A 72,089-nucleotide genomic window follows, 5' to 3' on the forward strand; every position below is an offset into this window, starting at 1 on the left:
ATCTGGTTCCTCTAGTGCTTGGACGCCCCAGGGCAGCAACCGCTCTGTATAAATCCATTTTCATTCATTCATGCTTACCGTACGCGCACGGTGCGCGCTTATAGATATATATGTACTTTTAACTGAAATTTTCTCAGGAACTACAGAACAGATTGACTCCAGATATTCAAAAGGCACATCCCTGACCTGAGGACTTTCTCTTTGCCAAATTTCAAATAATTCTGTTCAGCCGTTCGGGCTGTACCTTGGACGAAAGGTCCCTATGGAAAAATGCATGGGGAAAACGCGTTTTGGGACCCCCCTTTTTTCTCGGCCCCTGCTTGACTAATCACCCCGAGACTTTCAGGGTAGGAGCGGAGCGGAGCGCCCCACCTATTTTGAAAATTTTGCGAGGATTCGTCAACCGGCGCCAAAGTTATTTAAAATAGAATTTTCAGATTTCCTATGGAAACACGGTCCTAACTGTAACTATCTACTGGCGACCGCCAGTAGATTATATATATATATATATATATATATATATATATATATATATATATATTACCTACTGGCGGTCGCCAGTAGGTAGATATAGTTAGGACCCTGTTTCCATAGGAAATCCGCAACATTCTATTTGGAATAACTTTGGCGCCGGTCGACGAATCCTCGCGAAATTTTCAAAATAGGTGGGGCGCTACGCTCCGCTCCTACCCTGAAAGTCTCGGGGGGATTCGTCAAGCAGGGGCCGAGAAAAAAGGGGGGTCCCAAAACGCGTTTTCCCCATGCATTTTTCCATAGGACCTTTAGACACAGCTACAGCCCGAACGGCTGAACAGAATTACTTGAAATTTGGCAGAGAGGTAGCCATAAGGTCAAGGAAGTGCCTTTTGCAGGTCTGGTGTAAATCTGTTCAGTATTTCCTGAGAAAATAGCATTTAAAAGCATATATATATGTGGGCGGAGCCTAACCACACATCTCATCCTGAGATCTGATTGGCTGTCAGCACTTCATCCAAGAAGTGTTGGCAGCCATCTTGGGACCAATATACATGATAGCACCTCATTAAAAAGCATTGCAGTTAATAGAAGGTTTTAAGACTTTAGTTACATTATAAATCATTTGTTGATGGTACCATACTCATTTTAGGAATTGTGGTATGTTCTAAGGTGATTTCACCATGTGAAAAAGCCTTCTGCTGGGATATCATGATTGAGAGAAAAATATTTTCTCATGCTTTTACCACAGAGGTTTGGAAGGTGATCTATAGGCTAAACTGAGAGCTTATTTTCCTGTAAATTCACATTATCTTTCTCAGTCATGTGAGAATGAAGTCTGACATTCTCAGTAAAACATGTACATCCAACAAGGGCAGAGACTGTCAGTTGATTCCTTTGTGTTCTACTGCAGCTTCCCAGAGTGTTCCAAAGAACTACTAGAGCGCTAACAGTCCTACTTATGATAAACGTATGGCACACCTTAAGCCATCTTGCTTGGATTAAAGTGGTAACTCTTAAAACATTTAATTTAAAAAGGAACAAAATGAGGGGGTTCATTTTTCCATAAAAAGTATGATTAGTGCTGCAGAAAGAAAAATTAGGGCACATTTTGAGTGACTTCTCAAATCCTCTTCTATTTCATAAAAAAATTCTGACATGCAGACTGAAACATGCACTTTCAATACCAGCAGCAGTTTTCCCTGGTGAGCAGTAGCTTTACTACAGTGATCTAATGAGCAAAAAGAGTGCTAACATTCTGAATTTATGGCAAATGTGTGACACATCTGAATGCCTTCTTGATGGAATCAAAGTAAAAAACTGAAAGTATTTCCTACTGAGGAGACTGCAGTAAATGAGGAAATTAGGAAACTTCATAACAAATAAGTCTCCCAAGATGGCCACCAGAGACAAAAGAGCCCAAATGTAGCCCAAATATCACCCAGATGTAGCCCAAGTATAGCCCAATGACAGAATGTCCCAGAATGTTCTTAAAAACAACTAGAGCGCTTACTGTCTTCATTATGACAAAAGTAAGGCACACCTGAAGCCATCTTGATTGGAATAAACTGGTAACACTTAAAACATTTAATTTAAAAAGGAACACAATGAGGAGGTTCATTATGCCATAGAAATTATGATTAATGCTGAAGAAAGAAAATGAGGGCACATTTTGAGTGACTTCTCAAATCCTCTTCTATTTCATTAAAAAATTCTGACATGCAGACTGAAACATGCACTTTTAATACCAGGAGCAGACTTCCATGGTGCAGTAGTTTTACTACAGTGATCTAATGAGCAACTAGAGTGCTAACATTCAGAATTTATGGCAAATGTGTGACATATGTGAATACCTTCATGATGGAATCAAAGTAAAAAACTGAAAGCATTTCCTACTGAGGAGACTGCAGTACATGAAGAAATTAGGAAACTTCATAACAAATAAATCTCCCAAGATGGCCACCGGAGACAAAAGAGCCCAAATGTAGCCCAAAATCACCCAGATGTAGCCCAAATATAGCCCAATGACAGAAGTGTGCAAAACACTTATTATTTTGTGTTTTTGCAGTGTTATATAGTGCAGACTTGTCAGGTATTGGAGTGCTTTACATGAGCATTGGTTACATCACACAAGAACAAATTCATTTTGGTTGTAGACATGGGGAGACTAAGTGATTTGACCAGAATCACAGAATGTCGAGCTGAAGCAGAAACTTCAACCTGGTTCCCCAGTTGCAAAGTCTGCAGTTCTGGAAGTAACACCACATCCTCTCCCCTAAGTGCAACATTTAATCAAGTGGTCAACTGGATAAAAAAACATAAAGATAACAAATAATTTAAAAGTGCTTTGTCGCTATTTGAAAACTCAGAAAATATGTCCTTATTTTAGTCTTTTAGAGCACTAACCATAATTTTGATGCCAATAAGACCCTCTCATATATGTAATTTCTAAAGGAAATGCTCTAGGTATTACAGTTTTGATTACATCAAGATGATGTCAGGCGTTCCACACTTTTGTAATAAATATAGAATGTTAGCAATCTAGTTGGTTATTAGGATACTGTTGAGAGGCAGAGGCCAGGGGCACGGACTCTGAAAATTGAAGGCAGGTAGGAGGGTGCAAAGGCAACAATTTAACCACACTGAGCAGGCAGGAAGGGCCGTGGAAGCACAACAGACTATGGAGGGCAGTGGAAAGGGGGGCAGGGGCAACAAACCAACAATACAGGACTTGCAAGAGAGGCTGTTGGAGGGAAGATCTATTACGGGTCAAGGAAGCTAGGGGCGGTCCCCAGATCCCCGGGAGCCACCACAGAACTGAGCAGGAGAGTGAGTCAGGGACAAAAGGGGCACCTTAATTTGAGCCGGGGTGCCTAGGAACGCTTGCTCCAAAAATGAAGAAAACAGACATATGAGACATGGAATTGGAGGCAGAATACAATGGCAGTTTAATGAGAAGATGCAACTTCAAAGAAACCGCAGAATAGAGACATAAAGTACAAAATACAGAATCCAGATAATCATACAGCTGTCATAATATTCTCTGTATCTCAATTAATGTACTGACAGAGAGAGAGAGAAAACACATCTATAAATGCATAATGAGAAACAAGTTACACCAAGGAAAATGTTACCTAGGAACACTCACGTTTACTCTTAGAGCAAGCATTCCTGCAATTACAATACAAAATCTTTTAAATGCAAAAGTAAAGAGAACAATGGTTAAACATAACATGACATTTCATATAGGTAAAATAGAATAAGATACTTCAAGCAAAGCAGAGCAAGACATTTTAAGCAAAGGAAGACAAGAGCTCCCAGCTCTTGGGGAAAACCTGCACTGCCTGTTAACCTACATACAGACGGCGAGGTAGTCCGTCGATATCTGTGGGTGCTCCCTTTTTATATCATTTTGTGGGCTCCTTTGCACGCTACATCTACCTACGTATGCTACCCAAAAGCTTCGTCTGCAGATTTTACCAGACATTTCGTCATTTACCCACTTAATGCTGACAATGGACTGGGTGAAAAGGTCAGTCTCTCAGGCCAATCGCTTATCGTAAGTTCCATAGAGCAAGCAGAAAATAATGGGTATTGTACGGGAATTCAATATATTCATGTATAAAATCTCCTCAGTTCTCCTAACTTGACGCTCTGCGGTTGCCACTTCCTTAAAAGCGGGAAACCTGCCCAGGAAGCAAGTACCAGTCCAGGATGCAGCCTACTGTATGTCGACAGCTTCAGGGGGATGTTGAACTTTGATACCGAGCACGGAGCACTCGGGTAGGGTGGGGGCTACTAGTTTGGATCAGAAGGCCTCGCAGACCTGCCTTCAGACTGCTATACACTAAAATTGCAGAGCTATGGTCAATTTAACAAAGAGGCCTACATATTGAACAGAAGGGCCTACACAGGGGTTTTATGCTGGCTGAGTGGTAAGGATGTCTCAGGATAATTATATAGCAACACAGGACCCGCTGGTCAATTTAATACGGCCCACAAATGCAGCTGGCAGGGCAAGGACAAGGGTCTCATACTTCAGGTGTGGACAGAACGGGCCAGGGGCCCCCTGTGATACAAAATCTACCCTCCTTCAAGGCTGTGGCAATGTAATAGACCATTGTGGGCAGAAGGAAGAGGCAATGGTAGTACAACCATACATGCCAACAGACCCGATTCAGCCAGGAAACGTCCAATGTTTTTAAGCTCAAATGGGCTTTATTTGATCTGTCTCCTGTCTACAATATCCTCTTTTTCAATGTAACTCAAAGGGGAAAATCAATACCCCAGTTTTTTTTCAAAATCTCCCTCTTACCAAGTTCAAAATGTTCGCAAGTATGGTACATTGGATCATGGAAGGAAATGGGATAGGGACATGGACTTGGATAACAGAGGACAGGAGGGACATGGAGAGGTGCACCAAACTGACCCTGCAGGGCAGGCATCAGGGTTTGCAGCAGCACAATACACCACACAGGGCAGGCAGGACGGGAGTGCAGCACAACAATCCATAGAAAGCAAGAGGGAGGGGACAGGACCATGCACATGGACAACAGAGAACAGAGGGGCAAGAGGCAATGGTAGCTAGCTGACCATAATGGACAGACAGGAGAGAAAGCTGCAGTATAACAGACCATAAAGGGCAGGAGGGACGGATCAGGGGCATTACAATGGAACAGACAAGCCAGGAGGGAGGGAGTAGGGCTGGGGGCAAGGGGGCAGGGCAGGAGCAGCAAGATAGCCATGGAGGTCAGGCAGGATGGGCACTAGAAGCAAGACACACCATGAAGAGCAACAGTGAGACTGTGATGGCATACACACAGACCATGGAGGGAAGGTGGGAGGGGGTCAGGGGCAGCTAACTGACCACACAGGGAAGGTGGGAGGGGCCATGGCAGCACAGAAGACCATGCATGGCAAGTGGGAGGGTTAGTGGCAGCACAATGGCTATGATGGGCAAGAAGGAGGGTGGAGGGGCATGCACAAAGGACGATGGAGGATAGAAGGAAGGGTCAGGACCTGTGCACAGACAAGAAAGTTCAGGGGAAGGGACCTCACAACAGACCACACGGGGCAGGCAGGAGGAGCAGTTGCAGCACAACAGACCAGGGAGGGCAGAAGGGTGTGGCAGTACAATGGACCATGTAGGACAGGAGGAAGAGGATAGGGGCATGGCATGTGGACAGGCAGGGTGGAGGTGGCAGGGACAGGTTACAGTCATCTGACAATGCTAGGCAGGTGGGAGGGGAGTGGCAGCTCAACAGAACACTCAGAGTAGATAGGAGTGGCAGGTCCATGGGACATGGTGGGCAAAAAGGATGGAGCAGGGGCATGCACAAAGACATCGGAGGGCAGGGGGAAGGAGAATAGGGGCAGCAAGCTAAGCACAGAGTTTAAGCAGGAGGTCAATGATGGGGCATAGAATTGGGCAATGGAGGGCAGGAGGAGTGGACTGGTACATCATACTAAATTGAGGGCAGTGGCAGCACATCAGACCATGCATGGCAGGAGGGAGGAGGCTAGTCCATGGATTCACACAACAGAGGATAGGGAGGAAGGGGATGGGGCAGCAAGCTAACTGTTCAGAGAAGGCGGGTATTAGGAACTTTATTGTTTTTAAAACATTGTGTCTGTGCGAACTACTTAAAATATGAACAAGTATGCAGCATAATCTCACTTTTATTCAGGAAGAAGAGGACGTTTGTGACTGTGACTCCGGGCTCACTTGGCAGAAACACCCCCTGACCCTCCACCCCCTATCGCAAAATGTAATGCCCGTGAAAAGGGTAGGTGAACACAGTGTTATATAGAACATAGTCCTGAGAGCACGATTGAAAATGAAAACTAGATATAGTGTATGGTATAAACTATGCACCAAAAAGTGTGATATAAGATGAACCGGGCGTGAAATATAATATGCAATACATTGTGCGCAATGACAGATTCATGGGAGAGCGCGAGATAGCACAGGCACTAGCGCGTGCTATGCGATATGCGCCTTGGAGTGTAATATGCACAGGGCAGTGTTGTGTAACCTAACTAGTCTCTAAAGTTGTAATATAAAATATGTGCTGGGGAGTGTAACGTTGCATATGCACTGTGACAAAGATATGGATCCCAGATTGTAATATGTATGGCATAGCACTGTGCGTTATAACATAGGCATCGAGAAAGGCACGTTAGATGGGGCAATATAACCCGTGCGAAGACAAGTGTGGCATGACATATTCACGGGGTGGTGTTACAGTGCACATGGGCTAGAGAGTGTCATAGCATATGCACTAGCTAGTGGAATACAACACAGAGGTGTGTGGCACTCGGCAGGCAATGGTGGGTGTAACACAGCATTGGGCCCTGTCAGGAGCACGCTGTGACTCTCAAGTGATGTTCGTCCCCTTTCCAGAGAGTAAAATAAAAAGTATTACACATCCGGCAGTGGATGTGTGTTTTATTAACCGTGAGGGGGGTTTCTTGCATAGTTTTGGTCGAATTTTTGTCGAATCCCCTTTGAATGGCTTGGTGTGCATGTGTATTAAATGTGCCCGTCAATAGCTACCCATGTTTGTATAAATAAACGATAAGGGTGTCTACCAGGATTAGGCACGGCAGGGCATCAGACATGTCAGAGCTTCACTAGTGGTGTAAATACATTCCACGTGGATTCATTGCATGCATAGTCGCCTTTTAATGAATATCACGCAAATCGTCATGGTGATAGGTACGTACGGTTTGTCCAGCATGTCCTAGGTGTGTCTATAAATATATATTTTTTTAAAATAATAAAAAACAGTGGCCGGCCCTGGGGATTGGGGTCAAAAAAATATAATTAGGAGACTGGCCCTGGGGGATGGGGTCATCAGGGCCAATAAATTAGAATAAGAAGGGGAACCAAACAGCCCCCCTTCTTAAAAAACTAAAATAAATAAAAGACTGGCATCGTGCCGGAGGCCATGCCCCCTCCGTGCAGCACTCTGCAAACGCGCCCCCAACAGGCATCTCCAGTATGCGCCAGGGAGCTACGCTGCAGCCAGGTGTTCTGAGGCCAAGCCCCTTTTTACACCTCTCTGCAAAGCAGCTCTGTGGCGCTTACTGGAGGTACCTAGTGGTCTAGTTTGACCCTAGGGACCCTTAGGATTCAGGGGGACTTAATCTCTCAACTTAGAACAGCCACAGGGCGCGTTTACACAGTGGTGAAGGGAGGGGACGGGGCCTGAGGTGACGTGTGCAAACACGCACTATGGCACGTTTTAAATTGGGGATATAATTTCCCTTCAATACTGAGGGCCCCTGGGGGCTAACTAGCCCACCAAGTGCTTCCAGTAAGCGCCACTGAGCTGCATTGCAGAGAGGTGGTCCAGGCCGTGCCACTTTTTACACCTCTCTGCAACGCAGCTCTGTGGCACTTACTGGAGGTACCTAGTGGGCTAGTTGGACCCTAGGGACCCTCAGGATTCAAATGAACTTAATCTCCCAACTAAAAATGGACACAGGGCGTGTTTACACAGTGGTGAAGGGAGGGGACGAGGCCTGAGTTAACGTGTGCAAAAACGCCCTGTGGCCTGTTTTAAGAGGTAGTTTTAATCCCCATGCCCTATTATACACTAGGGGCTTACAGAGGAGGTCATGCTAATCACAGGGGGAGCCCAACGCATAATGTTCCCTAGTGTATGTAGGTGTTTTCACTGTATTCTAAGTGTCTTTTAACATAGCACTGGCTCTAGGACTGGTTAGTCAGACTCAGTTACCACCAGTATCCGTCTGAAAAAGTTGAGGGTACAGGATGATTTTGCAACAAGGCTTCTTTCTGCTCTTCTTTTTGTTCTTTCTGCACGTTATCCTTCTTCCTGCACTTATCTTCGTATTTGAGGACTTCTGTTGCTTCTTTCTGCACTTCTTTTGTTTCTTTCTGTGCATTTTTTCTTCTTTCTTCACATGTCCTATCTCTGTAGGCATAGTTAGAAATTAGCATTTAAAAAACCTTTGAAATTCACAGAAAAAACCATAGGTTTCAGGCACGTTATAGTTAGGAATTAGCATTTAAAAAACCTCAGAAATTCACTGAAAAAACCATAGGTTTCAGGGGTGTTATAGTTAGCTGGACTTTTCACTTGTACAAAACCATTGAAATTCCCCCGTTATAGTTAGTTCAGCTAACTATAACTCGCGCGCCCGCAATGCACTGCTGATGACGTCACATATTACATCACTCATGACATGGTCAGTGACATCACTCATGACATCACTGATGACATCTCAAATGACATCACTGATGACATCACTGATGACATCATCCTTGTGATAGAGTGGCAGACCTCCTCTTCCCCTAATATAACCTTTGATACACACATTCAAAAATAGAAATTAAAATTTTAAAAACAATGGACATACCAATACCAGTTACAACAACCTATACAGTAATTCTAAGATCCACATACACATCCACTCATTCACCAACAGTCCTATACAGTCACTCATACATGTACTCACTCATCATATGTACTCATACACCTATACATCCTGTTACACAATGCCACTCATCCATAGAGGTACTCACACACATAGTCACTCATGCTAATAAAGAATCAAACATACATTTACTTGCATATACAGTTATACACACACCACCACACTTACTTCTACGGAAACTTACACATACTTAGTCTTTTAAACAATAACTTATAGAAACACATACGTATTCATATAGGAACTCTTTCAATCTCTCACTGTCACATATACTCGCTTATATACACCAATAGTCACATATACTAGTTTAAAACATATGTAGTTACTCATAAAGACACTATTGAGACAGTCATTCACTCACTAACACACCCATACACTCACTCATCCACCCATAGAGTCCTGCACACATGCTGTCTTCAACACATACAAAGAGTGAGTCATTCATTCATGCACCTATGCACTACGTAATACCCCCACCGAACCATGCAGACACTCAGACTGATACTCATAAAACCAACTAATAACCTATATAAACACCCATGTAGCTACTCACCAACCCATGCAGCCACTTATACACAAAGTGAGAGACTGATACAGATATTTACATATTTAAACATTACTCACTAAGCCATGTATTCACTATGAAACACTTAATCAGTCAGTTACACAATCAATTTTTCAAAAACAAATCATCCATTTAGACACTTATATACCCATTTATTCTTCCATCGACCTTGAGATATACATATATAAAACATATTTAATTTTCAGAAACACACACATTCACTGGATGATGTCATCAGTGATGTCATCAGTGATGTCATTTGAGATGTCATCAGTGATGTCATGAGTGATGTCACTGACCATGTCATGAGTGATGTAATATGTGACGTCATCAGCAGTGCATTGCGGGCGCGCGAGTTATAGTTAGCTGAACTAACTAACTATAACGGGGGAATTTCAATGGTTTTGTACAAGTGAAAAGTCCAGCTAACTATAACACCCCTGAAACCTATGGTTTTTTCAGTGAATTTCTGAGGTTTTTTAAATGCTAATTCCTAACTATAACGTGCCTGAAACCTATGGTTTTTTCTGTGAATATATATATATATATATCTACATCTATATATCTATATCTATCTATCTATCTATCTATCTATCTATATATATATATATATATATATATATATATATATATATATATATATATTCACTGAAAAAACCATAGGTTTCACACATGTTATAGTTAGGAATTAGCATTTAAAAAACCTTGCAAATTCACTGAAAAAACCATAGGTTTCACACATGTTATAGTTAGCGGAAATTTTACTGATAAAAAACCAATGAAATTCCCCCGTTATAGTTAGTGCAGGCAACTATAACTCACGCGACCGCAATCCTCTGCTGATGCTAATACTGTATTTAGACACTTATTTGCCCATGTCTTCTTCCATACATTTTTAGCTATACATATATTACAAATATTTTTTTTTCATAAAGACACATATGTCATCAGCAGAAGATTGCGGTCGCGTGAGTTATAGTTGCCTGCACTAACTATAACGGGGGAATTTCATTGGTTTTTTATCAGTAAAATTTCCGCTAACTATAACATGTGTGAAACCTATGGTTTTTTCAGTGAATATATATATATATATATATATATATGGAACAAAACTTCTCTCAGGCTTCACCCCGAGTCCCAGGGTTCGTCGCAGCAAAGGAAAGCACGGCACCACAGAGAGTTCACCTTTAGTATTTATTCAGTCAAAATCTTCAAGGACACGCACAAAAGGACGGTCGACGCGTTTCGGCACTCAGCCTTCAACTGGACCATAGAGTCCTAATGTCCAGAATGTCTCTTTTAAAGCAACATTTTCAAATTAAGTAGTAGAAACTGAAGACATACTGGACATGCATCGCAAAGTCAATCAGAATATATTATTTACAAGTAAATGAAACTATAAATCAATTTAGAATCACAGTAGTTCAAGCCACCATGGTGGTTATTTGTTGATGTAAATAAAGTTTTACAAAGTTCATTACGATTAAACTCAGAGAGTTGTGAATTGATGAATGACAATCAGGGTAAAGTACCGTATGAAATAGACGTTTACATCGACTATGTGAGTTCATGAGTAAAGTACACATTATTGTCTAAATCCATTACGTTCCCACTTTTGAATCAAGAAGAGATTATATTGAATTAATTTCAGGTGAGTTTCATATATCTATACCAACAAAAAGTAAAAGGTTTTAGAAGAGATGCAATGAGAATAATGGACAACTGACAATTGTTGATCAAGCGTGGAAATATGTACAAGTGCAAAATAGCAAAAAAGACCAAAAAGACTGAAAGATGCCCATCATAAATTTTCAGTTTGAGAGCCATTACAGGTGCACATGTAATTCAGCATCCAAGTTATGTCCCAATGGGTTTTCAGTACCCATTAGTAGTATCAATCTTGACTCTGCTCTCCTCAAGGCAAGCATGCGATTTCCACCCCTTTCCTTCAACTTGACAATTTTGATGCCAGAATATTTAAGCTGACTATTGTCACCCGAGTGGAAGTCATAGAAATGTTTTGCCATAGGGTATGTAAAGTCCTTATTCTTGATCGCACGCAGATGCTGTAGGATGCGAAGTTTAAGTTTGTTGATCGTGCTACCTATATAATATTTCTGGCAAGGGCATTCCAGTCTGTAGACTACGTATTTTGATTCACAAGTGATATGGTCTTTAATCATTTCATGATGGCCATTCTGTAGTTGATAAGAGGTGATGTTCTTGCCATGTTCACATGCCTTACATTTTGGGCATTTCCAGAATCCAGGTGTGGTTAGCCAAGACTTGGTGATAGATAGTTTAAATTCAAAGTGGCTTTGTGTTAGTATGTCGCCCAAAGAGGCTGTCTTCCGATAGGTAATTCTGGGTGTGGGAGGCAAGATTTTCTTTAAGGTTTCATCAAGCAGTAGTACTCCCCAATGTTTAGAGATCATTTTTTGTAGTGCATTGCTTTGATTGTTGAAATCAATAATGAGTCTCGTGATGTTGGCAGTATCATCTTTGTGCCGACCCACTTGGAGTAATTCTGCTCTATTTGTGTTCTGTACCCTATTTACTGCTGTCAGAATCACTTCCAAGGGGTAACCACGTTGTAAGAACCGTTGACTCATCTCCTCAATTTGTAGATTGAGGTCTGACATCTCTGAGCAATTTCTTCTGGCTCTCAACATTTCCCCATAGGGGATACTCCATTTAAGATTCGCTGGATGCCCACTGTTAGCGTGAAGTATGCTATTACTGGCCGTATATATATATATATATTACCTACTGGCGGTCGCCAGTAGGTAGTTATAGTTAGGACCCCTTTTCCATAGGAAATCCGCAACATTCTATTTTGAATAACTTTGGCGCCGGTCGATGAATCCTCGCGAATTTCTCAAAATAGGTGGGGCGCTACGCTCCGCTCCTTCCCTGAAAGTCTCGGGGGGATACGTCAAGCGGGGGCTGAGATAAAAGGGGGGTCCCAAAACGCGTTTTTCCCATGCATTTTTCCATAGGACCTTTAGAACGAGCTACAGCCCGAACGGCTGAACAGAATTACTAGAAATTTGGCAGAGAGGTAGTCCCTATGTCAAGGAAGTGCCTTTTGTAGGTTTGGTGTAAATCTGTTCAGTAGATTCTGAGAAAATAGCCTTTAAATCAATATATATATCTGAGCCCGCTTACGGTACGCTTACCGTACGCTTACGGTAAGCTTACGGTACGCGTACGGTGGCGTGCGCGAGCGCGATTCTGATTGGCTGTTAGATCTTAGTAAACATTCGAATCGGCCGAAACCAGGAAGCGGCGGCCGCCATTTTGTGTGTTTCACTCAGAAAAAAAAGAGTGAAAACAAGAAAAGGGGGCAATGAGGAGAGTTACAGACCCCCTTACATTTGTGAGGGGGTCAAAGAAGGACTGTAAAGTACAAAGAAAACATTTATTGATTTTTTTAAAAAATCACGGGGTACGCGTACGGTAAGCTTACGGTAAGCGTACGGTAGAAAAAAAAAATAAAAAAATAAATGAAATTCAGATTTAAGTGTTTAGATATTAGGGGGCTCTAAAAAGAGCCGTTGTGTTTATGAAATGATTTTTTAGTGGTACCTACAAGTAAGTACCGATGCAGAGTCTAAGGTTCAAGAGGAAGACTCTGTTCCCTTTATCATTGAAGTGCACACCATCTCCTCTATAAATGTCTTGCATGTCAAAACGCAAGTTGTTGTGGTAAATGGCACCCATACCATAGTCACGGAGGAAAGCAGAAACAGATTTGTTTTTTTTTTTTTTTTTTTTTTTTGAAACCGTTTATTGCAGTTTATAGAAGTTACAGGTATGGGCCTACAACCACACGGCCGGCCGCTAGAGCATCAAAAGCATATTACAGACATACAGCAAAAAACTTTCTCAGCGGTGCACAGTAGGAAGACAGGAGTGATCAATGGTGCAGGCCTCACAACTCCATGCCCACAGTACGGTTCCATTTTCTTAAAGCAAAACAACGTAAACAAACCACAACCGCAAGGCAACCCTCGATCCAAAGCGACAACACGTGCTCCATAAGTGGGGGATCCAAACCAGCAGCAAAATTCTGAAGAGGGGGACGGGAGTAGATCAGGGACTGGGGGACCGCGCGCCCGCGACCAAGGGAGGGGCGCCATCTAGGGAGACGGAGCCGGCGAGGCCGCCGGTAGCAGCGGCGGCTCACAAATACCCCCGCGGTAGGCGTTCCAGGGGCCCCAGAGTTTCATCCACGCCCCAGGCTTACCCCTCGCCACATACACCACCTTTTCACGAAACATACACCAATCCATATGCTCTTTCCAGGCCGACACCGCAGGGGGCCTCTGGGATCCCCACAATTGGGCAATATCACGCTTGGCTATCATGTATCCCAGAGTCACCCACCGCGCCTGCGGGACCGAGTAGTCATTTGGTTCCCAGACATTCAGCAGGCATCTCCTCGCTTCAGGCAGCAGCGCGACACGCGTAACCATTCGTAGAACCTCATGCACACCACGCCAGAATCGCTCCACCTTCGGGCACTCCCACAGTATATGCATGAAAGTCGCCAACGCACCACAGCCACGCTTACACGTTCCATCACCGGCAAAACCCATACGTAAAAGCCTTGGCCCCGTCACGTAGACCCGGTGAAGGATCTTGAGCTGGACGAAACGAAGGCGAGCCGGGATGGCCACCTCTTTCGGAGAGGCCACCGCGGAGATCCAATCCTCGTCGTCCAGCTCCAGCCCGTCGGCAACCCAAGCCTCGCGGAGACTAGTCAGCAGACACGATCTATCGTTAATCAATTTTTTGTAAATGAGGGAGATCGTGCTGTCCGGGACATGGCCATCTAGCACTCTGTCCTCCAGGGGGGAAGACTCCGGAATGGATGCAACATCCGGGAAGACGGAGCCCAGCGCATGGCGGACCTGTAGGTACCGAAAGTACTCACTGCCCTGCAGCTGAAACTCCGCCTGCAGCGTCTCAAAAGTTTTGAATCCCCCCCTCGTCCAGAGATCTCCCACCGTGCTGATTCCGATCGTGTCCCACTTCTCGAAGCCCTTCGACGTCCACAGGGAGCCCAACCTCTCAGATGCATACAGCGGAGACGCTCGGGTCAAACGGTCCTTCCACCCCATAGCTGCATTAGCCGCGTGCCAGACACGCACCATGACACGCGTCGGTCCCGTCAAACGGGAGTCGGGCGCGCCAGAGTAGAGCGCTCGATTATAATCGGCACCGGGCAGAAGCGTCCTGTCCATCTCAAATGCCGGGTTCAAGGCGGGCCCGTAAAGGCCATGATTAATAGCAGCTAGTTGGGAGGCCCAGTAATACCGTTTGATGTCCGGGAGGGCGACCCCTCCATCGTACCACGGGAGCGTCAATTTAGCCAGAGCAATACGCGGCCTCCCGTCCCAGAACAGGCGCCGCTGGAGGCCCTCCACCTCGCGAAAGTAGCGTGCCGGGACCAGGTCCATGGTATTCTGGAGGGCGTAGAGGAAGCGCGGCAGGGACATCATTTTAAATAAGGCCGCTCGGCCGAGCGGCGAGAGCGGCAGCCGCCGCCAGCGCACCACGTCCTCCCTCAGACGCTGGAGGGGGGGCAGCAAGTTACGCTCATAGCGGGCCTCCGGGTCAAGAGTGATATATATACCCAGGTATCGGAAACCCTGGGAGGCAATCTGGATCGGACAGTCCCGTGGCAAGACCGGGGCCTCCCCGGAGAGCACATAGACACAGGATTTCGCCCAGTTGATGACCAGGCCTGAGTTGCGACCGAAGGAGCGCAAAACATCAACCAGGACGATCAGTGACTTGCGCGGGGAGGCGAGATACAAAAGGATATCGTCAGCATAGAGGGACACACGGTCCTCATGCTCGGGGGTCCAGCGGAGACCACGGATAGAAGGGTGCCACCGCAACCACTCCGCCAGGGGCTCCATGGCCAGGGCGAACAGGAGAGGCGACAGGGGACAACCCTGTCGCGTGCCCCGCCCCAGCGCGAATGGGGCAGATACTCGCCCATTCACCACCACCTGCGCCAACGGGCCCGAATATAGCAATTTGACCCAGCTGACGAAACCCGGGCCGAACCCAAACTTCGCCAGCATCGCCCAAATATATGGCCATTCGAGCGTATCAAACGCCATGGTGGCGTCCAAGGACGCCAAGATGGCCGGCTCCCGCACAAATGGGACACGCGCGAGCACCCCGTGTAAGCGCCGCAGATTAAGCGCCGTGTTGCGGTGTGGTATAAAGCCCGATTGGTCTTGATGGACCAAATCGCCCACCACGCCAACCAACCGGTTGGCCAACACCTTGGCGAGGATTTTGGGCTCCGCGTTCAGAAGCGAAATCGGCCTATAGGATGTGACCCGCTCACGGGGCTTCCCCTCCTTATGGATCACCACAATTGTAGCCAGACGCTGGTCCGGCGGGAGGGAGCCCTGCGAGTGGGCCGCAAGGAACATCGCGCGCAGGTGGGGCGCCAACACATCCGGGCGTAGCTTGTATAGCTCAATGGGAATACCATTGGGGCCCATGGCCTTGCCGGATGCAACCGAGCGAATAGCCGAGGCAATTTCGTCCGAGGTGGGCGGGGCATCCAGCGAATCCCTGTCCTCCACCGTAAGGGAGGGCAGTGCGATGTCCCGAAGCAAGGCATGGGAATCTTCCTCCGAGCAGAGGGAAACCGGGGAGTAGACTTCGCGGAAATAATCCGCGAAGCAGGAGACAATGGCTTCCGGCTCAGTGACGCACACACCATCCACGCTCTCAATCAAAGGCACCACGCGGCTCGCTCTTTCCCTCTTGTCCAACCACGCAATCAATTTGCCAGCCTTATCACCCACATCATACAATCGCCCCTGCTGCTCTCTACTGAGGCCCCTGGCCGCCTCCGTGACGAGGGCCCGATAGGCCGCCTGCTTTAAGTGCAAAACATGCAACTTGGCGTCTGTTACCCCGCTCCCCAGGTCACCCTCCAGTTCTGCAATCTCGGCCTCAACCCGGGTCACCTCCTCCCGCTCGCGCCGCCGGGCATTGGAAATAAAGGAGAGGGCCTCCCCTCTAAGAACCACCTTGAAAGCCTCCCACAGGGAGATGGCAGACGGGACCGACCCCACATTCTCATCGAAATAGCGCTGTAAGGATGTGATCAAGTCGGCACGAATGGTGGGGTCGCGCAAATACCATGCATTGATCGGGGCCACTCTGCCATCCCCCCTCGGGAAGACATCGAAATGCAACAACAATGGGGAGTGGTCTGAGATACCCCGTGCCAAATGGCGCACCTCCCCCACCCTCCCTGCCTGGGCCGCCGGGACAAGGATGTAATCAAGCCGCGAGAGGCTACCATGGGCCCCCGAGTGGAAGGTGTACTGTTGCAATACGGGATGCTTTAAGCGCCAACAATCCACCAGGCCCAGCGTGTCTAAAAGGCCGGGCAGCCACGCCTGTGCCCGGGGGAGGTCCCTAGGGGGATGGCGATCCAGAGACCCAGAGGCAACCGCGTTAAAGTCCCCTCCAACCACCAACAGGCCACCCGGGAGGTCCAGGAGGAGGCGCCCCAGGTCCGCAAATGTAGTGGCTTGTAACCCAGGCGGGACGTACACTGATATAAAGATAAACACTCTACCCTCCATTCGTCCCACCAGAACCGTGTAACGTCCCCTCTCATCATGGCGCACCTCGTCAATCTCCAACGGGAGCGAGTTCTTGACCATAATACCCACCCCCCGCGAGCCCGAAGTGAAGCCGGAGTGGGCCGCCAAACGATATCCCCGCCGATTCATTGCATGAAAGGTGTTACCTATAAGGTGTGTCTCCTGCAGGAAGACAACATCTGGAGAGATACGTTTTAAATACTGCAGGACCACACCACGCTTAATCCTATCCCCCAGGCCGTTAACATTCCATGACAACACAATCAAATCCCTACCCCCCATCATACGGCCAAACAATCGGTCGCCCCCCACCGAGCATCTTAAAAACAACAAAACAGTTGCGGGTTTGCCTTGCGGTGCTAACAAACAACACACACCCCCCACCCCCCGGTCCCAACAGAACTCCCCCCTCCCTGCACCCCTGCATGAGCCCAGACAGCCCCCCCAAAGTGCAGTGTGCCTGTCGCCCCATAGCTAAGTACTAACTAGTCCCCCCGAGGAGGAGGGAAGCCCCCAGCAGACCCCACCCGACCTCCATGGGAGGGGAACATACGAAAGCAATATATGGTAAAGGAACAATATCCAGAGCAAGGCCTATACAGTCACCCCTCAATTCTGATCCGGCGGGCCCTCCCCGCCAGCCGCGCCCCCCCCACCCCGATCTCCAGGCAAAGTGTCTAACCAGTCCCCAGCCACCTCGGGCCGGTCGAAGAAGTGCGTACGGCCATCCACCTCCACCCTCAGCTTAGCCGGAAAGAGCATTGAGTACTTGAGGTTTAGGTCCCTTAGGCGACGTTTAATACCAAGAAAGCTCTGTCGCTGCTTCTGGACCACCGGAGTAAAGTCTGGGTAGAAGTGTACATCCATGTTGTCCAGCCTGACCGGTCCCTGTTGCCTGGAGGTCTGGAGGATGGCGTCCCTGTCCCGGAAATTAAAAATCCGGGCAATAATAGGCCGCGGCGGGGCACCGGTCTTAGGGCGGCCCCCAGGGACCCGGTGGGCACGCTCCACCGCAAAAAGCTTACTCAGCCCCCGGGGCTGGAGATGGGTCAGGATCAGTTCTTCCACGAAGAGATCTGCCGCCTCCGCCTCTCGGCCCTCCGGCACACCAATAATGCGAACATTGTTCCTCCGGGCCCGACCCTCGGAATCCTCCAGTCGCCGGTCCATCAGGGCGCTCGCTTGGCCAAGCCGGCGCACCTCCTTCTGGAGGGCCACCACGTCCGTAGTGAGGCTCGTTGCGGTGTGGGCCAGGGAGTCAACTCGGTCGTTCGTTTTTGACAAGTCTGCCCTCACAAGGCCCACATCCACCAGGACCGAGTCAATTTTTTGCGCCAAGGTATCGAAACGCTGGTCCACTGAGGCCTTCATATCTGCGATGGCGCCCATGACGTCCCGGAGGGTCAGATCCACCGGTTGGGCAGGCGCCTCCGTCGGGCCCACCAGGGATGACCGCGATGTCTCCGGAGAACCCTTCTGGAGCGTATAGCGATCCATACTATTGGCCTGGTGCGCCGTGCCACGGCGGGTTGTCTTCATCTTCGCCCGGTCGCCATCTTGTTTGGTGGACATGCTGGCCCTTCTACCGTCGTGCCAAGATCTCCAAACGGGCCGCCACACCAAGTCACGGGTGCCAGGGGGGGGGGCAGGGGCGACCACCGAACCGCGGGTCAACCCACCGCCGGCGGGTCAGACGGGCACCTGGACAAGGCAACACCACCGCACCCCGCTCCGCAGCCCGACCCCGCCTGAGGCAAGGAGGGCGCAAAAGCGAAAGTGAAAGTGCGGGGCACGCGAGTCGCCCAGCCCCGCTCGCCGCTGTTATTCACTTCGTCCCCGGATCGCCCCACTACTCCAATCCGGGGGGCCGGTGAGGAGAAGGCCGCAACCTTCAATCGATGCTCCCACCGGTGTTCGGGGTCCGATTCGAGCCCAAAAAACGGGTGGCGCCTCAGCTCGGGTTCACCGACACAGTCCCCTCAACAAGGACAGGATATCGCCAGGATTAATTCAGGAGGTCGCGGAGGTCCTCGGGAGCCTCGCACCTACGCGGCCATCTTGGTTGCGCGCTAGGCTCCTCCCCCCAGAAACAGATTTGTTGACGTGCTTTCTTGCTTTGTCAATCTGCGGACAGAAATGATTGGACCAGTTCCATTTTTGCCTTTGGCATATGTTGGAAAACACAAAGGCAGTTTTAGGGAAAAGTGAAAACAGTTGTGCAAAGGTGTCCTTCATAAGCATTTCCAGACCTACCCCAGTCAAAGTGCCTAGGTCATTGCCACCACAGTGCACTATTATGAGGTCAGGGTGTTGGATTTGCATGAAGGATTTCACCAATGGCATCAATTGGTGCCACTTTAACCCTCTCTGACCAATCCATTTAATGTCTACATTTGGCAAAGCAAGGTCTCTCACCATATATGTTTTCTCTGCAAACTTTTCACTCCAGAAGACATAGCTGTGCCCTACAATCCACACTGTGAACATCTTCAAAGGAGAACTGGATGCACTCAGGAGGTGTCTTTCAGTAGAATGGCAATATGAAAAGAAAGACAGTTTGGAAATGGAGGCATACATATTTTTTTCAAAACAAAAAGAACTGATTGGCTGTTTCATACCATTCTAGAATAAAAACTAGGCTGTATGTGTAAACTAATAGAAGCATGTTTTGTATTGGTACAAAAAAATGTGTTACCAAAGAACAGTACTATGGATTTGCTGTTAGGTTTGAAAAGTCAAGCACTCTTGCTCTGTGGAATTGAAACATTGTGTGGCGAACTTCTGACCTAACTCCACACAGCAGTGTTCCATGAGCTGTTGCTATGGTAGCAGGCAGAAGTCAAGTTGGGGGAAGGGTACTAGGCAGAAGTCAAGTTGGGGGCAGGGTACTTTTGGAAAAGGGTTGGTTTTCAACCAATAGAAATGTGTGATTACATTTGAAAAAAAGGGGGAAGCACTGAGATTTGAAACTTACATGTATATGTGTGGAAAAATAGAGGGAAATTTTGCCATTATCTGGTTCTGCTGAGAGGAGAGAGGTGAACACAACAGAGATCCTGGCTCTGATAATCTGCTGTTTGAGTGTCACATTTCTTTCACAACTAACTAATTTTAAAGGTGAGTTTAGAGTTTGAGAGGGGATGTATGTGGTAACTTAAGAAATGAATAATAGAAATGGAAATTCTTTTTGTTGTAGTTGCGTTTATCATTTTCTGTTTTGGGAGAAATTTAAATGTGAGGAACATGTAAAATAATATGGAGTATGTTTTCACAATAAATTAAGGTGTACTGGAAAAAAAAAGAATAGTTTAAGGGTTTGAGGTTGGACTCAGTAATGCAAATACATTCAGCATCACTAAGGCTGGTTGCCCTTGCTGGAGTGTAGGCAGCCACCCAGGTTACACATGGAGGTGGTCTGAAAAAGAAGTTTGGACATGTGCATTTAAGAAAATCGAAAAAAGTGGTTTCATAATGTGTCAGTCTGTAAAAGTGATTTTCACTTGCCCAAAAAAAAAAGAGCAGTAAGTGTGCTTTCAAATTGGCAAAGAAATTTCGTTTTGGGACTAATGTGAAAACATGACTCTGTGTGCAGAGAGGAATTATAGGCAGAGATTTATTGCGTATTGCTCTGGTGATTTCACAGTTGCATTAGATGGAAAGGGGGAGCGATTTTTGGGGGGAAGAAGCAGACTCTTAGCACACACCCATGTGCTTGCCATGTATAATCATGCACAGTATTTACAAGCGAGTGGGGTTTTCAGGTTTCAGTCTGTAATGCAAATACATTCAGCATCACTAAGGCTGGTTGCCCTTGCTGGAGTGTAGGCAGCCACCCAGGTTACACATGGAGGTGGTCTGAAAAAGAAGTTTGGACATGTGCATTTAAGAAAATCGAAAAAAGTGGTTTCATAATGTGTCAGTCTGTAAAAGTGATTTTCACTTGCCCCAAAAAAAAAGAGCAGTAAGTGTGCTTTCAAATTGGCAAAGAAATTTCGTTTTGGGACTAATGTGAAAACATGACTCTGTGTGCAGAGAGGAATTATAGGCAGAGATTTATTGCGTATTGCTCTGGTGATTTCACAGTTGCATTAGATGGAAAGGGGGAGCGATTTTTTGGGGGAAGAAGCAGACTCTTAGCACACACCCATGTGCTTGCCATGTATAATCATGCACAGTATTTACAAGCGAGTGGGGTTTTCAGGTTTCAGTCTGTAATGCAAATACATTCAGCATCACTAAGGCTGGTTGCCCTTGCTGGAGTGTAGGCAGCCACCCAGGTTACACATGGAGGTGGTCTGAAAAAGAAGTTTGGACATGTGCATTTAAGAAAATCGAAAAAAGTGGTTTCATAATGTGTCAGTCTGTAAAAGTGATTTTCACTTGCCCAAAAAAAAAAGAGCAGTAAGTGTGCTTTCAAATTGGCAAACAAATTTCGTTTTGGGACTAATGTGAAAACATGACTCTGTGTGCAGAGAGGAATTATAGGCAGAGATTTATTGCGTATTGCTCTGGTGATTTCACAGTTGCATTAGATGGAAAGGGGGAGCGATTTTTTGGGGGAAGAAGCAGACTCTTAGCACACACCCATGTGCTTGCCATGTATAATCATGCACAGTATTTACAAGCGAGTGGGGTTTTCAGGTTTCAGTCTGTAATGCAAATACATTCAGCATCACTAAGGCTGGTTGCCCTTGCTGGAGTGTAGGCAGCCACCCAGGTTACACATGGAGGTGGTCTGAAAAAGAAGTTTGGACATGTGCATTTAAGAAAATCGAAAAAAGTGGTTTCATAATGTGACAGTCTGTAAAAGTGATTTTCACTTGCCCCAAAAAAAAAGAGCAGTAAGTGTGCTTTCAAATTGGCAAAGAAATTTCGTTTTGGGACTAATGTGAAAACATGACTCTGTGTGCAGAGAGGAATTATAGGCAGAGATTTATTGCGTATTGCTCTGGTGATTTCACAGTTGCATTAGATGGAAAGGGGGAGCGATTTTTGGGGGGAAGAAGCAGACTCTTAGCACACACCCATGTGCTTGCCATGTATAATCATGCACAGTATTTACAAGCGAGTGGGGTTTTCAGGTTTCAGTCTGTAATGCAAATACATTCAGCATCACTAAGGCTGGTTGCCCTTGCTGGAGTGTAGGCAGCCACCCAGGTTACACATGGAGGTGGTCTGAAAAAGAAGTTTGGACATGTGCATTTAAGAAAATCGAAAAAAGTGGTTTCATAATGTGACAGTCTGTAAAAGTGATTTTCACTTGCCCCAAAAAAAAGAGCAGTAAGTGTGCTTTCAAATTGGCAAAGAAATTTCGTTTTGGGACTAATGTGAAAACATGACTCTGTGTGCAGAGAGGAATTATAGGCAGAGATTTATTGCGTATTGCTCTGGTGATTTCACAGTTGCATTAGATGGAAAGGGGGAGCGATTTTTTGGGGGAAGAAGCAGACTCTTAGCACACACCCATGTGCTTGCCATGTATAATCATGCACAGTATTTACAAGCGAGTGGGGTTTTCAGGTTTCAGTCTGTAATGCAAATACATTCAGCATCACTAAGGCTGGTTGCCCTTGCTGGAGTGTAGGCAGCCACCCAGGTTACACATGGAGGTGGTCTGAAAAAGAAGTTTGGACATGTGCATTTAAGAAAATCGAAAAAAGTGGTTTCATAATGTGACAGTCTGTAAAAGTGATTTTCACTTGCCCCCCAAAAAAAGAGCAGTAAGTGTGCTTTCAAATTGGCAAAGAAATTTCGTTTTGGGACTAATGTGAAAACATGACTCTGTGTGCAGAGAGGAATTATAGGCAGAGATTTATTGCGTATTGCTCTGGTGATTTCACAGTTGCATTAGATGGAAAGGGGGAGCGATTTTTTGGGGGAAGAAGCAGACTCTTAGCACACACCCATGTGCTTGCCATGTATAATCATGCACAGTATTTACAAGCGAGTGGGGTTTTCAGGTTTCAGTCTGTAATGCAAATACATTCAGCATCACTAAGGCTGGTTGCCCTTGCTGGAGTGTAGGCAGCCACCCAGGTTACACATGGAGGTGGTCTGAAAAAGAAGTTTGGACATGTGCATTTAAGAAAATCGAAAAAAGTGGTTTCATAATGTGTCAGTCTGTAAAAGTGATTTTCACTTGCCCCAAAAAAAAAGAGCAGTAAGTGTGCTTTCAAATTGGCAAAGAAATTTCGTTTTGGGACTAATGTGAAAACATGACTCTGTGTGCAGAGAGGAATTATAGGCAGAGATTTATTGCGTATTGCTCTGGTGATTTCACAGTTGCATTAGATGGAAAGGGGGAGCGATTTTTTGGGGGAAGAAGCAGACTCTTAGCACACACCCATGTGCTTGCCATGTATAATCATGCACAGTATTTACAAGCGAGTGGGGTTTTCAGGTTTCAGTCTGTAATGCAAATACATTCAGCATCACTAAGGCTGGTTGCCCTTGCTGGAGTGTAGGCAGCCACCCAGGTTACACATGGAGGTGGTCTGAAAAAGAAGTTTGGACATGTGCATTTAAGAAAATCGAAAAAAGTGGTTTCATAATGTGACAGTCTGTAAAAGTGATTTTCACTTGCCCCAAAAAAAAAGAGCAGTAAGTGTGCTTTCAAATTGGCAAAGAAATTTCGTTTTGGGACTAATGTGAAAACATGACTCTGTGTGCAGAGAGGAATTATAGGCAGAGATTTATTGCGTATTGCTCTGGTGATTTCACAGTTTCATTAGATGGAAAGGGGGAGCGATTTTTTTGGGGGAAGAAGCAGACTCTTAGCACACACCCATGTGCTTGCCATGTATAATCATGCACAGTATTTACAAGCGAGTGGGGTTTTCAGGTTTCAGTCTGTAATGCAAATACATTCAGCATCACTAAGGCTGGTTGCCCTTGCTGGAGTGTAGGCAGCCACCCAGGTTACACATGGAGGTGGTCTGAAAAAGAAGTTTGGACATGTGCATTTAAGAAAATCGAAAAAAGTGGTTTCATAATGTGTCAGTCTGTAAAAGTGATTTTCACTTGCCCCAAAAAAAAAAAGAGCAGTAAGTGTGCTTTCAAATTGGCAAAGAAATTTCGTTTTGGGACTAATGTGAAAACATGACTCTGTGTGCAGAGAGGAATTATAGGCAGAGATTTATTGCGTATTGCTCTGGTGATTTCACAGTTGCATTAGATGGAAAGGGGGAGCGATTTTTTGGAGGAAGAAGCAGACTCTTAGCACACACCCATGTGCTTGCCATGTATAATCATGCACAGTATTTACAAGCGAGTGGGGTTTTCAGGTTTCAGTCTGTAATGCAAATACATTCAGCATCACTAAGGCTGGTTGCCCTTGCTGGAGTGTAGGCAGCCACCCAGGTTACACATGGAGGTGGTCTGAAAAAGAAGTTTGGACATGTGCATTTAAGAAAATCGAAAAAAGTGGTTTCATAATGTGTCAGTCTGTAAAAGTGATTTTCACTTGCCCAAAAAAAAAAGAGCAGTAAGTGTGCTTTCAAATTGGCAAAGAAATTTCGTTTTGGGACTAATGTGAAAACATGACTCTGTGTGCAGAGAGGAATTATAGGCAGAGATTTATTGCGTTTTGCTCTGGTGATTTCACAGTTGCATTAGATGGAAAGGGGGAGCGATTTTTTGGGGGAAGAAGCAGACTCTTAGCACACACCCATGTCCTTGCCATGTATAATCATGCACAGTATTTACAAGCGAGTGGGGTTTTCAGGTTTCAGTCTGTAATGCAAATACATTCAGCATCACTAAGGCTGGTTGCCCTTGCTGGAGTGTAGCAGTCTGGACATGGGCTTTTTAAAAAATCTGAAAAGTGGTTTCATAATGTGACAGTTTGTAAAAGTGATTTTCACTTGCCCAAAAAAAAGAGCAGTTAGTGTGCATTCAAATTGGCAAAGAAATTTCGTTTTGTGACTATTGTGAAAAGAAATGTAGTAATATATTTAAATAAAATAAAGGAATTTTTTTTTAGTTTTTTTCAGGTATTGCTGAAGAGCAGTGAACAAAATTAAAGATGCCTACAAAATCCAGAGTTCAAAAAACGCAAAAAAAAAAACTATATTTGAAGACAACTAGAGGATCAAAGTTAGTAGAAGATGCTGATGTTGGAAGGAAGAAAAAATCTTCTGGTAAGCAAAAAAAAGATTTTCTAAGGAATATATTCAAAAAAAGGAAAAATTTACAAAATGTCTGTACAGGAAAGAATGATTTCAAACAAAAAGGACAAGAAAAAATTGAGAATTTAGTTAATGCAAATATACCTTCTGCAACTAAAAAGTTAAACTTAAACAGAAAAACAGCGTTTAAAGAGATACGTAGAAAAATGTTTCAGAGAAGAGTTATGTCCAATTTGATAAAGGATGTGAAGAAATATAAGCAAAAGGCTAAGTTTTTTAAGAGAAAAAAAGAAATTGAAGCCATTGCAGCAAAGGCATTAGAATTAAAAAGGAAACTATTCATTTTAATTTAGAATAGGATGCGTACATTAGACAAAATGGTTAATGTACTGAAATCACATAGCAAAAGGAAAAGACTAGTGAACAGAACAAACTTTTGTAAAGTGTTTTTAGGAAAGTGGATGCATAGTTCAAGTAGTGAACCTTTTTTTAATGAAGAGAGCTATTTTCAAAGTAATAGTTTGCTGCATGCAGTTGACACCAGAGGTCGTTCATACGAAGTAAAAAATGGTTGCATAATGGAGAAGGAGATAATGGTTCCAAGAGATGAGGTACAAGTGATGGCAGATGAGGCAATGGGGAGACGTCCTAAAGCCCCAGTGTACACTTGGAATTGTAGTAGTATTTGCACTGTGCGTCAGGAATCTATTGACAAATTTCGAGAGTTTCTAAGAGAATATAGTAAAAAAAGTGTAAAACAGAAGATTAAGGTGCTTCAAAGTCTGGATCCATGCAGAGTGAGAGAGAATACCGGTTTGCAGGGTCATTCTCTGGCTTGTCTATCTAGAAAAGTGTGCAATAGTGTTTTCCATCATTTTAGGATGCTGGCTGTTCATCATACTGAAATGAGAAAGATTGTGAGACGGTTGTATTTTGCCAAAAGTCCAGCAATAAAGTTAAATGAATTGAATAGGGCTCTGTTCCGAGGAACGGTATCAGATGTAGAGAAGGTTGTTGATGAAATTCAGTTTTGTTACTTTGGTCCTGAACAAAACAGTGCAGAGAAGGACACAGTAAATGAGGAAGAAGTGGAAGAGAATGTAGAACCCTCTGTAAGTAACACATTTAATGATCACATAACAAAATTTGCAATAGTCTCTAATGAAAGACCAAATTTTACTTGTATTTGTTGCCGCAGAACTCATTATAGAAAACAAACTAGGAATGTTGATCTCTACAGAAAGAGTGAAAATGAAGATAATTATAAGTGGAAGGATTTTGCCACATATATATTTCTAGAAAATTGTTTTGAATTGGGTGAAGATCAGCGTATTTGTAAATACTGTTACAACAAGTTAGAGGAAAATAGAATGCCGACCAGAGCTGTACATAATAATTTAGAATTGGATGCTATTCCTGCTGAACTTTCTGAATTAAATACATATGAGTCTATACTCATTCAATGTGTTCATCCGTTCCAGACCATAGTACGTATGGAGCCGAAAACTGGTAAATTACCTCCTTCAGATTTACTGAGAGGTTTAAAAGGTAGAGTGGTGTATTTGCCCTTGGATTTGAAAAAAAATATGGAAACTATTGATGCGGATACTTTGGAAACTGAACCATTAATTATTCTGGTTAATGGTGTACCTACAAAGAATAAGAAGATTTGGCAGGAGCTGGTAGATGTGCGGAAAGTACAAAGAGCAAATTTGTATTTGAAAAAGAATAACAAATGGTATGAATCAATTTATATAGAAGAAGAAGAAGAAGAAGATTTACAAGAAGACACAGAAACACCAACTGGACAAATTGAAAAAGTGGACAAGTCAAAGGAAGAAGAAATTTATGAACATTTTAGCATACATCCTCTTCATTCGAAAGAAGTTATGGGAGACAATATTGATCTCTTTCAGATGAAGAAAGCAAAAGGAACTCCCGTGAGTGTATGGGAGGAGAGCTTGGAAGCTCGATGTTTTCCCCAGCTGTTTCCTAAAGGAAAAGGAGGACGATACGATGAACGTCCAGAACAGATTCCAGCTTCTGAGTATCAGACTACAAGACTATATGCTGAAGATCCCAGATTTTGACAAAGTATTCCTTATTTGTTCCATCTTTTATTTGAAAGCGACTTGTCTGCACTGTCTTATGCAGTAAATCACATTTTAAAAAGTGGAGTACATTTACAAAATGTGTCTGCTAAGGATTTTATGGAGAAAGTGCAGCACCGAGATGATCATTTGGAAACACAACTGATCAATCTGATGGCTTGTCAGCGTGGGACAAATGAATATTGGTACCGATGCCATGGTGAACTAAAATGCATGTTACGGAATTTAGGAACACCAACATGGTTCCTTACCCTAAGCTGTGCCGAGTACGCTTGGGATGATTTACTGGATTTTCTACGAGAGGCCAATTCAAACATTAAAAACATCGAATACAAGACAGCAGGAGAACTGTGCTCATTGGATCCGGTTAATGTTTGCAGATATTTCAATCATAGATTTGAGGCTATGATGTCCTTCATCTGCAATAAAAAAAATCCACCCCTTGGAGAAGTAGTGGATTTCTTTTGGAGAAAAGAGTACCAGGCAAGAGGTGCTCCTCATATTCATATGCTGTTGTGGATCAAGGATGCCCCAAAGTTTGGAACAGATACTGATGAAGCAGTGTTATCTTACATTGAAGAATATGCAACATGTGCTATACCAAAAAGCACAGAAGAGAACAAGTTAAAGGAGCAAGTTTTACGTTTCCAAAGTCATCGGTGTGGAAAATACTGTCGACGGAAATACAAGAGCAAAGAAAAATACTACACTAAATGTCGATTTGGATTTCCTAGACCTGTTCTTTCAAATGGAAGAGTAAACAGTTTTATGTCAGCTGTGAGACATACTATCACAAGAAAATCACCTAAGAATACCTACAACCTTAAAAGAAAAGAAGAATCAAAAAATATAAATGACTACAACCCAGTCATTTTATCCATGTGGAACGCTAACATGGATATACAGTATGTTGCTGACAATTCCATTGCTGTTGCTCGATATGTAACGTCTTACATTACAAAATCAGAAAAAACAGAATTGAAGGAAATGTGGGAAGAGATTTCTCACGAGAAGACTGTCAGTAAGAAGCTGTACAGTTTCAGTTTGAAGATGTTATCGCATCGAGAAATTGGATCCTACGAATGTTCAGATAGGTTATCTTCTGCAAGTCTCTACTCGAAGTCAAGAAGAATAATTTGGGCACGTTTAGGCCTTGCAGCAATGAGAAATCGGGTACTGAAATCTGTAGGAGAAATTGAATATTTGGCCGAGAATGACCCAGAAAGTACAGATATTTTGAAATCAAACATGTTGGACACATATTATCCCAAGAGAAGTCATCATCTGGAGAACATGTGTCTCTATGAAGTGCTGCAGAACTACATTTATTCACGGAAAGCTGCAGAAGACATCAACAATGGAAAATATAAAGTCGTTGGTGAAGAAGGATGTTTGGTGAAGCAAACAAAAGGAAGTTTGATAAATCACCGGAAGCTGAGTTGCGACACTACTGACAAGAAGGAATTTTACTACTTGGCTCTTTTACAGTTGTTTAAACCATGGCGTACAGAGGATGAACTACTGGGAGAATTCCAGAGCTATGAAGATTCTTTTAATGCTTGCAAAGACAGCATACAATGCAGTACATTCTCAACTTATCTGCAAATGTTAAATGAAGAAATTGAACAGGAAACTACAATTGCAGCAGAAATAGCTAGAGATAGTTCTCAGGACAGCCAAAGTTCAGGAACACTCAGTCAAGATCCCCTAGGACAACCAATCGTTGAAAATGAAGCATCAATAGCCATGAATGAAGTGGAAACGGCTATGAATCAAGCTCAAGAAGAATTTATAGACTTAGAAAATTTGGAAAGACAATTGAATCAAGAGCAGCAACAAATTTATGAAGAGATCAAAAACAAAATTGATCACGGATTTCTACATGAAAAAAAAGAGTGCTCATGCACATCATTTCATCCAATCAGGATGTATGTAAGCGGACAAGCTGGAACTGGAAAAAGTTTCCTAATAAAAGTCATCAGAAGCTACCTAAAGCAAAAAACGGATTCTACTTTGTCTTGTGTGGTTACTGCTCCAACTGGGTTAGCAGCATATAACATAAAAGGAATCACTTTACATCGTTTGCTAATGTTACCAGTGGAGCATGAGAACAAAATACAATTCAACAAGCTAACTGGAGAAGCATCCTTGGAAGTTTCAAGAGTATTGAAGAAGATGCAAGTTCTCATTATTGATGAGGTGAGCATGGTATCAAACTTAATGCTTGCCTTTGTGCATTTAAGAATGCAGCAAATTTTGAAGACAGACTATGACATGTTATTTGGTGGAAAACACGTCATAGTTTTTGGAGATCTTTTGCAACTTACTCCAGTTAAAGGACAACCAGTGTTTAATACTGTCACACATGAAGACACGAAGAAGTCATTGGGAAGCATCGGTAATACAAATATTTGGTCCTTCTTTGAGTACAAGGAACTTACTACTAATATGAGGCAAGCAAACGATGAAGAATATGGAAGTATTCTGAAAGATATCAGGATTGGACTACTCACAGAAGTTGGCAAAAAAGCATTACAGAGTCGGCTGCTACATAATTTATTTCCAAAGGAAGAAATAGTTGCAGAGAAGATATACAAGAACATTGCAGAAAACAAAAGTGTCATCTGCTTAATGCCAACTCTACGTGAATGCTCAATATTCAATGAGGAGCTTTTGAAATTGGAAAAGGAAGAGATCAGGAAATTGGAAGCAGTGGACAAAATTGAGGATGGAAGAATTACTGTCACAGTAACAGGCAAAATGAAAAATAAATTGGACTCACTAGAGAAGAACATCTCCAAAACTGCTGGATTAGAAAAAAATCTATATGTTTGCATGAACTGTAGAGTATTTTTAAGAAGAAATTTGGATGTTGAAAAAGGTTTAGTTAATGGAGCGATGGGAAGAGTTGTGGGTTTTATTAATTATCAGAAAAAAGAAGGAGTTGAATGTTTAAAAATAAAATTTGATCAGTTAGAAGAAGTTAAAGATATTTGTCGTTGTACAGTTCGTTTCATGCTTGTGAAAGACTTATATGTACGTAGGAAGCAGTTTCCGTTTTCTCTAGCATATGCTGTAACTATTCACAAGTCTCAAGGATTGACTGTAGATTGTGCATTTGTGAACATTGGTTCAACTGTGTTCAAAGAGGGTATGGCATATGTTGCTTTGTCACGAGTGAAAACATTATCAGGTTTATTCATGATAGACTTTGATGACTCAAAAGTTAGTGCTGATACAAACTGTGTAAAGGAGTATAATAGATTAAGAAGAAGCTATGCTCCTCATTTAGGTCAGTATCCTGTGTTAGAGAAACGTGTAGTTTCTCGTAAAAGAAAAAATGAGAATATCTGTAATGAAGATGTAGAGAAGAGGAAAAAAAAGAGGAGTGATGTAATTGTAAGCAAAAAGAAAAAGGAAAATGAAGAACAGGTTGTAGGATGTCATTTTGAAAATAGCTCTGGTGTCAACTGCTACGCAAATGTAGTGCTGAATGTTGCATTTTATCTGGAAAGTTTGCAAGAGCAGATAATAGTAAATCAGGGAAAAAGATTCTGTTCAGAGCTGACTCTCCTTTTTCAAAAGCTAAGTAAAGATAAAACTCAAATAGAAAGTGCTACTGAAATTAGAAAACTTTTAGATGTATGTTCAGGACGAACACAGTTTTCTCAAAATGTACAGCAAGACGCACAGGAATTCTTGTTGTATTTTCTTCAGGTAGTGGAAGAAGAAGGAGTTCCCATTGAAATTGTTTTTGGTCTCTCTTATAAATGGGAACATAGTTGTGAAAATTGTTATAATATATGTGGCTCTAATGTTGATAATGAAAGGTTTATTTATTTGACATTGCCAGAGAGTAAAACAGTTACTTTTGCAAAATTAGTTAAAGATGCTAATCATAGCATGAAATGTGGTGAGTGTAAATCTGACATGTTTTCAACATTAATTTTAAAGGAATACGGACAGTATGTAATTTTAATGATGCAACGATGTAGAGCTGATGGTTCAAAATTGGATACTTTAATAAAGAAGTTTACAGGACAGCAATTATCAATTTCAGGAAAAACTTTTGTAACTGTTGCAATAATTTTCCATGATGGACCTACTGTTACTTCTGGACATTACACAGTTTATCTTAAATGTGAAAAAGGCTGGACACTGTGTAATGATTCCCAATTGATTTTCAAGCAACGTTTGCCTTTTGATTTAGCAAATTCCTATCTAATCTTCCTGAAACCTAAATTTTAGACAGATTTGGCAAGATCTCGACAAAATAATTTTACCATTTTACTGGATTACCATTGCAATTTTATAGAAAAAAGATTTTTTAAATTATCATTTGGCCTAATGGAAAGATAACCAATTGTAATGTGGACTTTTTTAATTTTAAATGAAACTTTGAAAAACCAATAATTTAGAGATAATCGGTAACATCTGCACAATTTAAATTTTGGAATGTTATTGGACTGCCATTGGAAATTTTTTCAAAAAAGATTTTAAAAATTACTATTTGGCCATGCGGAAAAGTAACCAATTCTATTGTGGACTTAATAAATTATTCAAAAAATTTTCGTGAACCAAAATGTTACAGAGAATCGGTGAGATCTGGACAAATTAAACTTTAGAATTTTATTGGATTACCGTTTGAAATTTATTCCAAAAAAAAATTTAAAATTACTATTTTGCCTAAAGGAAATGGAATCAGATGTATTTTGGAGTTATTTGAGATATAATATTGTGATTATACTTCTGAAACAAACATATCAGACGGTATTTTAAAGAAATAACTATTGGTATTAGATGATATTTTTTTAGAATATTATGCATTTCTATAATGTTAAGTTTAAGTAAAAAGAGATTCTGGGCTTTTTTATTACAATCTTTGTGATTGTTATTTTTTTTTGCCCGCTGTAAAATGATGAATGCAATTGCTTTCACAATTTATAGTGAAATGCAATATATTCTGAAAACAGCAAAAATAAGGCAAAAATATTTTTGGGAAAAAAATGTAAATATGTGTACTGTATTATAAATTGTTTTAAAAATATTAATACTTTTTTCTTTTTTTTCAGATTGATATAGAAAATTTTTGAAAACTAGAACCATTTTTAAAACTATTTTTTAAAAAAACAAATGAATAAATATTTTTTTGAGTGAGTATGGTAAGTCAATAATAATAATTGTAGTCTCTCAAGGACCTTGTAATGTGATAATTGATTTTTAGTGTTTTTTAAAAAAAATAAAAAAAAGGTACGCGCACCGTACGCGTACGGTTAAAAAAAAAAAAAAAGTTTTTAAAAACATATGTAAAAAAAAGATGAAAGATAAGGTTGGCTCTTAAAAGAACCGTTGTGTTCATGCAGGGACAGAGGAAAGAAAGCATGGAAAAATTAGTCTCTGTGACAAGTGTGCTGATCTATTTTGTTGTTCACTAGGGAAACACTGGTCTCCCTATAACAAATTAGATCATGACAAGAGGCACATCGAATATCAACCCTCAGAAAACGAGGGTTAATTTCCAGAGGGCCAGCAGAAGGAGATGCTCCCCCCACAGATGAAGGGCTCACCTGACCTGCAGAAGAAGGAGTCAGCCCTGCAGATGATGGTCCAGGCTGAGCTGCTGTGGATGTACTTGCTTGTCTTTCTGAAGAGTTACCTCCAAAAAGATGACCATGTGTCCTTCTGTGTACATCCTGGAGGTGTCTCTTCATGGTGTGATTCCCAAAGGAATACTTCCTGTCAGGATTACCTCTAGAAAGTACACGCTGACACAGCCTGCAAGTTACTAAGGGTGCATTCACCTTTTGCTGGCCTTCAGGAAAAGTAAAATAATCCCATACATAAGAGGGCTTTTGTTTCCTCGATCTCTGCCTCAAGACAGTGCTGCTAGTGCTAGCCTCACTCTCAGAAGAGCTCTGCTGTTCTGCCATCGTATCCCAAAGACAAACCAGCTCCTTCTCCCAAGGGATCACAAGCAGAAATGAGGGGAATGGGTGTGGTGTAGGAGAGTTCTAGAACTGAAAGTAGTTTCAACCAATCAAAAGTTGTGTTTCATGATCACATGACCTACCGTACGCTTACGGTACGCTTACGGCAAAAGTGTGCATGCGCGTAAAAAAGACACGCGCTTGCGCGCATGCGCATAACAGTCACTACCCGACACTTCCGCGTAACGTGCGCGTGTAGCGTACACGCGTACGCGTCCAACACGGAGGACGCGCGGCTACGCAAATTGCGTAATTATACGCAAACAGCGTAGATAAATTACGGACGTTGCGTAAACCGTACGCTTACCGTAAGCTTACGGTACGCGTACTAAAAAAAAATTTTAAAAAAAGGAAAAAATGTATTGCTAATAAATTTTACATGTTTATTTTATAAAATATATTAAAAAAAACATATTATAGAATTTTAAAAATTTAACCATAGTCTTTAAAAAAGGATAGAAAATTAAAATAAAAATATGTTTAAAAAAATAGAAGAAAAAAAACAAAATTAGCATTTAAAAAACCTTGCAAATTCACTGAAAAAACCATGGGTTTCACACACGTTATAGTTAGGACTTAGCATTTAAAAAACCTTAGAAATTCAGTGAAAAAACCATAGGTTTCACACACGTTATAGTTAGGAATTAGCATTTAAAAAACCTTAGAAATTCAGTGAAAAAAACCATAGGTTTCACACATGTTATAGTTAACTGGACATTTTACTCGTAAAAAACCATTGAAATTGCCCCGTTATAGTTAGTTCAGCTAACTATAACTCGCGCGCCCGCAATGCACTGCTGATGACGTCACATATTACATCACTCATGACATGGTCAGTGACATCACTCATGACATCACTGATGACATCTCAAATGACATCACTGATGACATCACTGATGACATCATCCTTGTGATAGAGTGGCAGACCTCCTCTTCCCCTAATATATCCTTTGATACACACAATCAAAAATAGAAATTAAAATTTTAAAAACAATGGACATACCAATACCAGTTACAACAACCTATACAGTAATTCTAAGATCCAAATACACATCCACTCATTCACCAACAGTCCTATACAGTCACTCATACATGTACTCACTCATCATATGTACTCATACACGTATACATCCTGTTACACAATGCCACTCATCCATAGAGGTACTCACACACATAGTTAGTCATGCTAATAAAGAATCAAACATACATTTACTTGCATATACAGTTATACACACACCACCACACTTACTTCTACGGAAACTTACATATACTTAGTCTTTTAAACAATCACTTATAGAAACACATACTTATTCATACAGGAACTCTTTCAATCTCTCACTCTCACATATACTCACATATATACACCAATAGTCACACATACTAGTTTAAAACATATGTAGTTACACATAAAGACACTATTGAGACAGTCATTCACTCACTAACACACCCATACATACACTCATCCACCCATACAGTCCTGCACACATGCTGTCTTGAACACATACAAACAATGAGTCACTCATTCATGCACCCATGCACTACGTAATACCCCTCACCGAACCAGACACTCACACTCATACTGATACTCAAAAAACCAACTAATAACCTATTTAGACACTCATGTAGCTACACACCAACCCATGCAGCCACTTATACACAAAGTGAGAGACTGATACAGATATTTACATATTTAAACATTACTCACTAAGCCATGTATTCACTAAGATACACTTAATCAGTCAGTAATACAATCAATTTTTCAAAAACAATTCATCCATTTAGACACTTATATACCCATTTATTCTTCCATCGACCTTGAGATATACATATATAAAACATATTTAATTTTCAGAAAAACACACATTCACTGGATGATGTCATCAGTGATGTCATCAGTGATGTCATTTGAGATGTCATCAGTGATGTCATGAGTGATGTCACTGACCATGTCATGAGTGATGTAATATGTGACGTCATCAGCAGTGCATTGCGGGCGCGCGAGTTATAGTTAGCTGAACTAACTATAACGGGGCAATTTCAATGGTTTTTTACGAGTAAAATGTCCAGTTAACTATAACATGTGTGAAACCTATGGTTTTTTTCACTGAATTTCTAAGGTTTTTTAAATGCTAATTCCTAACTATAACGTGTGTGAAACCTATGGTTTTTTCACTGAATATATATATATATATATTTTTAGATATATATATATATATTACCTACTGGCGGTCGCCAGTAGGTAGTTATAGTTAGGACCCTGTTTCCATAGGAAATCCGCAACATTCTATTTGGAATAACTTTGGCGCCGGTCGACGAATCCTCGCGAAATTTTCAAAACTAATGGGGCGCTACGCTCCGCTCCTACCCTGAAAGTCTCGTGGGGATTCGTCAAGCGGGGGCTGAGATAAAAGGGGGGTCCCAAAACACGTTTTTACCATGCATTTTTCCATAGGACCTTTAGACACAGCTACAGCCCGAACGGCTGAACAGAGTTACTTGAAATTTGGCAGAGAGGTAGTCCTCAGGTCAAGGAAGTGCCTTTTGTAGGTCTGGTGTAAATCTGTTCAGTAGTTCCTGAGAAAATAGCCTTTAAATCAATATATATATCTGAGCCAGCTTACGGTGCGCTTACGGTAAGCTTACCGTACGCGTACGGTGACGTGCGCGAGCGCGAATCTGATTGGCTGTTAGATCTTAGTAAACATTCAAATCGGTCGAAACCAGGAAGTGGCGGCTGCCATTTTCTCTCTCGCACTCTGAGAGGGGGTTAAAAAACAAAGAGCAAAAACATGTAAAGGGGCTGTTTAGACAGCTCCTAAGCACCTAGCCATGTTGAGGGAGTCCCCAAAGTTCCCCTAAAGCCAAAAACGGAATTTTCATTTTTTCGATAATTTCGCCGATTAGGCTTACCGTACGCGTACGGTAAAAATTATAAAAAAAAAAAATATATCCACACTCTCCCCACCCCATGTGCAAATGGTCCCCGAAGGGCACCATTTGTGCATGGCTTATGTCGCTTATAGAAAAATTTAAATATTACCTTTCACAACGAAGCGCATCATATGTCCTCCATATGCGCACGGTGCGCGAAGCGCATCGTGCGTACATGGCCCATCTAGCGTAACGTGTGCACGCGGTGCGCATAGCGCACCGCGTGTCCACTGTGCGTGCACGACACTAACTGCGTAAAGTGGGCGCGCGGTGCGCGTAGCGCACCGCGTGCTCACTGTGCGCTCACGGTGCACGAAGCGCACCGTGCGCGCACGGAACGAACTGCGTTAAGTGGGCGCGCACGCCACGAATGGCGTAAAGTAACTTAGCATTTAAAAAACCGTACAAATTCACTGAAAAAACCATAGGTTTCACACACGTTATAGTTAGGAATTAGCATTTAAAAAACCTTGCAAATTCACTGAAAAAACCATAGGTTTCACACATGTTATAGTTAGCGGAAATTTTACTGATAAAAAAACAATGAAATTCCCCCGTTATAGTTAGTGCAGGCAACTATAACTCACGCGACCGCAATCCTCTGCTGATGACATATGTGTCTTTATGAAAAAAAAATATTTGTAATATATGTATAGCTAAAAATTTATGGAAGAAGACATGGGCAAATAAGTGTCTAAATACAGTATTAGCATCAGCAGAGGATTGCGGTCGCGTGAGTTATAGTTGCCTGCACTAACTATAATGGGGGAATTTCATTGTTTTTTTATCAGTAAAATTTCCGCTAACTATAACATGTGTGAAACCTATGGTTTTTTCAGTGAATATATATATATATATTACCTACTGGCGGTCTCCAGTAAGTAGTTATAGTTAGGACCTATTTTCCATTGGAAATCCGCACCATTCTATTTCCAATAACTTTGGCGCTGGTCGATGAATCTTTGGGAAATTTTCAAAACTCGTGGGGTGCTCCGGTCCGCTCCTATCTTGAAAGTTTCGGTGTTATTCGGCAAGCGTAGGGCCGAGAAAAAAGGGGGTCCCAAAACGCGTTTTCCCCATGCAATTTTCCATAGGAATCTTTAGCCGCGGCTACAGCCTGAACTGCTGAACGGAATTACTCCAAATTTGGCAAAGTGGTAGCCCTTGGTTCAGACTCGTACCTTTTTGTTAAATGGTGTAAATCCGTTTAGTAGTCGCTGAGATAATCAAAAGTAAAATCATATATATATCTATGGCCAAGCAGGATCCGCGCACCCTCCTGATCACAAGCTGTATGCTAACTGGCTGTCAACCTTCCAAACCAGGAAGTGTTGGCAGCCATCTTGTGCCTCAGGATGGGGTCCCTGGGGCAGATTATGGCCTCGGGAGGGGGGCCACACGGCCCCCTTCGCGATTTTTTCGTGTTAAAAAAAATGAGGGGGCAGGCCTTGGGGGATGGGGTCCCCAGGGCCAATAAATTAGAAAAAGAAGGGGGGCTGCACAGCCCCTCTTCTTAAAAAAAATAAAAAGAAAAGACCGGCATTGCGCCAGAGGCCACGCCCCCTCCTTGCAGCACTCTGCAAACGCGCCCCCTGGCGCGTTTGCAGATGGGGAACGAATTCCCCTAGAATACTGGGGGTCCCTAGGGGCAAACTAGCCCACCAGGAACCTCCAGTATGCACCAGGGGGATGCGTTGCAGAGAGGTGTTCTGAGGCCATGCCCCTTTTTACACCTCTCTGCAACGCAGCTCTGCGGCGCTTAATGGAGGTAGCTGGTGGGCTGGTTGCACCCCAGGTACCCTCAGTTTTCAAGGGGAGTTAATCCCCCAACTTAAAATGCACCACGGGCGCGTTTGCAGAGCGGTGAAGGGAGGGGGCGGGGCCTGAGGTGACATGTGTGCAAACACGCCCTGTGGCGCGTTTTAAGTTGAGGAATTAATACCTCTTCAATCCTGAGGGTCCCTGGGGGCCAACTAGCCCACCAGGTACCTCCAGTAAGCGCCACGGAGCTGCGTTGCAGAGTGTTGTCAAAAGGGGCATGGCCTCTGAACCCCTCTCTGCATCGCAGCTCTCTGGCGCATACTGGAGGTACCTGGTGGGCTAGTTGGCCCCCAGGGACCTTCAGGATTGAGGAGGAATTAATTCTCCAACTTAAAATGCACCACAGGGCGTGTTTGCAGACATGTCACCTCAGGCCACGCCCCCTTCCTTCGCCATTGTGCAAACACGCCCCGTGGCGAGTTGTAAGTTGGGGAATTAATTCTGTTTCAATACTGAGGGTCCCTGAGGGCCAACTAGCCCAACAGGTATCTCCAGTATGCGCCAGGGAGCTGCGTTGCAAACAGGTGTTCAGAGGCCATGCCCCTTTTTACAGCCCTCTGCAAAGCAGCTCAGTGGCGCTTACTGGAGGTACCTAGTGGGCTAGTTTGAGCCTAGGGATCCTTAGGATTCAAGGGGACTTAATGTCTCAACTTAGAACGGCCACAGGGCGCGTTTACACAATGGTGAAGGGAGGGGACGGGGCCTGAGGTGACATGTGCAAACACTCCCTGTGGTGCGTTTTAAGTTGGGAAAATAATTCCCCTTCAATCCTGAGGGACCCTGGGGGCCAACTAACCCATCAGGTGCTTCCAGTTAGCGCCACTGCGCTGCATTGCAGAGAGGTGGTGCAGGCCGTGCCCCTTTTTACACATCTCTGCAACACAGCTCTGTGGCGCTTACTGGAGGTAACTAGTGGGCTAGTTGGACCATAGGGACCCTCAGGATTCAAATGAACTTAATCTCCCAACTTAAATCGGCCACAGGACGTGTTTACACAGTGGTGAAGGTAGGGGTCGGGGCCTGATGTGACGTGTGCAAACACGCCCCGTGACGCATTTTAAGTTGGGGAAATAATTCCCCTTCAATAATGAGGGCTCATGGAGGCCAACTCGTCCACTAGGTGCTTCCAGTAAGCGCCACTGTGCTGCGTTGCAGTGAGGTGGTCCAGGCCGTGCCCATTTTTATACCTCTCTGCAACGCAGCTCTGTGGCGCTAACTGGAGATACCTGGTGGGCTAGTTGTACCCAAAGGACACTCAGGATTCAAGGGGACTTTATCCATCAAATTAAAACAGACACAGGGCGTGTTTGCACACGTCAGCTCAGCCCCCCCTCCGTTCACCAGTGTGTATACGCGCCCTGTGGCGCGTTTTAAGAGGTAGTTTTAATCCCCCTGCCCTATTATATACTAGGGGCTTACAGAGGAGGTCATGCTAATAACAGGGATACCACAACGCATAGTGTTCCCTAGTGTATGTAGGTGTTTTAACTGTATTCTAAGTGTCTTTTAGCATAGCACTGGCTCTAGGACTGGTTAGTCAGAGTCAGTTACCACCAGTACCCATTTGAAAAACTTGAGGGTACAGGATGATTTTGCAACAAGGCCTCCTTCTGCTCCTCTGTTTGTTCTTTCTGCATGTCTTCCTTCTTCCTGCACTCTTCTTCATCTTTGAGAACTTCTGTTGCTTCTTTCTGCATTTCTTTTTCTTCTTTCTGTGTGTTTTTTCTTCTTTCTTCACATGTCCTACCTCTGTAAGCATAGTTAGAAACTAGCATTTAAAACACCACAGAAATTAACAGAAAAAAACATAGGTTTCAGGCACGTTATAGTTACAAATTACCATTTAAAAAAAACATTGAAATTTACTGAAAAAAACATAGGTTTCAGGCACGTTATAGTTAGAAATTAGCATTTAAAAAACCTTAGAAATTCACTGAAAAAACCATAGGTTTCAGGGGCGTTCTAGTTAGCTGGACATTACACTGATGACGTCACATATTACATCACTCATGACATCGTCAGTGACATCACTCACTGATGACATCTCAAATGGCAGCCACACCACGCAACCATCATGGACTGACCACAGCTGCGTACGATTCTCCGTCAACAAACCCAAGCCACTCAAGCCTGTCCCGCGCTCTCCATGGAGAAACTGGAGCAGAGTCACCGAGGAGCAGCTCAACTCCACCCTCAACCATGACATCCCCACCACCACAGCCAACGCCAACCTAGCAGCCAGGGGACACCACACCTGGATCTGCAGCTGCACAGACAAGCCCGCCCCACATCGCAACTCCGACAGACAGCGCCACACGAAAGCCACCTGGTTCACCGCCGACCTCCAAGAAGCCAGACGCACCAGCAGATGCCTCAAGAAGAACTGGTGAAACAACAAGACGCCCGAAATCCAAACCACTTACAAAGACATCATGACAAAATACCACCAACATGTCAGAACCACCAAAAGAACTTTCATCCACAACAAAATCCTCGCCAACGCCAGCAACTCCAAGGAGCTATGCAGCATTATCCAGGAATTCACCAAGCCCCCTGGCAAAACCACAGACATCGCCCCCTCCCAGGACCTCTGCAACAAGCGCGGATCATACTTTCACCTGAAAATCAAGAACCTCTATGACAACTTCAACGACTAATCACCTGACTCCGCAAACAACGCGCCCTCAAGCAACACCAGCCAGCCCACCAGACTCAACTTCCAGGAAGGAATACAGGACGTCGCATCCTGGATGAGCAACAGCTGCCTGAAGCTCAACTTGGAGAATACAGAAGTCCTCGTACTCAGAACCATCCCGTCAGCATGGAACAACACCTGGTGGCCCACTGCACTCGGCAGCCCTCCGAAACCCACGGACCACTCCAGAATCCTTGGCATCATAATTGACACCGCCCTCTCCATGAACAAGCAGGTCAGCCCCATTGTGTCCAGCTGATTCAAAACACTCTGCATCCTCTGAAAGACCTTCAAATGGATCCACCCTTGAGTCAAGAAAGACAGTCACCCACACACTCATGACTAGCAGACTGGACTACGGAAACGCCCTTTATGCCGGCATCAACAGGTCTCTACTCCGCAAGCTCCAGACGATACAGAACACTGCAGCGAGACTCATCCTCATCATCCCCCGACATAAGCACATCAGCCAACACCTACGGAACCTCCACTGGCTCCCTGTCGAGAAGAAAGTCACGTTCAAGATACTCACCCACGCCTACAAATGCCTCCACAACACAGGACTTAAATACCTCAATGAGAGAATCACCTTCCACATACCCAAACAAAACCTCTGCTCCACCAACCTCACCCTCACCACAATCCCACGCATCTGTAGAACCAGAACAGAGGGTAGAGCCTTCTCCAACATCGCGGCCAAGACCTGGAACGAGCTCCCTATCGACATCAGAAGCGCGCCCTCCGTGAACACCTTCAGGAAGGTGCTCAAGACCTGGCTTTTCGACTGAACTGAACTGCTGTGCCCCCCTCCCCCAGTGCCTACAGACCCTCACGGGTGAGTAGTGCACTTACAATTCTCTGATTGATTGATTGATACTATAGGACACAAATATAACATATACAATCAAAGGCTAAAGACTGGTGGCCTATGATAAAACATAACTAAAACCACAATTCATCCTCGAATAAGGGCAGGGAAGAATAGGTGCTGTTTTGCCTTAAGTGGAGAGGAGCATCTGTGGCCCTTAAGACCAACACCTGGCAAAACTGAATGCAGCCTGTGCAAAGGATGGCTGGAGAAGGAATCCACAAGCATTTCTAGCTCAGACCCTAAACCATCTCTGGGACAATTGTGTCAAGAGTGTGGTGGGTATGTCCTGCAAGTATTGCAAGCCTGTGCCTGTTGGTCAACCAGCCCTGCCCCTTGAACTGTCCCTTTACATCCACCCTACAGCCTGGTAGTCAGCACCTCACCATGTACACAAGTGGTGCAAAAAGGTGTGGCCTGTTGGACATAAATAAACCCCTTTAATTTTGTTGTTATAATTTTGCCTCTCTCTGTTGATTTATTTTCCATTCACTCTAGGCCACTGCTTCTTCACCTTTCGCAACTAAGCAGGAGGTCAGCAGACCCATATGACCTCTGCCCATTATTTTCTTTCATTAAGCATAAAAACAGTCAGCTAAATAACTGTATGAAGATCATTCTCCCTACAATGATTAATGTTTTATCAAGTAACTATAATACTTACTTGAAGTCTGTTGTATCATTACCCAACATTTGCGAGTGAGGTATAAATAAAATCTCTAGAAACATGTTTAAATCTATCATGGGCTGTTAGACTTGGCATCTTTGGTGTGGTTTCCCTTGACTTTTTGCTTCTAGCTCCTGTATTTTTGACGCTGTGCTGGATTTCGTTTTTGCTGGTTTAGATGCTTTGGGCACTTTGCCACCGCTGATCAGTGCCAAAGTGCAAGTGCTCCTTGTGTAAATTGTGATTACAATTGGTTCTCCCTGATTGACATATTTGATTTACTGATAAATCCCTAGTAAAGTGCATTGAATTATGGAAGGGCCTGTAAATCAAATGCTACTAGTGGGCCTGCAGCACTGATTGTGCCACCCACATGAGTAGTCCTGAAAAGGTATTTCAGACCTGCCACTGCAGTGTCTTTGCGCAGTTATTAACTACCATGTCGACTTGGAAAGTGAACCCACTTGCCAGGCCCTAACCTTCCCTTTTCTTAAATGTAAAGCACCCCTATGGTAGGCCCAAGGTACCCCCTTGGCAGTGTATATAAAAGGTAGAACCTGTACGGGTGTGTGTGACATGTCCTGATAGTGAAATGCTGCCAATTTCCTTTTTCACTATATAAAGGCTATCTTGCCCCATAGGATAGAGTGGGAAATGCTTTATAACATCTTACAAGTATAACTTCCCATTGGGACAAGATGGGGAAGTAAAGTTTGGGCTCTCTAAACTCAGCATTTGATAAAACATCTTTTAGGGTCGGGAGGTATCACTGCCTCGTTCACGCAGGCAGCGGCAGGCAACCTGCAGCCTCTGCATCGGTTACCCAGCAACGTCCCGAAACACAAGAGGTGTGGCTGCCCAGCATGAGGAGCCTCGGTGCCATGTTGGGCAAGGTTGCTTCCTGAGTGAAGCAGGAGCCCCGCAGTCACAACAGGCCGGGTCCCGCAGAGAAGGAAGACCCTCCCGTCAACTCAGTCTGGCGAGGCACAGCACAAGGTAACAGCTGGTTCTGACCAGGGCGCAAGTAAATGCCGATCCCTTCTCTGGGATCAATCTGCTCACCGCTGTGCCACCTGAGCAGCAGTTCCTTCACTCTCCATGGGGGAAGCATGGCAATCAGCCCCTCCGCCCCAATGCTCATTAACAGGAGCGTGTGCTCGTGTCCGGCCAGCACCGCTTCTCGCGCTTTGCCGCCTATGCAAGTTGGGGCCCTTGCCTAGTCTGCCGGGACTGGGATAACGTCCCTTGGTGGAAGAAACGGCCTGGGAAGCGTGTAGAAAGGGGAAGTGCCCTGATGAAAAGCAGGCTTCCTGCCAGTTTGCTAAATGACATGTGTTACAACTGTGGTGCACTACCTGCTATGTTAAGACAAGATTCGTTTTTACAAAGTGATTTACAAAGTTCATTTTATTTACAAAGTGACTCATTATCTAGGTTACGATCCTGACAAGTGCCTAGTGGCACAGTGTTTTATATAATTATGTTCTGATGTGGTTTATGTGCATCTTGATGACAAGTGTCTAGTGGCGCAATGATTTATGTTATGTGGACTAAATGTGTTTTACATGCTACACAGTGATTTATGTTCTAATGTGTGTTATGTGTAAACAATAAAAAGGATATTTTTGATATAACATTGTGTGGAGTTTTTTGTGGTGTGCCTAGTGTGTGTGTGTGTTGCGCAAACGCTTTACACATTGCCTCCGGGATAAGCCTGACTGGTCTGCCAAGCTACCAAGGGGGTCAGCAGGGGTTATCTTGGGTGTTTAACTCCCATACCCTGGCTAGAGTGGTGGTTTCTGCCTGGCTTAGGTGTATACCCTAGCCAACCAGAAACCCCATTTCTAACAAAGGCATTTTAGAAATGCTTTTAGTCAGAAGCTGCTAGTTCAGGAAAAAGCATGTGTGAAGGTCCACAGTCACTGTTCACATTCTAACATGAACAAGCAATCAGTTGCTGACTTATGACAATTATGAATTGCTTATGAGTTTCTAAAGAACGTAAACATCAGCTCAATTCAACAGCAAATGTTCTAAGCACTCAGTGATCTATGCATGCATAGACAAATAAATTGCCCAAAAGGCCTATCTGGGCTGAAAGTTCTCGCATCCACTGCATTACTTGGAAGGGCAAACATAAACGTCAAGAATCTACTCTTCTTGTATTGGAAAGTTGACAGGGCTTTTCAGTAGACAGCATGTACTCTGGGAAAAGAGCCCCGGATCTTCATGTTTTCTGTACAATCACTGACTTTGTCACCTTTAAACATAAAAACCGTGCATGGTCTCCATCTTTGTCCATACCAAGCTCAATTGCTTACCTGTATCTGTCCAAGGTCAGTCTCAATGCAGCTACTTCTGTCTCACCATTTCTGCAGAGAGCTTTGATTTCACATGGTTACCTATTGGTTTGTGAATACAACCTGGGACTTATACTGGTGTGTAGACGCCTTTTATACTTAAAGTTACAGAGGAAAGTAGATTGGCTGAGTTCATATAGTTTGTACGTGCTTGTTCATATCTGAATTATTAGTGAGGCACATATCATAGAAATAGCTTTAGGGTCCTTGGCTTCCAAGTGTGATTCAATGGTGTCCACATAGGTAAAATGGTTAAGAATCGTTGCTCTGGGCCCCTGCGATGTGGTATGCTATGGTGCTGAGGTTGGTTGCTCCAAATTCAGAACCAATTAAACTATCGTTGTATTAGTTATGACTCTGAAACTGTTGCTTTTTGTTTGTTCATTTGGTCCCCAAACCTAATCCAGTGCCCCTTTGTCACCCTTGGTTGAAACAAGTCCTATGGATGCAAAGGTCCCTTTGATACCCCTTTAAAGTAACAATCTTGACCAAGTCTAACCTAGCCAATGCTGACTGCAGGCTTTTAAATTCAGTGACAGCCACTAGTTGCTAACTGTGATGTGGCTATCCATGTTCTGGTGCCATTCACACTAGGAACCTTGGAAGAGTAAATCTTAACTGTTTGTCTAATATACACTTGGAGAATCAGGAGAACAAAGGAAGCGTTTGTCCATAGGCCCTCATAAAGGTATCACAGCGGATGACAGAGCCAGACACCAATCAATGCAGAGATACTGAAGAGAGGGGATAGAGAGAAGGGAAGTGAAAGAGTTAGGAAAGAGGACAGTGCATGCGCAGTGCTTAATTTGTAAAAGAGTAAGTGCCAGCACCCAAAGGTTCGATCAGTATATTGGCTTCTGGTGCAGTAAAATATCTCTTTATCGTTGCAGCTCTGTCCCTTAAATGCTTTAGTCTCAATTCACCTTGCCACCAGGATCTGCACATTAAAACCCACAAGGTCACTAAGAAAGTACTCAGGATTTAGACTAATCCATCAAAATTAGCTCTCAGGTCAAATGGGTCTTTCAGTATAGGTGGATCCGTTTCAGAAGAGCCTGCTAACTCCAATATTACCTGATTTGTAATGTCTACTCAAGTAAGTAGAGGTCCAGGCTCACCCCCAGAAATAATCATGCTGAAGTTCAGAAGGTAATTGAGCAATAAAGATGTTTTTAAATTTTGTGTTTATCTTGTCACATTTGGTTCAACATTTGTTCAAAAACAAAGGTCAAATGTCAGGTTATGTACTTTTATTTCTCTGACTGCAAAGTGCAGATTTTGTAAAAGTGATCTCAGTGACAATCCTGCTTGGGCAGAAGAAGTGAATGGATAGACTGTAGGGTGGCAGTTTTTTTTCTAGAACAAATATCAGTAAATGAACTATATACATATTTCACATTATTTCAGCAATTAGGAAACATAAATGAAGCACTTTTTTAAAAGTCTGATGGAAACAAAGATTTTAGTAACAAAAATAATCACTGAAACCCGATATCCAAGCATTATCGTTTTTGCGCTATATAGTTTTATCAGTAAAACTGCATGTCTATGCAAATGTAGTGGCTATTTCAACTGAAAATGTACTGTATGTAAATAACATTGCATCCTTACCACTCTCCTGCTGAATGGGCGTGAGACATTTCCTGCACAAGTGTTTTTTTCTATGACACTTGAGTTTTTCTCAGTGATATAACATTGATGGCAGCACCTCCACTCTGAAAATTGTTCCATCACCATTGAGAACACTTGTTCTAACTTCCGCAGTACTAAGGACACCAGTGCCTAGAAGCCCTAGGACAGTAAGTATAAGTGCTCTTTATAAATACACTGACTCACTCATTCAGTCATATGCTACCAGTCAAGCCATACAGGGGCATATTCTCAAAGAGCTATTGCCGAGTTGACGGCACTTTATCACAGCCAAAGTCGCGATAAATGTATCACCCCATTCACAAGCTGGTGCTAACAGCCCATAGCACCAGTTTCCTTGCGATAGCAGCAGCAAAAAACATCGCCACAGATGACCCCGGCAACTATTGCTAATGAGATGCAGAGTAGGCTTCCCGTGCAAAAAGCCACCACTCCACAACATTCTCAACGACCAGCCAGATCGGCGAAAAGACCACGAAACATGTGATAAGGTGTGTTAGCAGCAGAAAACTAACACCTGCTCTGACCTGGTGTAAAGGGGAGCCCAGCCTGAAGAACAACAGATGCCATGGAGCCACTGAACATGCGTGACCAAGAGGGCCCCAACACCCACCACCACCCTCTCAGACCACCCCATCCCCCGGACACCCACGGCCCCCCTTCCCAGACCAACACTGAGGCAGCGCAGACAAAGACAGCGACCCTCCGAAAATGCACCAACCTCACAGACCCAACACCAGAGAATGTCATTGCCCACTATATGCTCAAAGGGACAACCCTCCTTCGCAACCTGACCACCATTGCCCACAGGCTGACGGTACCAACACAGCAGACAACGAACATCCCATTGCAGACAAAGCTGATGGCCGTGCTGCACGTGTTGGCCCCTGGTACCCTCCAACCAACATCCACCTGAGACGGAGGAGTCACACAGCCAGGCCAATACAAGTCCCCCACAATGGACATGAATGACACCATCAGCTTGGTAACGCACTATCTATACTTCATACACACTGCGTACGAACAGCCAGAGACCAAGCAAGGCAGGTACAGCAGCTTCCAGCACATGTCAGGGGGCAATTGACTGCACACATGTCCTACTAGTGGCCCCTGGCAACACTGCACACAATAAGCGCAACAGAAAGTGCACATATCTCACCAATGTGCAGGCAATAGTGGACCACCGTGGAATTTCCGCCAACGCCGCCGCCACCAACCACCCAGGCAGTGTGCATGATACATGCACCTCCCGACAGTCCATCATCAACCTGTGCCACCAGGATGGCACCCACGGAAATGCACTGCCCGTTGGCCAATTTCAAATGCACACACCACACACCTCAACTCCACAATCATGCAACACACAACACAGGAAATGCACACGTAACAAGCTCACATATAACATGCACATCCACCAGACATGGCAGCACAACTCACTGTGGGAACCTGGGCCAGCCAGGCACATGAGCCATCAATGGCATGGCACCTTGGACACACAATAGCAGAATGTCAGCAGAGGTGGGGACCAGGCATGTGCGAAGGAGGCAAGAGCCCGATGAATGAGAATGTACACAATGCCAAGTGTTCCGTGGATGTGCTGGCCAGACTGCAGTATGCAGACCACACACATATCCATGTCAACACACACCGCTGGTGTTTGGAGTGTAGTGGACAGTGGATGCCCCATGTCACCCCAGCCAGTGGGGAAGATCACGGAAATGTAGCTTGTAAAGTCCCCCCGTAAGCGTGAGCGGAGTATCCTGGCCCGACATACGCCAGGGAAAGCGTAGAGGTGTGAATAAAAGGCACATAACTCTGGGTGTGGTCCTCTTCCGGAATGCCCAACGTCCCTGCCAGGGCGGCGCCTCTCACCCCGTCACGAGGCCTACGCCATGAGCGGTGTTGCCTGGGATCCAGTGCGCCTGCTGCCCCCGGTCCCCGCAAACCGTCATGGCCGCCCCTGCGCATCCAGGCATCACTGCTCACTTGCCGACACCGGTGTGTGTCAAAGAGGGCCCAACACGTGCCGGTGCATGCTCTAAGCCTGAGGCCCCCGACATTGGCAGACTCCTCGGACCATCACGGGCTCTGCAACACAGGCCCACTGAACTCCTTTCCCATTGACCTACTCCACCGGCATAGACAGCGGACAAGTAGGACACACATTTGGAACTGAGTCTTGACTACACCATGGCAGAGTACATGATTTAAGGCTGAGTTCATGTCACTATACTCCCTCCGATGTGGTGCCACTAAGTCTGTGCATAGGACTCCCAACAAATGTGTCTGTGGGCCCTTGATGACTCTGGCCTTTGGCGTGCACTGTGGTCCTGCAGGCCTCACACCAATCCAATGCAGTCAGTCACAGGCAGGACACGGCCTCCTTGCCGGCTATGCACCCACTCAGCTCTGGTGCCACTACCTGTCAGCCACAAATCTAATACAAATGCCATTCCAACATCATGTGTGAGAGATCCAGGAGGAGATGGCTGGACAGCAGTTGGCCCGCGTTGACCGCTGCGTCCGGCGGACACTGCGGCCAACTAGGTCGCACTTTTGGAACTGAGTCTTGATTACACCATGTCAGAGCACATTAATAATGACTGAGTGTATGTCACTATACACCCTTCGATGAGATGCTAACAGGTCTTAGTGTTACATCACAGCTGCAAGGTTCTGTGGGCCCACGCAGACTACTGCTCTTGGCCTACGCTGTGCTCGAGTAGGTCACATAATTGGAACTGAACATCGATTATTCAAAGACAGAGTACAAATCATTGCACGCAAGAAGAGGCATAAGAGGATGACGCGTTGCATTTGGGAGGAAAAAAGGATCATCGTTACGGAGGTGATCAAACACTACAAACACCTGCCCTGATGTCATTAACTCTGTGCATCGCGAGCCTGCGACACGTGGCCATGGCCCGCTGCTGACCGCTGCCTCTGGCCTACACTGCGGTCCAGTAGGTCACAGAGTCTTGATTTGGCAATGCCGGAGTTTATATCAGTGTACCGGCATCATCGCAGACTGCATCCCCTCTCAGCCCCGGTGCCACTAAGTCTGTTCCCCGACATTCATGGACACTCTCTGGTTGTACATTGGTGGCGTCGGAGTCTATGGACTAGGGGGTAGTTTTCATCCTCATGCAGCTGATACCAAATTAGTGGTGGCAACGAGGCAGTAGCTTTCCACTCCTCCATTTGCTGCTTCCGGATAGCTTCTGCCCTCTGCATCATGCCCTAGAGGACACCTTCCACTGTCTCCCGCAACCCTCCACCACATTCACCTTCGACATCAACGAGGACCCGCTCAGACTGCGTGGCCCTACCTCAGTGGACCGCAAGTCACCCTCCCGTGGCTGGGTGCCTGTGCCGGCCGCTGTGCATCCGGGGCCACTAACTCTGTGCTGGTCAGGTCACGGCCCCCTTCTTCTGAGATATTGGATGGCCTTGGGGTCATCAACGCCATGTGTCTGGCCCTGTGCTGTCCACTGCCTCCGGCCTCAACTGCGGCCCACCAGGGCTCAAACATCAAATCGAGTCCTGACCGGCCCGAATGTCGCATCACCGCAGGAGGCACACACCACCACCGCCAGGACCAACAACAACTGCCAACTGCCAGTGTCCAAACGGTCGTACTGGCAGACTGACGGAGTTGCTCGCACCTGTCGTGGATGCCATCTTCTGCCTGGTCACCTACTCAGCACTCCAGGTGCCACTAACTCAGTGCACCACGAATCATCGTCCATCACTGTTTTTGTTATGTGCTGTGGAGAGTTCACACAGCAATTTCACCTCAGGCAGTGTGGGAGACCGGGGACGACGATGAGCGAGCTTAGCCCTAGTGCCCCAAACTCAGCGCACTGCAACTCACAGACACTTCTGTTTGCTCATTGTCTGACCTCTGGACTTGCTCCGGCTACCTCCATGATGCTCCGCAGTTGTCCCTGTAATGCTGGTGTTGTCTGTTTCCGTATTCATAGTGTTCACTGTTGTATTTGTTGCCAGCACCAACAACTCCTTGCGGGCTGGCTTGCACTCACCCCACACACATCCAGCACGGGCGTCACTGTACTTGTGGTCCTGGCAATAAAGGGGTCTGGTGCTCGTGCCTGTAGCCAGTTCAAGTTTTAAGAAAATCAAGGGTTCCCCAATACGTGAACCTGGGGTGAAATATGCGGTAAAAAAAACAATGGTTCGGGTGTGGCCAAAAGGTCCAATAATAGAGTGATCCTAAGGAGAGCACTTATGGTTAGAGAGTTGAAGATTAATTATTTGAAAGGAGCAAAGATATTAATAATGTACATAGGGACATAAGTCTGTTCATGTGAAACATGTATTTCCACAACAATAGAATTCAGGTGCTCACACAATAAGTGAAAGAGGCGTGACGTGCAGAGTGATGGTGAGGTTTAAAATAACGGCATTGCATTGACAACAATAGTGTAAAACTCCTCAAGCAACTTTATAGAATAGGAAGAGTTTTGTTGTAAAGGGTCAACGGCGTTTCGATCTCAACTGTTCGAGATCATCATCAGGACATATAACGAGTGAGCAAGCTGAATTGATGCAATTATTCGTAGCTCAAGGAAGAGCAATTGAGAGCTTCAGAAAACAGCTGAGGGTAGACGAGTTCACCCAGATTAATTCGCTGAAGGTACGAGCGTGAGAATATCACGTGTGTGCAAACTTGAAAGGCAGGGTCAGCGTATAAATTGCGCTTAATGATTTGCTGCCAATAAGTTTAGTTAAAGTCAGTTCAACATAATATCTGCGTGTGTCCCTGTGGTCTTGTTGTATGCATGAGGGCCCTGGGCCCTACAACATTACATTGTGCTGTGTACAGTGGTCGCAGACATGTCATCGCAGGCAGCGGGTTAGAGCTTGGACATGTAGCTTTGTCGTCACTCACTCAATTTGTAAGGGGAGTGGGCTGGGCAGTCGTATGCAGAGCCAACGTGGGTGTGTGACTGATATGTGTGTGCCCCTGGGCGTGGTTCTGTACTGGGAATGTGCATCTGTATGTGTCTCTATGGCAGTGTGGGTTTTCTTTGTGGGGTGTAGGTGGTCCATGAAGGGTAATGGACACCCACGTATGTGATATGGTTCGCCTTCCATGGGTTCGGACCGCACCCGCGCCTGTTCGGCCACCTCCTTTTGGTGTTCTGACACCTGGTATTGGGGTACCATGTGTTGGTCAGTGAGGTATTGTGGGCCAGCCATGCTTGCGGGTGCTTCCTGCTGTGTGGTCTGTTGCAGGGGCTGGGTTCGCCTCTAAGTAGCTTGTCTGCCCTGGTCCTGGTGGTGGGTTGCGTGGGATGTCCATTGGCTGTTGTAGGGCATCGGTGTCGAAGGTGTGGTGGTCACCTCCGGCATCACTGATGGGTTGTCTGATCTGACCTGCTGGAGGTGTTGTTTGTCCCTCTGCAATGTGAAGGGAAGATGCATGTTGACATTGTGTTGACATTTATGTTGGCGCATTGTTCTTGTAGACATGCAAACTGTGTGACAATGTACATTGTGACTGTTTGGGCGGTGCTGGAAATTTGAGGGGAGACAGTGGACATTTGGACTACATGACTGATGGGAGGTTGTACCCGTACATGTGCATCTTACAGTTCCCTGCTCTGTCAAATGTGATTTGTTTCTGCGCATGGGTGGACCCAGTTGTGTTCCATGTTCTGCAGAGTGCAGAGTCGGTGTTGCACTTTGTGACACGTTGTCATGGGATGTGCTGGGATTGCTATGTGTGTGCTGCAGTGTGCCACGGGGATGGAGGACATGACCCTGAGTAACTGTGAGTGTGAAGTGTGCTACACATCATTTTGCATGTGTGCCATTGTGCCCATCTCCCCCTGTACCCACAATCCCTGGCAGTTACTCACCCTGTTGTTGTGTCAGGTCCTCCCGAGCGGTGTCCATACTCCCACCTCCTTGCACAGTCTCCACAATGATGACTGGCCTCCATTTCCTCCAACTCGTCCTGTGGCGCAGGACTCCCACCTCCTGTCGCCGATGCTGCCTTCCTGTTGGCAGCGGATTTGGGCCTGGTTTAGGTTTTCACGTCATGTCAGCGCCTCTTGGCCTCCTCCATTGGCCTCCTCGACACTCCGGCTGCATTCAAGGTAGTCTGATTGTGGGTCAGTTGCTGGCAGTGTTCTGTCACCTCCGTGGCGCTGGTCTTGTTTTCCTGTGGACTGTAACCGGTCTTCCTCTCCCTCTTCTCCTTGGCCTTCCCCGACCCCGTTGGTCCTTGCTGGTGGTCTGTGGGGCTTGTGGGGTTCACGTTGACCTCTACGCTTGGTCAGGGTGCATCCATGTTGCTACGCACTTTGGAGTGTTTCTGATGTGTTGTTTTTGTTGCTTTTATAGTACATTTTCCCACCAGACGCGTGGGATTTGCAGGCCTGCCGCTGGTTTTCACTGCTTTTTGTATCGCGATTGGCCTCATCGCAGCTTTTATTGCGTTCGTGTTTCGCATTTTTGCGTCTTTGTGTTGATTTTAACGCGGCCATTTGAAGCGTTATCTGGGGAATATCGCATGATGCCGCCGTGTTGAGAATGCTTCGTTAACACGGCGTCATTTTCCCGCGATAGACTGCGATGTTGGAAGTTGCGATAGGTTACTTTTGCGATGGTTATTACAAGTTCTTGAGAATATCCCCCAAACTGTTTTGTGAATGGACACGCTCTGTCAATGTTGTCGAGATATTTTTCTTTTTGAAGATGAAACCTTTGTTTTCCTAATTCAATAGGCCGACATATGTGTGCTGTGATTCTCTGGTGAAACTTGTGACATTGATGTTTAGTACGAAAGATATGTGTATCACAGTATGTGTAGAAAATTATAGAACTACAAAATCTCGACTAGTACTAATATCGCCACCAGAATATCGAGTACCACTGTATATTGACAAGGTGAGTATATCTAGGTAAATGCAGTTTTGCTATTCCTAATTCCACATTTATGTAAATTGATTACCTTCACAATATGGTGGAAATCGATATTCTGGAGTTGAAACTGCTGCGGGTCGATATGAAAATAAAACTTATATTGTCGTTGAACTCTGTGTATCACCATCAATGATGTCTCTTCCATGTTGTCCATAAGAGTAGATCCATTTTTATTTTATTTTTATTTGTCATAACTTTAAAGTCTTCACAAAAGAAACTGACATCTTCGTTTTTTTTTGTATGAATCAGAAAAAAACTTCAATCATGGCCGTATGGTGATAAAATCAAGATATTAACTCTAGCTGCTTGTAATTATGCGGAACAGTAACTTGCAGAACTTGCACAGAGCAGGGTTCACTTGAGACAATATGACTTATTTAAGTATGCAGTTTAATGGAGAGCAGAGAAAATGGCTGCAATGTTCACGTCGACTAATGGCTTTTAGAGCTTAGAACAAACAGTGAAATGACTAAGAGTTAAAACAGAATGCTTCGCGGTATGAAATACATCTGGCAATTATCTAGGCGCAAGAGCCAATGTGCTCGCCCAGTGGCCGAGTGAAATATTCATCAGAAGCAGCGCACTGGATATTTGTCTGAACTCATTAGGACATTGGTTTTACTACAACGTGGAGATTGAATGGCGGTCGGATTTTTCCTAAACCACAAAATATGTATCGGGTTGACCTGAATTATTATGAGAGCGTACCAGTTTTTTTTTTATTTTTATATATTTACTGTTTACCAGGCAGATCGGAAACAGCATAGCAGTGACAGCCTTGGTAATAATGTGTTTTATGCGTTGCTTGCTACTCCACTTGTTCCCATGTCTCAGGGCCGTAATCAACAGGGTGACTATTATCCAGTTTATTAATAATCCATATATTGACGAGAGAAGCTTGCAGGACTAATTTCCCCTATTGAGATTAGAATTTCTGACTTGCACGACACACAAATATAAGATGCAGGCACTTAATTCTACACGTTATTGACTCCAAATGCTACATATGTATTTTCCACTGCAAACGCTTTGCTTCCCACTCACTGGCTGTCTTCTCTTTCACTTCTATACCAAATTCTACTTGCACCTTTGTTTAGATTTTTTTTGATGGAATATGTCAGTAAAATGGCACATTTATTCTCTCTGGATATATCACAGTGAACACTTATTTGCATGGGGTTGTCCCTTGTAGGAGAGATTTCAGAACTTGGAATGGAAAGGCAATACCACACTTGGTAAAACCCACCACACGGCGTTGGCATTTACGGATGAGGTATTTCCTGCCACACAAGAGGTCACTCAGAAAGAGTCCATAATCTGCTGTAATAAAGTCTGCTGTTAGCAAATGCAAGCAATTATTATCAGGCTGCCTTAAATGTGATATTCTTCACTGCTAAAGTCGCCACGACCGAAAGCATCAGCAAACAAGCACTGGCGGGATCACACGGATTCACCTAAACCCTCAAATGGCCTTCTGCAGGACCTGTAGGGTGGAAGGAACATATATCCCTTTCCCACGCTAACAGTGGCCGAGTGTTAGTGAAGTTATTATCCTCCTTCCATATCATATACTTTTTATTTATGAATCTATTTATTTAGAATAAAGAGATAACGTTATCTATAAGCTGCTGTTGATTATTTTTGATGTATATATAACATCGGAACGCACATGTATTAAGACAAATACATAACTATTAGCTAGCTGTGACGTATTACAGATAAATTGTGACACCGTTTGCATGCATTATGAAGGAAATGGTGCACAACCTCTGAGTACTCTGCCAGTGCACTGCCAGCCAGATAACACACGTTCGTCTCATCCAGACATTGCAGGGATGTTAGCTCTCATTATCTTCCCTCATAATCTTTAAGGGAAGGTGAGCACCTGCTCTATCTATGGCCGGCATTCAGGGTATCCGTCTGAATGAGCAGCCGCCTATCCTAGTGCTAGACCTGGCCCTTTCTGCAGGGTCCCCCCAGATTTGTGCCTTGCATTGCTGAACCGTTTTTGTTGGCTCTTAAGACTCTGCACTTTATCCCTGCTAACCAGTGGTAAAAGTGCTTGTGCTCTCCTTTCGAAACATAGTAAATTGATATTCACCAGGTTAGTACATTTAATTTACTTGTAAGTGCCCAGTATGGGGTACGACATGTTACAAGGGCCTGTAAATTAAAGGCTATAAGTGGGCTGCAGCATTCATTGTGTCGCACCCTAAAGTACCTTTGTACAACAAGTCTCAGGCCCGCCTCTGCAGCCTGTAGTGCAGTCTTAAACTGATATTTTGCCCCGGCAAAAAAACTTTTTGTCTGGTCTAAACCTCCCTCTTTAATACTTATAAGTCACTCATTAGAACTCCCAAAGTCATTTCTCACTGCAGCAACGCTACCTCTTCGTAGGCTAACACTTAATAAATGGAAACTTCAGTTTTGGAGTAAATAGAGAAATACAGCATCCACTCATTTCAATTGTAATTTTAAATCCCCAATAATGGTAAAGTCTAATTTTAAGTTACTATTCTGAAAATGCCACTATAAGTAAGTAGGCATTTTCCTACCAAAGCCACATGCGCCTTTCTGGCAGTGTCCATGGTCACATGACTGTGAATGGCTCTCTTGTAGTGTGACTTGTATTCCTTCCAGACATGGGAGAAAAGGGCCTTTGGTGTGGGGCAGGGTGTTCCTCTCTTGAGCAGGATGGCCCAAGGGATTGTACTCAGCCTTTTCTGAGCTTCAAAGAGTAATAACGCAAGGGCTGTGCCCATCCCCTTCCTGGCTTCTAAGTCTGCCTTTCCTGGCACTGACAGCTCACACCTAGGCCTGCCTGCCTTTATCCCCCATAGATGGATTTGAAACAAACCCAGGAAATGGGGAATGTAGGCGAAAGGGGGCAGCCCTTATTTACAGGCTGGCACTGGGAATACGAATGACACTACAGAACCTCTCATCAGAGCACTCTTGGACCTGTGTAGGATTCTGCCCTGCTGTCTGAAGAAGGAAGACTGAACCTCATTTTTAAAATTCAACTTTTAGGAAGATGGCATTTTTCTGCTCTTAGCCCTGTGTGCATGCAGCCTGTCTCCAATACATTCCCTCTAGACAGCCGCACACAAAATGATCTTGGGTGTGGCTTAGTGGCCATCCACATCCTGATGGGGCATCCTGGACAGCATGGGAAGGAGGAGCTGACCCGTACACCTGAATAGGCTGTGTCCTGTTCCCAAGCAAATGGCTGCATACCCCCCTATAGTGAGTCTGGAGCCTCTGCCATTGAGGGATGATCACTGTGCACTTCAAACCCCCTCTTGGAATTCTCCCCTACTTCAAAGGCAGCACGAGGTATAAGAGCTGGACTCCTGACCCTACCTCTTCTGTGCACTTCTAAACCTGTGAAGAACTCTGCCAAGAGGAAGGACTGCTGTACGGCTAAAAGGACTACCACTCTGCTGAACTGCTGCTCTGGAAGAACTTATTTTCTGCTGTGCTGGCCTGCTGCCTGCTAACCTCTGCACAGAGTGAGTAAGGACTAGAGCCATTTCGCTTGAACCCAGAGTGACTCTACAGGCTTGCTGGCTTGCCCCCTGTTCTCAGGGACATAAAACACTTAAGATCATCCTGCAACAGCACCTGGACTATGCTTGCTGCTAGTCTTTCCCTGCCATGTGGTGCCAATCAAGTCCTGGGCCCTTGGAAGTGGGTATAATATATAAAGGACCAGAAACACCACATTGCTGACTGTGCAGCGCATCATCTCCAGTTTCCAATGCATCTCTGACTTGTCGCCTTTTGCTTCCCACATTTCGACTCTGTTGACGGTGCATCTAAAGTACTTTTCAGTGGGCCAAGGCTGGTCCCTTTATCCAACCCACACTCCATTGCCGGGGGCATGAATGTTTGGTTTTACGCCAATCTAGCACAACCAGATAGCCACAGTTGGTGCTTTAAGTTTTTAAGCACTACAGTTTCATTTAATACTTTAAAATTCGTAACTCTGGTTATACTTGTCCTCAACAAGATATCGGCCATCTACTGTAAATATGAACCCCAACCCACTGACCTCTACAACCTCCTAAAACAATCAGACGCTATCCACAACCACCCGCTCACCACATGGGAACAGCTCACTAAAGAGAACACAATAGCCACTCTAGAACACCCAAGGGCCCCTGCCCCACCTCTTCTTCAACCTTGGGAGCAAAGTAATCAGTAATCAGCAAAGTAATCAGTGGTGAACTCACCTACTTTCTCAACTAATCCATCACCACGGCCACCTTCCCCGATGGATGGAAACACGCAGAGGTTAAGCCCCTCCTCAAGAAACCCTCCACCGACCACAGCGAACTCAAGAACTACTGCCCCATCTTGCTGCTCCCTTTCCCTGCCAAAGTCCTTGAGAATGCCTCCAGCCACCAGCTCACCAAACACATGGAGAGAAACTACCTGCTGGATGCCTCTCAATCCGGCTTCCATGCCAACCACAGCACCAAGTCCGCCCTGATTGAAACCACCAATGACATCAGAACCCTCCTCGACTGGGGTGAAACAGCATACTGATCCCCCTTGACCTCTCAATGGCATTCGATACTGTATCCCATCACACCCTCATCAAGAGGCTCCACCATGTTGGGATCCAGGGAGACACCCTCAAAGGGATTGCATCCTTCATCACAGGACGCGTCCAGAGAATATGGCTAACACCCTTCACTTTGGAACCCATGGCCGGAGCATCATATCCTACGCAGAAGACACATAGCTCATCCTCTCGCTCACGGAAGTTGGATCCTCCGCTAGAACCAACCTGCATAATTGCACGACGAGTGTTGCCAACTGGATGAAGACCAATTGCCTGTAGCTCGATACGGACAAGACGGTAGTGATGATTTTTGGGAACAACACGTGCCCGTGGGATGATGTCTGAACCAAACTTGGACCCACACCCTCAGTGACATACCACGCCCACATTCTCTGCATCATTCTGGACAGCAAACTCACCATGAAATGCCAGAGCAATTCAGCCTCCTCTGCCTGCTTCCCCACCCGGTCGCATGCTCTGAAAGATCTTTAGATTGATCCCTGTCAGATCCAGGAAAACCATCCCTCAGCCGGCTGGACAATAGAAACACGCTCTACCCTGAAATCACCAACCAACTCCTGAAGAGACTCCAAATGATACAGAACTCATTCTCCAACTCCCCAAATGGGCCCACATTATCCCCCATCACAGGAATCTCCTCTGGCTCCCCGTCCAGAAGAGATGTAAATTCAAGATTATGACATACTCCTACAAGGCAGTGACATCTTAAGGCTTTTGGGGGACCTAGACCAAACGTATTGTGGGGGCCCCCTTTTCGAAACAGCTTTGAACTTATGAACCAATGTTAGCTCTTTCATGCCCTCTTTAGCCAGGCCACTTACAGTGCACTCATCCAATTTCTAAATATATTTACATCTAATATTCAGGCATAGTGGTATGCATTTTCAATATTGTAACACAGCTGCAGCTCGCTAATATTACTGCAAATAAATCTTTGTTCCACCCTTCCATTTCTCATATGTGAGGTCCTGTATTTCATCTAAAAGAAACTTTTTGGTGGATGTTGCATGAAACATAAACAAAACATTTGTCTGCAAACTGTCTGTAATAGACTCTCGCACATCACCCACATTACAAATAAATACAATGAAAATTGTATTTAAAACAATCTGTTTAAGAAATATTCAAGGTCATCAGAGTAGGATTCTGCAGAACAAAGTTGGTTCTATCAGTGGTCCCCTGAAAGGCTGGGTTCCTGGGCCAGAGCCCACTTTGATCATGCCTTAAAACATCTCTGCAAAAAAAATCTCCCCATGACAAGGAACCAGCTTACATTAGAAACCACTGAACTTCCACCAACCTTTTAGACACCTGCACTCCACCTCCCTCACCCTCGTACATACTCCCTGCATCCACTAAAGCTACAGTGGAGGCCGTTCCTTCTCATACCCCTCTGCCACAGCCTGGAACAACTATCCCCTTTGAACATCACCTACTCTCACAGAATTCAGAAAGGGACTTAAAACCTAGCTTTTCAACTGAGCCTAGCAAGACCTTAGTGCCTGGATACCCTCATGGTTAAGTAGCCTTTTCTAGAAATTCTGATTGATTGAGTGATTCATTGACTTATTGGATTTTTGTTGTTTTGGTCTTGATTTGTTCATAAAAATATAATCTATTTTTCTAAACTGGCGTGGAGTCTTTTTGCAGTGTGTCTACTATATAACTGTTTGAAGTGTTGCACAAATACTTTGAACATTGCCTTCTAAGTTAAGGCTGACTGTTCTGTGCCAAGATATCAGAGGTTGAGTGCAGGTTAATTTATAGTGTGTATCTGAAAACCCTTGACTAGGCTTGTAGCACCTGCATGGAGAGGGTGCATACTGCTGCCAACCAGAAACCGAATTTCTAAAATATTTTTTAGTAGGTAGTAATGTTGTCAACAACTCCTTAGTCCTTACCCTGTGTGATACTAAATGTCATTCATACATAATTTGACTTATGTTTAGCAAAGACAATTCCTCCTTTAGCATTAGGAGTCTTGTGAAGTATAACAATATGTGCTGTGTGCATTTTAAAAATGGAAGATTTTATGCTTGACCACCAGACTTGTCTACTTATTACCCCAAACTCTATCTGAAGGGTGACTGTAAAATGAAGTTGAATGTTTTTTTCAGTACGGAACATCAGAATTGCAATAGTGCTTTTGTAAAAGATTTTCCTCTAAATAATTCAGATTACTGGGAATGAGTCTGCTTGAGTCCCTGTATCTGAATGCTAAGTGCAGATGTTCTTTATTTCCGGGAGGTGCAATTTTAATATGTATCAAATGAGACGTGTATATAAGCAAACACCATTATATGTATCTCCCAGTTTTCTAATGGTCTGAGATTCAAACTCAAGAGAAGCATTTTAGTGTAAGTATATGAGGCACTTTAACTTTTTCATTAGTAAATGAGAGGCTGATATTGATTCTTCCTGTGACTTGCTTTTCCAGAGCACAGTCAAATAAGCACTGTACCAACACAGTTCAAACACACAGAAATGGTATAGTGGGGTGGCTTTGGAAAATATGTCATATCCATGGCTCCACTTTTGCAGATAGGATTAATTAAAACGTTCCATGTAGTTGACATTTAAGACCTGATTTTAAAAAAAAATGCAGGAATATATGCTTGTTTAGTTCCACCTACAACTTTCATAGAGCTCAGAATTTTCGTGGAATCACATAATGCCTCGTAGTGCGCTATTGTAATCTGAGCATTGGAGCCTGGTAGGTTCTATTAAAAATAATATGTATTCGTGATCAAAAGAAAGAAACCCTTTCGCATATATTCTAGGTCTGTAGAAAGTTGCTAAATTACAAAACTCACACCTTTTAAATTGTTATTTATAGTTTGCCATCTTTGCAACAAGTGAAGTTGTGACAAGTTTTAAACAAGCACTGGCCAAGCCAATAGATCTGGCCTATAACTGCAGAGGGTGGCGGGATTTTACTTAAACAAACAAAATTGCAGTCCAAGTTGTCAATGGGTCTGAATTAGGAGGATGAATTTGTTGCGGATTGGTGGGTATTGCAAGAGCTTGACGTCAGAAACAGGTAACAGAGGGGTAGAGGGGGAAACTTGTTGCAGAAGAGAGCGATAAGAACTGATGACAGAAGAGGAGATGAAGATTTGATATCGGAAACAAATATCTAGTTACCTTTAAAAAAAATGATATGTAAAATATATTGCCTCACAAAATATTGACTAGAATAATATCACCAAAATAATTACATTATCATTAATAAACATAAAAACTACTTTTTATGTTAAACAAATAATTTAACATTAAACAATATATACACATTTGAATAACAAAATTACGTCACCAAAATTTTGCAGGAATATAGAATTTGGTTTGCAGATCACACTTTCAGTTATCTGGTGTAAATCCGTTCAGTAGTTGTTGAGAAATTTAAGGAAAAGCTAATAAAGATTTCTGTGCAGAGCCTAAGCACAGGTCTCAAAGTGAGATCTGATTGCCTGCCAATACTTCAACAAGAAAGTATTGGCAGCCATCTTGAGACTCAGCTTCAGCCAAGTCCCATATAAAAATGTTTTTAAAAGAAATGGGGGCAGGGTAGGAATACCCTGAATCCCTAGGTGTGGTGGTGCGGTCCCCCTGTGACACAGACTGGGCCCAAAAATCACTTTCAAGATATTTTTTGCTGTGAAAACATGATGGAGGCACAAGGCTCCCGCGCTTGTTTTGAATACAGCCCCAGGTGGGCCAGGTCCCTGGGGCATTTTCTTTTTTAAAAAAAGGCTCAGTGAGCCCAGGGGATCACTACCTCCCCAGGGCTTTATTGATAAAAAGGATCGGGTGCACTGGGCCCCCATCCATGGGCTCTATAAACCCTGGGGACCACTACCTCCCCAGGGCCAAAGAAAAATTGATCCCTGGACCCACCCAATTTCCAGGGACCATCACCTTCCCAGTGCTAAATAACATCTAATGGGGGTCTCACCGACCCCCAGGGCCCACCACCTGTCCAAGGCCAAATATTGTTTTTTAAATGGGAGAGGGACAGTGAGGCCCCCCTCCTGGGCCATGTTCGGCCCCGGTTGGCCACCACCTCCCTGGGGTCAGCCTGTACAGATCAAAGGAGGGTGGCCCTGCGCCCCCCTTCTGGAGCCAATAATAGCCCTGGGGACCGCCACCCCACCAGGCCAGCTCCTGCTACAGCTGTTTGCTGGGACTTGACGGCAGCTTTGACAGCCCCCACCATGTCAGAGCAAACACAAACTCTGCTCTCAGCAAGCAAGAGCTGTGAAACCAATCCTACTTGCTGAGAGTGGAGTTTTCATCACAGGGAAATAGACAAAAGAATTGCTCTGACAGACAGGGAGCTGCATGTTTAGCAGCTCCATGTAAATGTAAATGTGCAGATATTTATATAGCGCAAATCACCAAACGGTCTCTAAGCGCTTGCTTAGGGAACCCGTCCTGGTATTGCCCTGTGAGATAACCCAGCAGGGCATCCACAAGGTGAAAGCCAGGCACCCCGCCGCAAGGGGCCATTGTGGTGATTAAGCAAGCTATTGCCCAGAGTCGCAGAGTGTGAACCCATGAATCGAGTATGCACTGGAGCGAGAATTATCGAGTCCATGGACAATTTATGGACTCAAGACCCAGCAGAGCCGGGAATTGAACCCTGGTCCCGGGCTGACCTCTGCTTCCAGGTCTGCCTACTCTAACCAGTGAGCCACACTTCTCCATGTCTGTGAGAACAATGTCGCTTCCTGCAGGTGACGTGGAGCCGGCTGGGACCGCGGGGGCAATAGGCACCTCCCACCATCACAGGGAGAAAAGACAAGAAAGAGGCAAAATAAAGGTCAGAAACAAACAGAAAGTGGCAGAATAAAAGTCAGCAACAGGCAGAAAGAGTCAAGCTAATGGTCAGAAATGAGCAGAAAGAGGCAGAATAAAGGTCAGAAACGAGCAGAAAAAGGCAGAATAGAAGTGAGAAAACAGAAAGAGACAGAATAAAGATAAAAAATGAGCAGAAAGAGGCAAAATAAAGGTCACAATCAAGCAGAAAGAGACAAAATAAAGGTCACAAACAAGCAGAAAGAGGCAAAATAAAGGAGGGAAATGAGCAGAAAAAAGGCAGAAAACTAGGGGTGTGTTGTAAACTCCATTTTGCCGGCAGAGTTTGTAGAGTTTGGCCACACCGCGCTCTGCTTGGAACGCAGAGTTTGGCAAAAACTCCACCAACTGCCGTCGGAACAAAGTTTACTGGCACACTCACCCCTAGACTTCATCCCCAAACAGTAGGGTGCCAGGAGGTGCGTTTGCAGAGTGGTTGAGAAAGGGGATTGGATCCTGAATAAGTCTCAGCAATCCCACTGTGGGGGACTTATTTGTGGCAATAATAGGGGTTCTTGACACCCAACGGCCCACAGCAACCAAGGGTACTTCTTCCCCCAGCCAGTAGTGTGCCAGAAGGTCCCTTTACAGAGTGGTTGAGAAAGAAGGCGGGGCCTCCAATGAGGTCTCTGCAATCCCGCTGTGGGAGAACTACTTGTGGCAACAATATGGGTTTGGCCCCCAACGGCCCTCAGCAGCCAAGGGAAGTTCATCCCCCAACCAGTAGTTGTGGAGTGGTGGAGAAAGGCAGCATGGCCTCCAATTAGGTCTCAGCAATCCTGATGTGTATAAATAACTGGTGGCAACAATAGGAGTTCTTGGCCTCCAACAACCCTCAGCAGCCAAGAGGACTTCATCTCATAATCAGTAGTGAACCAGGAGGCTCGTTTGCAGAGTGGTTAAAAAGGGGGTGAGGCCTACAACGAGGTCTCAGCAATCCCGCTGCGGACTGTCTAGTGGCAGAAATATGGGTTCTTAGCCCCAACAACCCTCAGCAGCCAAGGGGACTTCATCTACAAACAAGGAGGCCACTTTGCAGAGTGGTTGAGAAAGTGGGCTGGGCTTATGATGAGATCTCAGCAATCCCACTGTGTGGGACTTACTTGTGGCAACAATAGGGGATCTTAGCCCCCAACGACCCTCAGCAGCCAAGGGGAGTTCATCCCCCAACCAGTAGTGTACCAGGAGGCCTGTTTGCAGTGTGGTTGAGAAAGGGGGTGGGCCTCTGACGAGGTCTCAGCAACCCCACTGTGTGGAAATAACTGGCGGCAACAATAGGTGTTCTTGACCCCCAACAACCCTCACCAGCCAAGGGTATTTTATCCCCCAACCAGTAGTGCACCAGGAGGTGCGTTTCTGAGTGGTTGAGAAAGGGGAAGGACCTCCGATGAGGTCTCAGCACTCCCACTGTGGAGGACTTACTAGTGGGAGCAATAGGGGTTCTTGGACCCCCAATGATCCTCAGCAGCCAAGGGGAGTTCATTAGGGGTGGCCAAAAAATACCGCAACCTCTCAAAAAACTCTGCAGAGTTTGGCTCCACACATGCCTACAGAAAACTAGCACAAAAGAAGCAGAGCCAACTCAGACACTCTCACAGCCCCTCACAGACCCATTCACTCATGCACCCACTCACAGACAAACTCAAAAATGTATACCCACTCACAGACACAGTCAGACACTCATGCATCCACTTGCAGAATCACTCATACTCTCTCTCACCTACTCACAGATCTAGTCAGAAGCTCACGCACTAACTCGGAGACCCTCTCAGAGACTCACATAACCACTCACAGACATACCCAGACACTCATAAACCCACTTACAGCCCCACTCATACTCTCTCACATGCCCTTACAAACCTACTCAGACATTCATACACCCACAGAGGCCCTTGCAACACTTTTGTGCCACTGGTGAATCACTTTTAATGACGTGCCGGCGGCATAACAAATGCGCCACATTGCACCCTATTTACAAAGGGACGCATCTAGACAGATGCCTCACTTTTTAAATCCCTGTGTTACATTATACTTGCATCAGGTATAATGTATGCAGGGTGGGCATTCCCCCACATCTAAGCCTCATAGAGGTGGTACATTCAACCCTATAAGATTTCAGTGCGCCACTTCTAGGACACCATTGCGTCAAATCCTTACGCCTGCCTCATAGCAGGCGTAAGAGTTTCGCAGTGCAAGAATCATAGCCCTCCCCCTGCATTGCTGGAGTTGCGTCATGCTTCTGACACAACTCCAGCAATGTGTTAGTTTTGAGCGGACAGAAACATCAGTAATACTGATGTATCTGTCACTCCTTGCGACATGATGTGTCACACAGTAAATATGTCGTATCAATCATTTCGCATGGAGGGCACACTGAGAAGTGTTGCATCGTTGCTTTGTCGCAGCGATGCAACTCTTCTCATAAATGAGGCCCTCAGTGTCAAAAATTAGTGATTGCAGTTAGGAAATAAAATTAACAAAAACCTTACAAATTCACTTAAAAAATCCAAAGGTTACAGGGATGTTATAGTTAGGAAATAGAGTTTAAAGAAATGTAGAAATTCACTGAAAAAAACAAAGGTTTCAGGGATGTTACAGATAGGAAATAGAATAAAACAAACTTTGGAAAATCACTGAAAAAACAAAGATTACAGGATGTTATAGTTAGGTTCATATTTCACTCGTGCGAAACTTATGAATTTCAGCAGTTATAGTTACCTGAGCTAACTATAACTTGAGCCCCCGCAGCCACTGCTTATGGACTCACATATTACCTCACATCATCAGTGACATCACTCATGACAATTCAAATGATATCAGTGATGACATCATCCACAGAACAACTCACATACCTACTCACACCCCATACAACATCTCATACACCCACTCACACACCCCCACAACCACTCACATACCCATACAAGTACCTACACAACCACTCACTTATCCATAGAGCCACTCACACAGCCACTCACTCACTCATAGAGCCTGATCATACAACCAGTCACTCACCCATACAGCCAGTCACATAGCCATACAGCTACTCACACACCAACTTATTTACCTATACAGTCACTCACTCACCCTCTCACTCACCCATACAGCCTCTCAAAAGAGCCACTCTCTCACCCATATAAGCATTCATACACTTACTCACACACCCATACAACCACGTACATACCCATTCATGCATCCATAAGATCACTCTCATATCTGCTTACTCACCCATATAATCATTCACACAGAAACTAACTCTACAATACAACCAATCACACACCAACTCACATAACCAAACACTCACTGAAACAGCCACGTATTCACCCATACAGCCATTTACATACTCAGTCATTCAGACACCCACTCACCCATACAGTCACTGACACACCCACTCACTTGCCAACATAGTCACTTACTCACCCATACAGCTACTCACATGCCTATTTATACACCCAAACAGCCACTCACATACCCACAAAACCACTCAAAAACCAATACAACCGCTCAGATAACCACTTACACACCCATATAACCACTAACACAACCATTCACACACCTACAGACCTAGTCAGAAAGTCACTCATTCACCCATACAGTCACTCATGCATGCATTCACACACCCATACAGCCACTCACACATCCACTCACACACTGATACAGACAGTCACACACCCATTCAGATCACACGTTTACACATGTGGCTAGAATGTCACCAACACGAAGGCCCTTCATAATGACTTAACCCTTAGAGCAGTCTCCTCGGCTCTCGGGGGAGGACATCCAGCAAAGATGGCCATGACCCTGTTATACACCTCAAAAGGCAATATAGACACTCTCAATAGATCAAATATTTTGAAATTACTTCAACACATTCAGCCGCTATCCCACATTACCAGCAGGGACATTGTCAGGGTGCAATCAGTCTCATCGACCTCACCTCCTGGGAAAGAACAAACCATCCTAACCTGGGGCAACCCAAGCACAGCAGCAAGAGTGCATAAAGAAAAAGACCAATTTGCAGAATAGGGGATTGTCATCCGGATAGTGGAAAACTAAAAGTTGCCCATTCATTCTACATGCACCCACAGAGCATACCACGAAGGCCTGAGTCCTGAGAGGGTCAGCTGAGGGGAATGCTCCGTAGATCAAGCGAACATGAATATCAAGTGCAGAGTCAATGGCCAGCATGGGGGCAGATAGGTTATGACCATCAACAAATCCTCAATCCATTCGCACGCCACCCTCCCCAAATTCGGCCTATTGGGGGTGGGTGGCTTCCAACTTGGCTGAAAACATTCAACCCCATCCCTAGCAAGGAGCTTTGCCATCATAGAAGCACAGAGGGAAGCACGCAAGCATTAAATATCATATCATGAAATGTGGCAGGGATGCATAAGGTACTGCAAAGCCCAACGGCGAACCACATTTCTGAATGGGGCCCATCATATTTGCGTTCAAGAAACACGGGCAACCATACCTACTCCCTTAACAGGTTATGTGGAATTCTTCAAACTGGCAACTAAATTAAATCTATTTGGGAGACCCTCCGGCGGCATTTCCATTTATATCAAGCACGCCCTAAAGTTGAGTTTCACAGAAATAAAAAATCCCTCCAACATGGTCCTAGCCGGCATACTGAAAGGCCTCAGGTTAGCTGATGGTCCACTATCGATACTCTTAATCCACGTTTACTACAATCCCCACGGACATGGGCCTGAGGACAAGCTCACTCGGCTAATTAAGCAGATGGAAACTTTGATACTTTCCATTCCAGGGAAGACATGGCTTGGCAGTTCGAGCTGGACTGTTCCCATGAGGCACATGGTCAAGACTGATTTGCATATAGCTGTGTCTGAACTGGTGTGGCGAAGTGAGCTAAAGAACGATGATGGATTCAATCCAGATCTGTGACTGGGGTGAGTGTCTGAAAAGTTACGGTGCTCCATCCATCATCTCCTTGTGGTAGCTTTGTTCGCTCTAAGTTGGCAGGATATGCCCAGACATGGGTCCCTTGCACACTTTGCCACTGGATTCAAGCTAGCCTGGCTGATGTGGGCTGTTAGCCCGAAACTGGGCCCAGGATGCTTGTTTCCGGTCTAGGGAAGACATGGCTTAGCAGTTCAGGCTGGACTGTTCCCATGAGGCACAGGGTCAAGATTGATTTGTGTCTGAACTGCGGTGGCGAAGTGAGCTAAAGAACAATGATGGATTCAACCCAGATCTGTGACTAGGGTTGAGTGTCTGAAAACTTTCAGTGCTCCGTCCATCATCTCCTTGTATTTGCTTTGTTTGCCCTAAGTTGGCAGGGTATGCCCAGACGTGGGTCCCTTGCTCACTTTGCTACTGGATTCAAGCTAGCCTGGCTGATGAGGCTGTTAGCCCGAAACTGGTCCCAGGATGCTTGTTTCCGGTCCAGCGAAGACATGGCTTGGCAGTTCGGGCTGTACTGTTCCCATGAGTCACAGGGTCAAGACTGATTTGCACATAGCTGTGTCTGAACTGGGGTGGCGAAGTGAGCTAAACAACAATGATGGATTCAACCCAGATCTGTGACTGGGGGTGAGTGTCTGAAAAGTTTCAGTGCTTCGTCCAAAATCTCATTTTGTTTGCTTTGTTCGCCCTAAGTTGTCAGGGTATGCCCAGACGTGGGTCCCTTGCTCACTTTGCCACTGGATTCAAGCTAGCCTGGCTGATAAGGGCTGTTAGCCCGAAACCCATCCCAGGATGCTTGTTTCCGGTCCAGGGAAGACATGGCTTGGTAGTTCGGGCTGGACTGTTCCCATGAGGCACTGGAAAAAGACTGATTTGCATATAGCTGTGTCTGAACTGGGGTGGTGAAGTGAGCTAAATAACAATGATGGATTCAACCTAGATCTGTGACTGGGGATGAGTGTCTGAAATGTTTCAGCGCTCCGTCCATCATCTCCTTATGCTTGCTTTGTTCGCCCCAAGTTGGCAGGGTATGTCCAAACGTGGGTCCCTTGCTCACTTTGCCACTGGGTTCAAGCTAGCCTGGCTGATGAGGGCTGTTAGCCCGAAACCGGTCCCAGGATTCTTGTTTCTGGTCCAGGGAAGACATGGTTGGGCAGTTCGGGCTGGGCTGTTCCCATGAGGCACAGGGTCAAGACTGATTTGCATATAGCTGTGTTTGAACTGGGGTGGTGAAGTTGAGCTAAAGAATGATGATGGATTCAACGTAGATCTGTGACTGGGGTGAGTGTCTGAAAAGTTTCAGCGCTCCGTCCATCATCTCCTTGTATTTGCTTTTTTCACCCGAAGTTGGCAGGGTATGCCCAGACGTGGGTCCCTTGCTTACTTTGCCACTGGATTCAAGCTAGCCTGGCTGATAAGGGCTGTTAGCTCAAAACGGGTCCCAGGATGCTTGTTTCTGGTCCAGGGAAGAAATGGCTTGGCAGTTCGGGTTGGACTGTTCCCATGAGGCACATGGTCAAGACTGATTTGTACATAGCTGTGTCTGAACTGGGTGGCCTAAGAGAGCTAAAGAACGATGATGGATTCAATCCAGGTCTCTGACTGAGGGTGAGTGTTTGATAAGTTTCAGCACTCTGTCCATCCTCTCCTTGTGTTAAATTTGATACTCCAACATGCATCCAAGTAAATCTTCATAATGGGGGATTTTAACACACATCACCTAGGAGAATGGGAGTCTGAAGTCAGTTCACTTTGAAGCACAGGGAGACTCAACGCCCTCTTTCAGACGTACAATCTGGAAACAGCAAACTCCCTATCCATTGTGTTAGAGCCTGGAATCACCCATGTACCTACTTGCAATAACCGGGAAACTATAGATTACATCTTACTGAGCGAGCAGAAACTAAAATACCCTCTAAATTATGCAGTGCTCCCACGGAGTGAAAGTGACCATGCTGCTTTGCTGTTGCATCTAGCGACCTTGGCGGAAAGTCGTCATATTCTACGCCCGCCCAATCGGGAACTCCACTGGGGAACAACAACACAGGCTCCTGAATAGAATCAAATGGGGACAGATTACCATCAACAAATGTGTGGCTTGGCAGCAGATTTGGACTGGCTGGCTGGCCGACGAGACCTAATACCCGGACCATTATAGGCGCCTGGGAAAAACTTGCATACGAACAAGGCACGCTGCTCTGAGGGACTATCACCCACAACAAAATAAGCACAACAATACCCAAGCAAGGCCAAGCCCCAGCGATTAAGCCAAGCACGCAGCAACTACAAATAAAAGAAAGGTCATATAAAAAAACAGGAACGGAAACTGCCAAAAAGCAGCTGAAAACAGCAGCAAAGACCCACACGCTCCTTGTTTGGAAACTAAAGCAGAAAGCGACAGAGGCAAAATGGTTAAAGATCTTCTAGTTGTTGGCGCCATGCAAGGCCCAACAATTTTGGCAATATTTAAAAAACTTACTTCAAGGGGCCGACAGTAGAGAGAACTTGGTTCCTGCAGAGGCATGGGTAGCCCATGTGAAGTCTCGGTACTCCAACGCCCACAAATCAATTTGTTTAAATGGTCACACCACACTGAGACAGCGGGAAAACATCAGGGTGGCGTCTTCTGGGCCATCGGCGGACCCCATAGTTCCAAGTGAGGCAGCTGTCTGGATGATCTTAAAAAGGATCCGGCAAAATGGAGCCCCAGGTCCCAATGGGCTTTTCAGGGAAGACAACTTTTTGGGCCTCCAATCTTTCATTGCTATATGCAGAATGCAAGACCCTGGAGGACGTCCTGAACTCATGGAGGGGTTCACTGCTGCAACCAGTTTTCAAAAAAGGGCCAAACACCGATCCAAAGAACTATCGCATGATTGCCCTGCTGGACATCGAGGGAAAGGCCTATGTTAGTACACTCCTGCAGGAACTAGTGGCCTGGGTACAGGTGGAAGCCTTGCTGCCGTTTTACCAGACGGGGTTCAGACCAGGGGGCTCAATTGTGGACAACATTATAGCACTTTCATACTTAGCCCAACAAGCAACAGGCCGCCTCCCCCCTGCCCTTCACCTGCTTCATCGACTATTGAGCAGCTTTCTACCGGGTAGATGGCAGCATCCTTTGGCAAAAACTGGCATGGTAGAACATATGCCCGAAACTGTTACGAGCCATTAGTTCCCTGTACTCGGGAACCTGGGTAAGGGTCAAACCTTCCATGGAATCCGCGACTGAAAAAATCACCACAGATAGGGGGATAAAACAGGCATGCGTCCTCGTTCCACTTCTATTTAACTTGTACACTGCCGACTTGGGCTTAGCACTACACGGAGCCTCCCTTGCCACTCCAAAAATTCGGAACACAAAGATCCACTTGATGCAGTATGCCGACGAGCTTGTTCTTCTGGATCATACGAAAATAGGGCTTCAAAATGCTCTCACTCCCTTGTCGGATTATAACAACAAGAACAAGCTATTAGCGAACACAAGCAAATCTAAAATTGTGATCTGTGGGCGTTACCCAAAGAAAAAACTAATAAAATGCCGGCTGGGGCCTCTGACCTTGGGCGCGGTACAAAGACACAACTACCTGGGCATTTGGCTCAGTGAGACTGGCCTCCCACTGCTCCATCTGCAAAAACTGTGGCAGAAAGTGAAAATGGTCACACACACCCTTTGCAAATTACATGCCATCTTAGATAGCCCAACAACTATGGCAATCCAAAGTTACTGCGGGACAAACTACTACCATCACTCAATTATGCGCAACAAGCATTTCTGGGAATGTTTGCCCAGGACCTAGAAAAAATACACTGCTCTGTGTATAAAAAAATATTTAGCTTGCCCGTGTGTACAAGAAACACCCTGATTCGCCTTGAATTAAATCTTATCCAGCAAAAATTAGAGGGACTGACCGCTTTGTCAAAATATTTTTACCTGGCAACCGTGGCTCCTGAGAATTCAATGAATGCCCTCATCATAAGCATCTTTTTAACACCGAGCAATCGCTGGTCAGCCAACCTTTCCACAGCAAAAGAACACTTACAATTAGTGACTGAGAACGAAGAGTCAATCTTAATTAACTATGAAAGCAGTAAATCAGCAATAAAAAGGAAACTACGCTTCCGTTCTAGCACTTTGGACATGGAATGCTGGGTAGCCAGAGACTTTCATGAAACCTCATGCCTTCTTCAAATTTCACACGCTCACAAGCCCCACCTTACGCAGGCCATGGGAAGACAAGCACCAAACCAGATCTTTGCAGCAAGACTACATCCGCTTCCTTTAAAAGACCTATATCCATCTTGGCAAGCTCTGTCTAACATCACAGCATGTTGTCTATGTAACTATAGAAGGGAGTCCCTGGCACATATTTTGCATGCCCGTGCAATCT

Source organism: Triturus cristatus, chromosome 3_1, assembly GCF_964204655.1.
Source record: "Triturus cristatus chromosome 3_1, aTriCri1.1, whole genome shotgun sequence".
Classification (NCBI taxonomy): domain Eukaryota; kingdom Metazoa; phylum Chordata; class Amphibia; order Caudata; family Salamandridae; genus Triturus; species Triturus cristatus.